Raw genomic sequence first — 72,089 nt, 5'->3', positions numbered from 1 at the left:
ACTCAACCATCCAAACACTGAAGTTTGGTGTTATTCTTTTGTCTCATAGATGGGAACCAGAAACATAAAAATTAGAAAACTAGCCTCATGCTCAGCAGAATGGCATAAATACATTTCAAAGTCAAGCTTCCTAGTAGTTGAGGACATGCTCTTTAACTGAGAATCTCAATCTGGGATGATTTTGTCCCCAAGCATGGGACATGTGGTAGTGTCTCAAGACAGTCTTGTTGTCATCAATGAGGGGAGGGTGTTAATAGTATCTAAAGGTAGAGACCAGAGATGCAACTGAATATCTTATGCTGTACAAGGCAGACCCCAACCAGAACATCCATAATGGTGTGGCTCAGAGACCCTGTTATAAACTACATTTATCCCACAATTGATCATGCACATATCAGAAAACCAGCCATCAAGGTGTGGAAGAACAGATTGGTATTCTGAAAAGGAAAAGAGAAAGTCATAAGCTAAGTTCACCTCAAGCACTTAGGCAGGAGAGAAAGGAGAGCTACCCTCCCCAGTGGAGACAGGATGAGGCTGGCCCAGGTAGAGATACTCTAAGGGGTTTCTGTCTCACTTCCCCATGGGTCTGGAGCACTGTGTGATAACTGCTGCTATCATAAGACTGACAGTAGTAGTCAGCCTCGTCCTCAGTCTCCAGCCCAGAGATGGTGAGGGAGGCAGAGTTGGAGGAGCTGTCAATGGAGCCAGAGAACCGATCAGGGACCCCAGAGGGTCTTTCGTTATCATCATAGATCACAGTGGTGGGGGCACTGCCCGGGCGCTGCTGGTACCACTGCACGTAGTAGCTCCCAATGCTGCCACTGCTGCGGGTGCAGGAGATGACGACTTTCTGTCCCACAGACCCAGACACAGAGTGGGGCTGAGTCAGCATAAAGTTGGCCCAAGAGCCTGCAAGAAGAGAGCGACATAGAGATCAGCGGGGAGAGATGAGGACTGGTTCCCAGGCAGGAGGAACAGATCATCAGCCCAGGTGACATCCAGGAGCCCTCCCTGAATTCCCTGCAGGAAGCCACCTGTGCAGTGAGCGAGGAGGGTGAGGAGTAGTGGAACCCAGGCCATGATGGAGACGCTCCAGGCTCTGCTTCCTGAGCCCCAGCCAGGACTGAGCCCACCAGCCCTTCTTATCTGTCACTCATATCCTCAGAGTGGGAGGGCTCCATGCAAATTTCTCCCTTTCTGGAGGTTGCACAACCCCCTCCTTTGACCCCAGACAAGGTTGTGACTGAAAAGTGGAAAGGTTGTACAAGGGGGGGGAGCAACACCATCTGGAGGGCACAGAAACACCAGCAGGTGGAGGGAAAACAGCAGAGGATCTGGGGAGCTCTGGTTAGTTGCTTAGACCACAGCGCCCTCTGGTGGATACGGCAGTCATGTCCACCCCGGGCAGGTGCAGGTGCTCAGTGCCCCTGACCTTCCATCCTGCACTGCTCCCAATTCCAGCCACTGTCCAGGGGGCCTCTGCTCAGCATCCTATGCTCACTGAAATATGTTCAGATAGGCCAAGGCACAGTACTCTGGTTAAGACAGTCTCTTTCACTTTGTGTTACTGGAGGTGGGGAGTATCAGCGAGAATGGGCTCTGCCTTCTGGAGAGGCCACATGGGGTGAGGTTGGGAGCCCGTCACTGAAAGGTCTAGCCCTCGGAGCACGAAGGGGGAGGAACCCTAGGATTAGGGGCCAGATTTCACCATCAGAGACACCAGGAGTTTCTTTCAGGCCTCTCACCTCTGAGCAGATCCATTGCTCGCCCTGCAGGGCTGTGACAACTACTGCTTGTGCTTCTCTAGTTAACACTGGTAGGTATCTTCTCTAATGCTTGGATTTTAGTTTCGTAGTTACTTGTTTTTGAGTCTCTGCAGAGAGTTTTTTTTTTATTTTTTGTTTATTTTATTTTTATTTATTTTTGTTTGTATTTAGTTTGATTTTATGACTTCTATTTTTTCTGAAAATTTATCCTTTTTCATTTGTTTCAAGAATACCTGAAATTGCTCATCAACAGGATTTTATGGTGACTGATTTCAATATATCTGTCATGTACTTTCAGCCCTAAATCATCTCAGTGTTAATGTCTGGATTGCCTTTTCTCATTCAAGTGGTGATTTTTCTACTTCTTGATATAACAAGTGTTTCTTTGAATTGTGTCCTATTTCAAATATTGTATTATGAGACTATCTTGAGGATTTTCAATAGATCTGAAACAGTGTCTGCTTTTGGTTTGTTGGTTTAGTTTCAACTAAAACCTTTGGAAGTGTTTAGTTTCAAGGTTTTCAATCAGTCTAATCATATTGGAAATGCATCCTCCAGCAGGCTGCTTTCTATTGGTTAAAATATTCCTGAGGCCTTACGTCTCTCTCATCCTGTCTCTTAATCTTTCTCTATAAAGTTAGTCAAGTATATTTCAGTGTTGCTGGTAACTTGGGGAAGGGGAAATGCACTTTTGATCTGAAGTGGCATCTTTCACCAAATCAGTTACTCACATGCCTAAGTGACCCCCATTATACACTTCTCTGGAAAGCTACAGGGCTGAAGGATGAGCTGCATGAATTCTCAACATCCTCACAAACCTCGTCTTCCCCAAGCCTGCATCCAGTGTTGCAGTTTCTTACCTTTACAGGTGAAATAACTTCATGTCTTCTTTGAGGGTGATTGATGCAGGCTCCTCCCTCAAGCAGTGAGACAACTGCAGAATCTGAGCCCATGACTGGGAGTGTAAAGGAAGAGGGTGTCCCACTGACTCAATCCTGTAAACTGTGTCCAGTCGGTGCAGTGCGGAGACCAGGGCTGAGGGTGCCTGTAGAGCAGCACTGCCAGGCTGGGGGACTGACTCTGTTCCTTTTAATAACTCGCAATAATCAGCAGCAGTGTCCATGGAACTGCCCACTTTGAGGAGCCACCCTGCACATTATCTGAGACTTTCTAAATCACAGAGGGTCAGAATAACTTTTGTTCTTGGGAACGTTCTGGGTGTCAATTAGAAGCCAGTGTCAAATGTAGCAATTAATAAGCTGCATATTGGAAAAGACATCAGGGCCTGGGAGCCCATCACAAGGCAGGAAGAAGCAGAGAGCAGATACCCCTGTAGATCATAAGGATGCTGCTCAACCAGGTAAGAGCTTTCCTCGGGCCGCGCTTTCTACCCCTGATGGACTGTGCTGATGCATGCTTCCTGCCCTGGGCTAGGGCATCAATGAGTCCCATCGCAGTATGTACAGTAGCTTTAGCTTTCTCTCCCGTTGTGTACCAGAGAACCAAAACTGGGAGCTCTGAGACTGCCTGATTGGAGCATATGACATACAGCTCAGAACCTCTCATACCTGCTCTCCCTCCAAAGTCCACCTCCATTAATTCCCCCACAGACTACACAAAGCTCCTGTTCTCAGCCTGAGCCTTTCCTAGTGCTCAAAGATATAATATGGATTCCAGTTACATACATGCCATAAAATGTTTACATTTATCTTCATAAATTATATTGCTATATTATTTTACAGGTCAGCTTGGACTCAAAGCAGCCTGGGCAGACCCTAGATGTCTCCCAGATGTAAACATGCCCAGATGTCAGGCTTCTGGGAGTCTCTGGATCCTAAGAGCACCGGAGGGGTGGGGGGGACTCTGTAGGAATAATTGCTTCTCTGGCTTCCAGCAGTGAAGTGCGGTGTGATGAGAGCTTGGCTAAGTTAAAAATGAAGGGACTTTAGAATGTCAGTAGAGACTTCATTAATTTCTTCTTCCTAAAGGTAAAAATTCAGGGACTGTGGCCAGATGTGAAGTGAGAGGCTTTGGGGCCCAGAGTGTATTTAAATCCTGCCACCCTCTCTCCTCTCTTCCTTCTTTCTCTTCCTCCCTCCTTCCTCCCTCCCTTCCTTCCTGTCTTCCAAAATTTATTAAAGCCCCTCCTCTTTATAAGCCATACTGCAAAGCACTAGAGGTACAAAGTGAATGAGGCAGAGTCCTATATTGATGAGGGACCTGTAGGCTATTTGGAAAACAGATGATTCCAGCCCTGAGTGATCAATAAAGTTCTGGCGGAAGAAGACAGATTTTGGGAGCCCAGAAAGGACACCTGACCCAGAGAAGGAATGGCCAGGGAGGCTTCTAACAAAAAATGATGCTTGAGTTGGCTCTTAAAGAAGGCACAGGTATTAGCTGGGTGATGGATAGGGGATAGGTTGAAGGATAGCATACCATATAGGAGTAAATATGTGCAGAGGCCCCGAGGTAGGATGAAATATGGTGTTTTGTGGAGGATGAATATTGGTCTGGGTGGAGATGGGGTTAGCCTGAGGGAGTGTTCAAGTCATTGAAGACCTTGTGGGCTAAATGAAGGAAGCTTGTACTTAGCTTCCATTAGATTGAAAATTCCATGAAAACATGGACTGTGTATTTTGTTTGTTTCACCAGTGAGACCTCATTCCATGGCATATTATCTTGCACACAACAGAACTTAACAAGTGTTGGTTGACTGACTCTATTATTTCAGAAGTCAAAGTGAGCCATTGATGGCTCTTGGGCACAGGAGCAACATGATTATGTTCGCACTCTTGAAAGATCAATCCTACTGGATGGACAAAGGGGAAACAGTGCCTTGGCAAATGTAGAGAGGAGCTGGCCAGGACTTTAGACTTGGAGACCATAGTCAAGACAATTAACGGTCCCCCACTGTTCAACTTCTTCTTCCTTTTCTACTAGAATCCCCTGAAGCTTATGAGGGCACAGGACTGCCTAGCCAGAGACTGCATTTCCCAGCTTCCCTTGCAACTAGGTGTGGCTATGTGACTAGGTTCTAGCCGGTGAAATGTGAGTAGATGTGATGGGTGTAACTTTCACACTTCCATATCAAAATGGAGCTACTTGCCCCATTTCCCTCTTTTTCAGTTTGTCTTGAATGTAATCAGGATGATGGGAAACAGTTTTATCTATGAAGATAAGGATTATTCTCTAGGGCAAAGACTGGCAAACTTTGCGTGTGAACCTATACTGGCTGGCCATCTCTTTTTAAAATAAAGTTTGGTTGCAACACAGCCACATGCATTCATTTACCTATTGTCTGTGGTTACTTTTTTGTTACAATGACAGAGTTGAGTGGTTGTGACAGAAATTTTCATGGCTAAGTCTACAATATTGACTATCTGGACCGGGTGTGGTGGCTCACTGCCATAATCCCAGCACTTTGGAAGGCTGAGGTGGATGGCTCACTTGAGTCCAGGAGTTCAAGACCAGCCTGGGCAACATAGCCAAACCTTTTCTCTACAAAATATTAGCCAGGCATGATGGCATGCACCTGGAGTTCCAGCTACTCAGGAGGCTGGGGTGGAAATATCACTTGAACCTGAGAGGTTGGGGCTGCAGTGAGCTGTGATCGCCACTGCACTCCAACCTTGTTGGCAGAGTGAGACCCTGTCTCAAAAAAAAATAACATTGGCTATCTGATACTTTACAGATAGCTTGCCAATCCCGTTGTGGGGATGGCAGAGCTACAAGGTGGGAGGAACCTGAGTCCCAGAATGGGTTCGTCTAACAGACTTTAGCAACTCATTTACATCAAGAGTGATAAATGAGGGGAAAATAAACTTCTCCGGTTTTAGATGCTGATGTTGGGTTCTCTGTTGTGGAGGTGAAGCAGGCTTATTTGTCTGGGGTGATACTTGAGGTTTGTTGTCTCACACAGAGGAAATCAAGGATGCAGACATATGAAGAGTGAGGTTAAGCGTGGAGGTTCAATAGGCGAAAGAAAGAGAAGAGCTCTCTCCTACACAGAGAGGGATCCTGAATGGGTTGCAGGTCCACAGTGACAAGCAGGCTGTTTTATAGATGAGCTTGAGGAGGTAGTGTCTGATTTATGCCCCCACCCTAATCTTTCATTATGCAGATGGATTCTCTGCTTGGCTGGTGCCATGTTGCCCATTTCTTTATTGCACACATGGTAACCAAAAAAAAAGGGACATAGAACCTCCATGTTTGGTATGCCAGGTTCCCAGGTAGCCCCTTTCTATTGGCACAGCTGCCAGCATTCACCCGTGCAAGCTTCCAACTTGTTTATCTATGTTGCAGCTTGATTTTTCAGGCTGCTCTTTGTTAGAAAAAAATTGGGGGGCTGCTTTTTGTTAGAAGGGAAGCTTTGCTGAGTACTCTTTTACCCTCATTATCTGCCTAAATAATTTCTTTCTACCTCCTGTATCGGAGGCAGCTCAGTTACATAACAGAACTCAACAAATTCTTACTGGATTAGTTCAATCAGGGCAGATGAAGCTGGGAGTGATCTGAACCAGGGCAGAGGTGATGAGGATGAGAGAAGTGAATGGAGTCCAGAGACACTGGGGAACACAGTGAGGAAATCTGGTGTTTGTCTGGAGGAAGAAGTGAGGACAGGATGAGAAATGACTCCCAGGACAGCAAGGTGACTGCAGGGGACAGAGGAGCAGGTTGGGGAAAGATGCTGAACTTGGTTTTGTGTATATGATGCTTGAGGTATCGGTGTGTCCCAATGGGACTCGGAGGCAATTGGCCCTCATGGGAGGATTTGGAGAAGGGACACACTGTGTATGAATAGGATAGAGCCCACCCCTTGGTACATTGATGCCAGCACCAGAGTTTGAGCTAGAAAAAGCTTTGTTACTCAGTCCATCTCTCCATGTTAGCACTAAAAGGACTGAGGCTTAGAAATGATAACAAGCTCTTCTAAGGTCACAAAGACGAATGTTGGCAAAACTCAGGCATCCCAACTCTTGGTCTAGTACTGACATCCCTTCTTCCCAGTCATTCATATGCCAGGTCTGTTGTGAGGCACAGGAGTACAATACAGCCAAATACACATGGCCACTCCCAAGTGAGCAATGGCATGCCAACTGTAAGAGGCACCTGATTTCAGAGATGTTGAAACATTCCAGATGTGCATCTTAGGAAAATGAGCTATGGTGATAAGAGAAGCTACCATTTCCTGAAAGTATATGCTGACAGAAGTGCTAGTACTAGCCCCACTTTGCAGATGAGAAAAAGTTAGGTTCAGAGACACTCACCTCCAGCCAAAAGTCACACAGCAAGAAAATGGCCAGCATTGCTCATTCATGAATTCACACATTCATTCAACAAACATTCATTGAGAACCTACTAAGTGACAACTGTCATTCTAGCATTTGAAATTATAGCAACAAAGAAAATTGATCAAGTTTCTGCTCCTCTGGGGTTTGGTTTCTATTAATAATAGTGGAGGAGGAAAGGTAAATGAATAAATATATAATATGTAATGTATCAAATGATTTCAAGTTCTGAAAACAAGAACAAAACAAAAAAAAACAAAAAGAAAAGAGATTGGGAAATGAAAAGGTGGTGCTATTTCACAGAGGGTGGCCAGGGAAAAGGACTCCTTAATGAAGTGAGTTTGAGCAGAGACCTGGATGAAGTGAGGAAGGGACAAGCCATGTGGACACAAGAGAAGATGCTTCCGCAATGGAAACAGCAAGTACAAAGGTCCTGAGGTGGGACTGAAACTCATGTCTACGCATTTAACACCTTTTCTCCCACTCTGCCGTATGTTCTCAATTCAACATGTACTTTTCTGAGCATGTACTATGTGGCAACATCGATCAGAGGGTGGATAAGATAATGAATTCTACCAGATCCAATTCCTGCCCTCAGAACTTTCACAAAGTGGCAGGGGAGGCACACAAACATACTGGACATGCCTTGAGGACCCCAGGCAGATACAGAATAGGTGAAATAAAACGGGAATGGGAGTTCATCTGGACAAGGAAGAACTTGCCCTGGGGATCAAATGCAGGTGGATTTTTACAGTTTTTCTTAATAGTATAAATATATCAGACAAGTGTACAACTTGATACAATTTCACAAGATGAATGCTCCCCTGCACCCCAGCATCCTCATCAAAAGAGTATGGCAGACTCCGCAGAAGTTCCGGAACACCTCTTCCTGTGACTCCCAGGTAACACCTAAGCTGACTTCTAGCACCATAGATGATTTTTTCCTGCCTTTTATGTCTGACTTGTCTTGCTTAAGACTACGGTTTGTGAAATCCATGCATGTCATGTGTAACTGTAACTCATGTTTTGCCATTACTATGCAACATCCCAATATGTTAATATACCACAATTTATTTGTCCATTCTGCTGTTGCTGGAGAATTCAGTTGTTTACTTTTGGGACCATAATGGGTGATGCTGCAATGACATTCTGCTGCATGTCTTTGGGTGAATATGAGTACATATTTCTGCTGGATATGACCTATGTGTAAGCTTCCTGGGTCATGGGCCATGCATATGCTGAGCTTTAGCAGATGCTGATAAAATGGTTCTACCAATTAGTACTCCTACCAGAAGTAAATTTGCATTTGAGCAGCATATCCTCAAGAGCATTTGGTATTTTCTGTCATTTTCATTTTACTTCATTTTCATTCTTGTGGGGGTGAGATGTTATAATATTGTAGTTTTAATTGCATTACCTTGATGACTAATGCAGTTGAAAATGTTTTCATATGTTTACTGGCCATTTGCTCATTTTATTTTGGTGCAGTGCCCATTCAAGTCTTTTACCTAATTTTTTTCCACTGGGTGCTCTACCCTTTCCCTATTGGTTACTAGGTGTTCCTTATGTGTTCTGAATATGAGTTCCTTGTTGAAGATACTATGGCAATTATCTTCTCCACTCTGTGGGTTGCTCTCTCATTCTCCTAATTGTGATGATTGATGGACAGGTATTCTCACCTTTAATACAGTCTCTTTTCTTTCTTACAGCAGAATAGAATTTTCTCAAGGATATTTAAATGCAAAAAGCAGTGTTTTCCAGTGGAGGGAGTGCTTTGCCCACAAGGAGGGAGGTGGGAGAGTTGAGGGAGACTGCAGGAGTTTTATGTGGGACAATCATGGAGGCTTTCCAAAGCCATGCTTTGGAGTTGGTCTTCCTTCCTGAAGTCCACAGAGAGCTGAAGTTTTGAGCAAGGGCTGTCAAGACCAGCACTGGGGTTGGGAATATGAATTTAACAGTGAATGCCTGATGGGGTGAAGTGGAGTCGGGGAGAGCCCAGCCTGGAAAGACTTGGTGCAGCTTCACAGAGAGGGTTTGGCATTCTTTCTCCCCACAGGGATACAAGCTGGGGATGGGGTGTGGGGACACATTCATGGGTGATGTAACTTTAAAGATACAGGGATATAGACTGGGGATGGGGTATGGGGACACATTCATGGGTGATGAATCTTTGAGGATAACGTCATGCCCTGACTCAGTCTAGAGCTGTCTTTCTGCTCTTATGTAAAAGCTCAGAGAACAAGCAGATGATTTGGAGGTTCACAGGCCACTCCTTCATCCATGTGCCCTCTGAGAGCCTTGAAGAAGATGGGGCAAGCCTGTCTGTTCTACATCCGAGAATAGCCCTCCTTCTATGAGGTGGAAGACAGGGTGGAGGCTGGAGAAGAATTGGAGGGCCCAGGCAGGAGACCTACATTATTAACTTGGTTCAACCTTCGTTTATGGCTGTGTATCCTTAGGGCAGTCTCTTTCCTTCTCTGGGCCCCAGTTTCCTTACCCACAAAAAGGGCTGTAAGACTCAAATGAATGCATGGACATAAAATGGTCTGTGGCTAATACTTTACAAATGTAAAGGATTATTGTGTCTCCTGCTTCCTCTCTCCATTCCTACCCCAGGAACCAGGCGATCAGAGATCTTTGCATTTATCCTGCTAATGATTATGCCAGCAATGGTCTAAGGGTCCAATATTGCTGGACCTAACCCAGAATCAAATGCATTCATCACCTATACTTTCTTGCTTTCTCACTAATATATTAGCAGTTCCCCCCAGTACTGAACTCCTGTCTCTGAAATCTAAGCATTTAAATCCCAGACAGGGACATGAAAATCATATATTTTCGTTTGAAATGTATTCTCATTCCTCTAAAAATATTTGAGGTGACTGACAAAATAATAAAATAACATCTCTACCATATCCTTAGGTCAGACACCATGCTGGTCATTATGGTAGGAGACACACTTGGAGCTATGCACAGAGAGGGTGTCGAAAGCAGAGGCACATGGTGGAGAAAAATGCAGGATCTCAAAGAGCCCGTGGTGGTGAATTGTATGTGTCAACCTGGCTAGGCTATGGCACCAAGTTACTCAACCCCACACATGATGCTCTGAAGGGATTTTGTAGAAGTGGTTAACATCTACCACCAGTTGACTTTAGAAAAGAAGATTGTCCTCAATAATCCAGATAGCTCCATTCAGTTAGTTAAAAGGCCTGAACAGTGGAACCGAGGTTTTGCTGAGGAAGAAGAAAATCTGCCTCAAGACTGCAGCATCAGCCCCTGCCTGAGTGCTTGCAGCCTGCTGACCTGCCCTGCAGATTTCAGATTTGCCAGCCTCACAATTCCATGAGAAGATACCTTAAAATAAGCCTCTTTTTGTATCTCTGTCTTTATTTCTATCTTTATCTCCATCTCCATCTCTATCTACATCTCTGTGTATCCTACTGGTCCTGTTTCTCTGGAGACCCCAAGTGAATACTTAAAGCCAATGTCAATGGGAGCAGTGCACGATGAGGACCAGCTCTCTGACTTTAGCGTCTTCTGTTCTTCCTCTCCCTTACTCTGCTGTAGCCATAGACAGCCTCTTTCTAGTCTTCGAGCATTCCAATCATGTTGTAGCTGCCATAACTTGGCATTTACTGTTCCCTTAACCCAGAGAGCTCTTCCCCAAAGCCTGAACATTCACTGCAGCTAGGATTCTATGTAGATACCACCTCATGAAGAGGCCTTCCCTGATGGCTCTAATCTAAAGTATCCACCACCGTCATCGTCTGTTTACTCAGATGTGTTTCGTCCCAGTGCTTATCACTGCTGGGTATTTCATATGTTTCTTTTAATTGTCTGTCTGACCCACTGGAATAGGAGCTTCTTGAGAACAGAAACATCACCTTTTCTCTCCTATGTCCTAGTCCTTAGCACAGTGCCTGGCAGAGTGGAGACTCAGTGCTCCCAAATTGTGGTGGGGTTTGAGTGCTGAGATAAGTAATTATAAGAAATTTAAACCAGCTTCACAAACTGATCTCCTGACACCCATGAACTCCTGGGGGTATGCCATGGAAGGAACTTGCAAAGAGATGCCAGCAAGACACAGCTCAGAGGTACCTGACAATTTTCCCTTATTTTTGATCCATGTTGCCTGACCTAGTTGTTCATGAAGAAGGCGTTAATGATACATCTCAAAAAAAGCAACCTTAGCCTCTCAATCACTCAGCAGTTTTTGGAAGGAAAAGCAGATATCAGCAATGGAAGCCCACAGCGGTAATACATGATATCACAACTGTCATTCTTTATAGCAGCATGGAGGATAGCGTTTGGGAAAGAGCACTTGCACTCAAAAGATAGGCCATTTAGACAGGTCTTCGCAGAGAAGAATCTCTCACCCTACCCCCGACCCCTGACCCTTCCAACCTGATCACAAGAAATGGGAAAATTACAAACAAATCAAGCAAGCAGAGAGCAGAAGTAGTGGAGATTTAAGGCTTTGCTGACAATAACAAGATGACGTTCCAGGCTATGAGGTAAATATATTCTCAGTCTGGGCAAGCGAGTGGCTCCTTGTGGGACTTGGTGGGCTCTGAGAGGACTTGCTGGCCTCCTGTAGCTCTTTATGTGATCTGTCCAGGGTGCTGAATTGGCACCACTCAGGGTTAATTAGTGTTGACAAGACATAGTCATAGGTGATGGTTATCAGACATTGGCTCCTGTGTGAGAGTGAGTTTATTGTGGATTGATAAAGCTGGAGTAGGGGTAATATCTAGAAATTACAAACATAAGCTTATAAGGGCCAGTTGATAACATCAGCGAGAGAAGGAAGTTATAAGGCAATAGGAAGTAGTGGGGATTTTGGTTAACCTGAGGATGCATGCCCCACCTAAATAACAAAGCTACCACTTGATTGCAGCTTTTTGAGGTCAAGTGGGATTGTGAGACTGGTGTCTCCAGTCTGAATTTATAGGAGGAGTTATAAACTTTTATGTGGAATCTCTTGATTTTAAATACCGGATGCTCTAGAATAATTCATCATCTTAAAATGGGGAAATTCAGGCCAGAGAGGGAAAGAGCCTTGCTCCAAGCAGCTCAGCTCATTAAGTCAGCATGTTTGCCACAGGCTGGGGACTGTAATTCCATTGCCTGACTCCCAGTTTAGTGCTGTGTCCTCTGCACTCCAGCTTGCTTTTCTCTTTAACAGGAGAAGTCTTTGCTCGCTGAACCCCGGATCCAGGAAAGACCAGTGAAGGGAAGAAATGGGCACTGGGGCAATGTCTAAGCAAACCAGGCCTAAATTTTTAGATACCTGCAATTATTTCAACACACTCTAGCTCAGCTAAAGTTTCGGGTGTATTTATTATGCACCTGTAGCTGCAGATACTTCAGTGTCATTGCAAGGAATTCTCTGAATAAATTTGTCAGCTCCCAGCCCCTCATCTCCCCTTCCTCCAGTTCAATCCCCTACCGTTTCCATCGCCTGCACTCTTGAACTGTGTCCACGGAAATATATTGTCAAGGGCAAAAGAGGAGCTCCAAAATTACCTGACTGTTCAGAGTCTTGGTTCTGAATCACTTGCTCCATGCCGTTTCTTACTCTGTAATGGACTGCCTTCTGCTTCACCCAATTTTTTTTGCTCTATTGTTCTTCCCCTTGCTGGCTTGATGCTTCCTGTAACATAAATCCAGACAGATTAACAGCAAAGGGGATGTGCTGCCCTATATGATGCTCTATGTGTCCCTAGTGTTTTCAGCTATTCGGAAGACCAGGAGCCATATCCCTAGGTTTTACCACTCCCCTATATCCCTGTCACCCATAAAATAAAGACCCAATTCTTTCAGCCCTACAACAACTCCTGTCAATGAGTCTTTCCCATCTCCATGCCATTGTTCAGGCTGTTCTGCCTAATCCTGCATTGGGTAGCATAAAACTTAATAAAAGTTTAACAGCTAATTAGAAATTCTTCTGAATTTTGATGACAAGGGGATGCAATTAGCAATTTAGAGAACTGTGGATTCCAGAAGAGGGAAGGCTGGATACGTTTGTTATTCCCCACCTCTATTTGGCTACAATCTACATGGAGAATTGAGGCTTGCTGAGTGATGTTCAGAAAGCTGGTTCTCTTCTCTGAGCCTCAGCATTGCCCATCTGTTCAAATGGGTGGGCTGGGTGGGCTCACAGCCAATGGTTCTCTGAGATAAAGCCTTATAAGCTGTCTGCTGGTCTTTCCCAAGTCTCATGGGCAGAAGGGTTTTGACAGCATTCATCAGTTAATACATCACTTGTTCATCAAAGATTATTTCTGGACATCCCACTTCCCTAGGCACTCAACTCCAAGCCCCAACTATGCTGACAAATACCTTCTTAAAGTTCCTGGTCCCAGAGGCCTTCTTCAAACGTTCAGGAATGCAGGAATGAGGATGAGGAGGGGAGTGTGTGGACATACTGGCTTGAGGCAAGCAATCACAGCCATGGGAAAAAGGGATGGGGAATGGAGTACAGGTACTCTGAGATTGCTGAGTCAGTGAGGCAGTCAGCAGCATCCTCCCTTTGAATGGGTGGCTGGCAGGATGGATGGATGGATGGATGGATGGATGGATGGATGGATGGATGGATAGATGGGTTGTTGGGTGGATGGGCAAATGTATAGATGAATAAATGGATGAATGAATGAATAGCTGAATTTATTTGGAATATCCTCCATTTTCTCCTTGACACTTTTAGATATTGTTGAAATAATACAATGTGTAAATTGGCATCTGACTTTTTTTGATATGGCTTCTCAGTTTGTCAACTAGGCTGGAGTGCAGTGACGCGATCTCAGCTCACTGAAACCTCCACCTTCCAGATTCAAGTGATTCTCCTACCTCAGCCTCCCACATAGCTGGGATTATAGGCACCCATCACCACACCCAACTAAATTTTGTATTTTTAGTAGAGATGGGGTTTCGTCATGTTGGCCAGGCTGTTCTCAAACGCCTGACCTCAAGTGATCCACCTGCCTCAGCATCCCAAAGTGCTGGGATTACAAATGTGAGTCTGACATTTTCACTATACATTTTTCTAGATGACTACAATGATACTTTTGATTGCTGTGCAGTATTCCATTGGGTGGACACTTCCTAATTCACCCAGCCAGTGTCCTACTGTTGTGGGTTTTGGGAAGATGATATTTCATTAAAGTTGAGTCCATGATCTCCAGCCCTAAGCACCAGGATTCGGAAACTGCCATAGCAGCATCTCAACAGCATGACCATGTGGATACAGACAGGTCGTATCATCTCTCTATGTCTCAGTTTCCTCATCTGTAAAACAAAGGTGATAACTTTGGAGTTTTTGTGAAGATGAAATCAATTAAAGTAAAGCGTGGTGAACAGTTCTTGGTACCTAGTGAATGTTAATTACTGTTTTCAGTTGTCACTCATACATGATTCAGGCTGTCCAGGTGGATGGAGCCGCCTGTATCCTTGATTGTTTTGTCAGAATAATCAGAATGTTGGTAGAATTCTAAACCTTAGAAGGCCCAGAGTAGAGGCTGAAACATTTCCTTTCCCTGTTGCAGTCTCACAATTTGAAGTGACCATTCTCCAAAACATGTCTGCCAACAACCTGTAGTATCATTTCTTTTTCACCTTTCTGTTCTTGCCCCCAGGTCTTTCCACCGAACACTGTGGCACGAAGACCCAGAGCTTTGGAGTCAGGGAGGCTTGGAGAATTTCAAAAAGTGGCTTCCTGTTGTTGAGCCTTAGTGTCATCTGTAAATGATGCCAACCATGCCTAGATGCTAGGGGTGCTGAGACAATGAAATGAGCAAGCATACATCTGTTTGGCTAGTGCTGGTGCCCCAACCTCCCATTCCTCAGCAGTCAATGTTCTGAGACAGGTGCTGAGTGTCTCCTCTGTTCCTGACCACACATCAGGGGTTTCCACACTCTATCCTACTGAACAGTGAAGAAAAGAAGAAAGAAAGGCAGGCAGAGAAGTGGGTAGGTTTTGATTATTGAAACACAAAGATGCAAGGCAGACCATTTTCTCTTCTTTGCAAGTTTTGACTCTGAAAGTTCCAACTCTCACTGTGAGTTTTGGAGGCCATGATGTCTCCTCTTGCAGTCCTCATTTCTTTAGCATCAATAATTGCAGGGTGGCCGGGCACGGTGACTCACGCCTGTAATCCCAGCACTTTGGGAGGCCAAGGCGGGCAGATCATGACATCAGGAGATTGAACCATCCTGACTAACACGGAGAAACCCCATCTCTGCTAAAAATACAAAAAAGTTAGTCGTGCGTGGTGGCTGGTGCCTGTAGTCCCAGCTACTCGGGAGGCTGAGGCAGGAGAATGGCATGAACCTGGGAGGCAGAGCTTGCAGTGAGCCCAGATCACACCACTGCACTCCAGCCTGGGCGACAGAGCAAGACTCTGTCTCAAAAAATATAGATATATACATACATACATACATACATACATACATACATACATACATACAAAATAATCACAGGGTGGGAGAGGAGGATTCCATGAGCTAACTTAACACACAGTCAGCGTTCAACACAAGTTAGCTGTATTTTTTCTGTACTGTAAGAAGAGAAGGTACCCAAAGAATCTGAGAGTCACAGAATCAGAGTGTTAGGGCTGGAGAGGGGCTCAGAGATTTAGCTTCTTAGTCCTGGAGCCACGCCCTTTGTCCTGAGCCATACTGCCCCCGGTTTCCATCATTGATGCTTACTGAACTCATAAATGAGGCAACTGTCACGTGTCCCTCATCTCACCTTAACTCCAAATCTTGTTCTATCACTATGAAGCCTGAAGGCCCTCCTACCAGGCCAATCACGCCAGTTCACAGTGATGTGTCTTGGAGTTTGGGGATATTTTCATTGGTGTGTATAATTCATGCTGGGTCATGATTCATGTTGGTCTTTTCTGCTACTAGGTACCCAGAGACTAGCATGATGCCTGGCCTGTGCACATATAGAGACTTCATAAATATATCTTTAATGACTTAATCAGTATTTATGTGCCTGGAGAAGGATCTGCAAGTCTAGAGAAGCCAGCTGCCAAGCCTCCTTTCCCAGCTCCTTCCCTGGAGCGTGTGATATTAACTATTATGAGCCAAGCAGATCCCACTTTATGGTGCTGGCCCAAGGGCCACCCATAAATGAGAAATGATAGGAGGCACCTGTGACTTGACCTTGGCTAATGATGGACAGACCCATATGGAGATTAGAATTCAAGGATTCACAGGCTGGAGCACCCGTCCAGAAAGCACAGGTGGAAAAAAGTGAAAAGAGATTTTTGCAGGCCTGGCCTGTGATCTTAGAGGGTGGGGCAGCTCTCAGAAAATTCAGACAATAACCTTTGCCAGGGGGCACACACAAGTGTTGAAGCCTTGCTAGAAGCCAGGCTGTTGCTGAGCACTTTATGAAGGGCCTCAAAATGACAGTAAAGGTGGGTGTTCTTTATGGGACTTAGTACATATCTCTTTTTTGAGCAAATAAATGAAGGAATCCACAGGTGCTTTGTAGGGAAGCAGAAAAGGAGAATTTCCCCAGGTGAAGGGGAGTGAGGTTCAGACTAGTGCATTCTCCCGGCTCCTGCTCAGGGCTCTGGTGATGTTTTGGTGGTGAAGAGAAGCGCTATGTCACAAGCCCCAGTCTGGGGCCAGCTCCTCTGCTCCTCTGGTTCCAGTGTCTGGTTCCACAAAGATGCAGCCTCTTCATGTCCCTCCCAAGGAAAGAGGGCTCTGTGTAGGGGAGATGCTGCTTCTCTTCCAGCTCCAGAGAGAAGAAACTTAAGCATCAAACTCTTAGGTGTCCCCACATCTGTGCTGAGCAATGTCCTGGCACAGAGAGGGACACCAGAGGCCCTTTCACTCCCTCCAGAGGAGACACCACAATTGCCAAGAGCATGAAAGACAGAAGTAGAATTCAGATAACAAGGCTCTGGGGGGTGGCAGTGGGGCCTTCAGCAGGGAAGGCATTTGACTCCATCCACAAGGTCGCAGAAGCGTGAACCTCCAATGACAGATGTGAATGGAAAATGGCAAGAGTGCAGGGAACAGTGCTTTAGAGTTTATAGGGCATTTTCAAATTCAGCATGGAAAGGAGGAAGAGATAATGTTCCTATGGGATGGAGGTACCAACCGCTACTTGGAGATCAGAAGCTGCCAGCTGAGCGCTCAGGGCTGAGCAGTATCAGCACTGAGCACTGAGACTTGAACCACAGTTTCAGACCAACTCACTGCCCTGTTTCCCCCAGCTGCTCATATGCCTTCTGAACTCTCAGTCGAGAGAGAGAGAGAGAGAGAGATGTGTGCTGTCTCTCTCTGTCTCTCTATGTGATGTGTTTTGGTAGAACATAAAATTTACCATCTTATTCATTTTTATGTGTACAGTTTAGTGACGTTAAGTACATTGTTATGCAGCCATCACCACCATCAATCTCTAGAACTCTTTTCATCTTGCAAAAGTGAAACTCTGTACCTAGGAAAAATAAAGTCCCCATTCCCTGCTCCATAACCTCCAGTCACTTGCAAACCCTTTCTACTTTTTGTTTGTGAATCTGACTACTCTAGGTACCTTACATAAGTAGATTCATACAGTATTTAACTTAATGTGACTGGCTTATTTCACTTAATATCATGTCTTCCAAGTTCAACTGCATTGTAACTGTAAGTCAGAATTTCCTTCCTTTTTATCACAGAATAATATTCCACATGTATGGGTTGGATGAAAATGTCATATTTTGCTCATCTGTTAATCTGTTGATCACAGGGGTTGTTGCATGTTTCAGTTATTGTGAATGTACTGCCATGAACATTGGAGTTTAAATATCTCTTTGAAACACTGCTTTCCATTCTTCAGGGTATATGCCCAGATGCAGAATTTCTGGGTTATATGATAATTTTATGTTTAATTTTTTGAAGAATTGCCATCCTTCTTCAATGGTGCCACAGCAGCTGCACAATTTTATATTCCCACCCACAGTGCACAGAGTTCTAATTTCTCCAACACTTATTTCCTTTCCTATTTTTTAAATAGTAGCCATCCTAATGGGTATGAGGTGGTATCTCACTGTGGTTTTTATTTGAACTTCCCTCATGTCTAGTGAATATTGAACATTTTTTCATGTGCTTGTTGGCCATTTATAAATATTCTTTCCATATGATGCTGAGAAAAGAGCCCAGCTTTTTGGGAGTCCAACAGACTCCCTGCTAGCCTAGTCATAGCTCAATCTTGAACTTCTTCATTGTGTGACTTTGCATAAGTGGCTTCACTTGTCTGGCCTCCAGTTTCCTCATTGATGAAATGAAGACAATTATGCATGCCCACGGGCACTAATATGAGGACTTGACGGAGTTTAATATCCTAGTTCCTAGCCCATATGCAACCCTTAATAAATGCTAGTACATTTCTCCCTATACTTTATCTTTTTTTGAAGTTGGGATGCTGGTGATGGAGTGGGTTTACCATATCTCTGTGAACTGGCTTCTGTGACCAGTCAGAGCCACAAACAGGCATTCAGGAAAAGAGCAATTCTGTGTATTGGATTTTTTGATCAGTGGGCTCAAGGCTTGCACTGTCTCCAGTCTGACCACTGCAGTGCTTTGTGTTTGTGCCTCACCACCCAGAATTTGGGGTTCTTTGAGGGCTGGGGTTATGCCCTGTTCATCTTTCTCTGTCACTCCTTAATGCCTAGCATTGTAGATAAAGCAAAGACTCGCTAATTGTTCAGCTAACCCATTTTTTATTCCATCTAGACATGTAGCAAGCTTCACTCCAAGCCTCTCTTGCTGTGTAGGGCTGTCTTACTGCCTTCTGGCCATGGTCATCATGAGAAACGCCAGTGGTGAAGGGACCAACATTTTTACTCTGGTTATGAAGACTTGTAGCTGAGGCCGATCTTGCTCCAGTGCCTGCCTGGGTTCTGCCCGACTCCCTGAGCAGTTCTAGCTCCCACCAGAATTGGCCTCTGCTTGTAGTCACACGGTCCCTAAAAAGATCGGTAGACCAATGGTTTTGAAACCCAGGTGTACTACTGCCTCAGCCTGCAAACTTGAACATGAGAACTCACTGAGACTGTGTCTTTCCTTGTAAAATTAGTGTGATTAAAATTCCCACTTTGCGGGGTTGCTATGAAGGTGATTATGACTCTCATGCTGACAATAATGGCATTTTCTGGAGGACTCAGTCTCCAGAAGCTCAGCATCTGTAAAATGATCTTGGTGACTCACTGTGGAACATCAAGTGCCTGGATCGTATTAGGGGCAGCCTTGGGAGAGGAGGGGTCAGCAAGCTACAGTCCATGAACCAAATCTGGCCCACTGCCTGTTTTGGTCAGTAAAGTTTTATTGGAACAGAGCCATGCCCATTTGTTAATGTATCCCCGTTTGCTAATGCAGGGCTGCTCTGGCAATACAATAGCAGGGTTGAGTAGTCTCAACAGAGACCTTGCGGCCCACAAAGCCTAAAATATTTCTGATCTGGCCCTCTGCAGCAAGAATTCGATGATCCTTGGCACAGAACAACATGAGCTCTGGCACATACAAGACCAGAGTTCAAAACTCAGCTTTTGCCCTCCTTGGATGTATGGTGTCGGCACATCATATGAGAAACCTCCGTTCCTAATTTGCCAAATTGAAGTGATACATTTACACCATAGAAAGACTGGGACAATAAGATGATGTGTTTGTGTAAAATGCTTCTCACCATGCCTGCATGCAAGAATTCAATGAACCTCTAGGCCTTAGCTGCTGTGTGTCACAATCGTTGGTATCCAGTGGGTGCTGAACATGTTCCTGCAGGAACCTTCCCTGTCATCTCTGTCTAGGCAGAGGTTGGAGCCTCCTGTCTCTGCTTCAGAGTAGGTAGATGCTGGTCCATGATGGGCACTCAGCAACAGCAATTAATGAGGCCACTCAGCCCTTTGAAGATCAGAGTAAATCCAGCAATTCAAAAGCTGCCCTTGGGCTGGGAACGGTGGCTCATGCCTATAACCCCAGCACTTCGGGAGGTTGAGGTGGGTGGATTGTTAGAGCCCAGAAGTTTAAGACCAGCCTGGGCAGCATGGTGAAATCCTGTTTCTACAAAATATGTAAAAATTAGCCCAGCTTAGCGGCGTGCAACTGTAGTACCATCTACTCAGGAGACTGAGGTGGGAGGATCACTTGCGTCCAGGAGGTAGAACTAGACCTCAGATGCTGCCGTTGTACTCCAGCCTGGGTGACAGAAAAACTATCTCAAAAAAAAAAAAAAAAAACGCTGCCCTTAACCCCTGGGGCTAGGGGGAACTTTTCTCTCCTGGTGTCCTGTACCCTGTGCTCAGCTCCCATCACACATCCTGCAAGTGATGGAAAGAAGTTAGTCAAAGGGAAAAGACAGACTGCCTCTGTGGCCCTGACATTTTCCTGCAGATTTCTGGGTTTCCACATGCTTGAAAATCTGTTATAAACAACACAGAAGAAATTTGGATTTGGAACGCATAGAATAAAAAATCGAGTCAGCACAAAGTATTGCCAAGTGTGAAGAGGAACAACCAAGGTGAGATCAACCTCTTATGACAGGCCCCGTAGGCCAGTGGCAAACACATTTCCTGGCAGAATAACGGGCTCATCTGCTGCAACCTTTAACAGGCATCAAAGAAAGATGGCTTCCACCTTTCCCTGTCGCCTGAGATGCTGAGCTCCTGCCTTTCTTTTTGCCATTTTATTAACCCCCTTTATGATGTTTTAATACAATATGTATAATCTGCATGGAGACAAATTCTTACATACTTTTCAGAATTCAGAGAGTTCTAATGGTTCTGTACGCTTTATTTATATTTTCTAAAACAGGTGTCTATAGTATAGACACTCAAACAGGTGATGTGTAAAAATATGCAACCCAACTCTCCAGTGATTTGTGGTTACTCATGGAGTGATGGCAAAGTGGAAAGTTACGAAGTTGATTTCCAAATGTTTGGAGGTGGGGAACGGAGCACCATGGCCTGCAGTAGTGGTGAGGGGGCGTCTTAGCTCTGGCGAAGGCTGGATTTGGTGGGAAATTTGCCATTAGGATGCTCATGGGTCTAGGGACTTTTGAGGAATTTGTGTAAAGCCAGTAGGAATGTTAAGGATGTTGTTTTAGATGCTACAGATGGGGAGGAGTGTGCCCAGAGAGGTCATGTCAGCTTTCTAAAGTCACATGGCAAGCCAGTGATAGACTTAGGATTAGAAGTCCTTCTGTGGCTCCACTTTGAATTGTCACAAAGCTGCTTAAATTGCCACAGGTTTCACAATGCCTTCTGTGACCACCACATGGCAGCAAGACAGTAGAAACTCCAATGCGGGCAGCCTGTTATTTGTGGGGTCTCTCTTTGACCCTCTTCTAGCATACTGTGCTAGGGCAGAGTAGAACCAGTATGTACAAAACACTGGAACTGAAATATATGTAAGTGGCACTGGGAATGCACTCACGGGGCACCAGGGACCTGGAAGCTGGCAGTGCCATCCACTTCATGACCCAGACAGGCATGACTTTACTTATGGCACCTGATCAGGGATACTGGCTTAGTGGTAGCGTGGAGGGTGAAGGGATTCAGGGCGCTCATACTGTAGCAAATCCCACCCCTTCCTGCTGGATTCCCCGACACTCTGCCCTTTAAATCTAATGTCCATTCAGCTTTTGATTTTGGAGTCAGTGATTCTGGGGAGCAAAGGGTTACATCACAGGCTCTGAGGCCAGAATGCCTGGGTTCAAATCCCAGCCTCCCTGCTTAGGAGAGCTAGCTGCTTAACTTCACTGGGGGCCTCATTTCCCCACCTATGTAAAGGGAGGATGAACCCCAGTCTGGAGAAGTTTTATGAGCTAGGAATACTCCAACGCACAGAAGGAGCTTAGCATAGTGGCATTCCCAGTCCAAATAAATGCTGGTTTTCATCACTGGTGTTATTCCACCTGTTTCTGGACCTCGGTTTTTCCATCTGTACAATAAGGGAACTTAAATAGATAATCTGAAACTACCTAAACTGTGTCTTGGATTTTAAGGCGGCTAGTCCTAAATCTGGCAGCTCCAGTATTCACTAAGGCTTGTGGGATGATATTTTCAAGAGGTCCCTTCTACTTTTTGACTATATATCAAAAGACAAAAAATCATTCATTTCCTGGGCCTGGCAAGGTTGGCTCACACCTGTAATCCCAGCACTTTGGGAGGCCAAGGCGGACGGATCACAAAGTCAGGAGATCGAGACCATCCTGGCTAACATGGTGAAACCCCATCTCTACTAACAATACAAAAAATTAGTCGGGTGTGGTGGTGGGCACCTGTTCTCTCAGCTACTCGGGAGGCTGAGGCAGAAGAATGGCGTGAACCCAGGAGGCGGAGCTTGCAGTGAGCCGAGATCACGCCACTGCACTCCAGCCTGGGGGAGAGAGCGAGACTCTGCCTCACAAAAAAAAAAAAAAAAAACCTTATTTCCTTTTATTCAGCCATTTTTACTTCTAGAAGCTTCTACCTCAGGGGATTAATTATGGGCATATGCCAAGCATTGAGTGCAAGGATTTCTGTTGCGTTGTTTAAAATAGAGAAAGTTGGAAGTGACCCAAATGAGAATAGAGAACAAGTTAAATACACTGGGAAGTAGCAGTAGATGATCTGGGGCTAATTGGGCACTTACTGTATGCCCGGCCTAGGATGAACACTTGACACTCGTACCTCACATTCAACCCTACAATAACATTGTTAAGTTGTCATTAGTTTCTCTAGATGACCACAAGCGACCCAAGCTCAGAGAAGTAAAGCCACCTTTCCAAGGCTGCAAGCTGGCAAATGGCAGAGCTTGGAGCCAACCTGAAATTCTGGCTGTAAACCTGGCCTCCCTTACCACACCACTTTCCTCAGCTTGATATCAGGAAAGTGGCCCTGAGGGGAAAAGTCTCCTTGATGACTGGCATGCACGGAGTCACCTGTGAGTTATAAGCCTTGAGACCACGAGAACACACCAGTGCTCTTAGACTGCTACAAAGCCATCATCTGTGACTTGATGTCAATTTTATCATTGTGTGTTTATGAATTTGCCCTGGACCACCTTGCTCTGATTTTTCCTGTGGGAAATACTTACCTTTTGCTTAATCCAATGCTAATGTTTAAGTTCCAAGATTCTGATGTCTCGGTATCAGGTGTATGTTTCTACTCTTTTCTTCATTCATCCATCTGAATGTCTGTGGATGCTCATCCAACCACCAACTCAGCCCTTCAACTCACCTATCCATTATCCATTCCTCAATCCATCCTTCCACACAACCACTCATCTACCCATTCACCTATTTACCTGCACATTTATCCTTCTGCCTAGTCACCCATCCACCAACCCATCCAGACACACACACACACACGCACACACACACACACACACACACCTGCCCATCCATTCATCCATCTATCCATCCAAGTTTCCGTCCATGCATCCACCCATCTATCTGAACATTCATTCTCCCATCCATTCACCCACCTACTTACCCATCCACCTATATAACCGCCCATCCACCCATTCACCAATTTACCTGCACATCCATTCATCCATTTATTCACCCATCCACCAACCCATCCATCCATCCATTCTTCCACTCATCCTCCCATCTACTGGCACAACTATTCTTTTATTTCTTCACCTATCTACTCACCCATCAATCTACACATCCACCTATCCTCACATCTGCCTATCTACCTGCACATCCATCTATTCACCCACCCACCCACCCACCCACCCATTCATCCATCCATCCATCCATCCATCCATCCATCCACCTACCTATCTATAAACCTGCATTAGTTTCCTGTTGCTACTATAAGAAATCATCATCAGCTTAATAATTTAACACAGCACAGATTTATTCTCTTACAGTTCTGGAGGTCAGGAGTTTGAAATCACTTTCATTGAACTAAAGGTATTGGCATGGCCGATTTCTTCTAGAGGCTCTGAGGAATAATTGGTTTCTTTGCTTTTTTCCAGCTTCTAGTGGCTACCTGTATTCCTTGGTTTGTGGCCATTTACTCCATCCTCAAGTCACTCCAAGCTCTAATTTCTTCATCTCATTACTTATGCCTCTCACTCTGACTCTCATACCTACATTTTATAACTGATATTGTGATGAAATCAAAGCCACCTGGAAAATGTGGGATAATCCCATCTGAAGATCCTTAACTTAATCACGTCTATTTTTTTTTTTCCTTACATAAAGTTACTTTCACAGGTTCCAGGGATTAGGACATGGACCTATCTGAGAAAGAACATTATTCAGTTTATCACATCATCTATTCACCCATCCCTTTATTTATCCATCCATCCACCCATCTATCTATCCATCCATCCTTCCATCTATCCATCCATCCATTCATCTTATTGTTCATTCTATTTGATCAATTGGCTTATTCATTTTTCACTCATTCATTTTACTTATTAAATCATCAAATATTTACTGAATACCTCCTATGTGCTAGGCACTGTGCCCATCACCAGGATTACAGAAATGAACAAGCCAGACACAACTTCTGCCTTGAAGGATCTCACAGACCAGAAGGGTTGTTGAATGAACAAGAAAATTATTGTGATTATTTACCAGTCAATAAAGATTAATGTTATACTGCTTTATTTTTTCTCTATCACATTTATCATGCTTTGGCTATTTTACTGTTTATTTTTTGTCATTCCACATGCTAGCTCCATGAAGTCAGTGACTCTGTTCTATGATTACTGAGCAGTATCTAGGTACTAGGTACCGTCTAGATACTCTTTCTGGTGTGACCACTAGAAATGTATCTGGTCAACACACAAATAATTACTATCTGAGTATATAGGGTAGATAGAATAGCTGATGTAATCTTAGCCCCACAAAGCTTATTGTGTCATGGGAAGTCAAACAATGATCATGTTACTAGAAATAGAATGTCAGTTCGGAGGAGATAAATAGTGTGCAACAGAAGCCCACAATAGAGATTTTGAGTCAGTCTGAAAGTTTCAAGAAGGCTTCAGGAAGGGGTAAGAGTTTCTCAGGTGAATGGGTTGGGCTAGGGCAGGCCCACATACAGGGAACAGCATGGATGAGAGGTTTAAGTTGCAAAAGAGCCATTAAAATAATCAGTTTCTACCAGTGTACACAACACTTTCCAGTTGGTCAAACATTTTTCTCCTCCATGGTCTCCTTTTATACTCAAAGCACTTTTATGTGGCTAGCAACTGTTTTTCTCCACCACATGTCTGGATGAAGAAACTGAGGCCCCAGAAAAAAAAAAAAAAAAGTCCAATGGCAGAATGAAGCCTCATGCGTTTCTGCAGGGCTGGCTGGCCACATGGCCCTGCCACTTAGCATGGTGGTCATTTGGCTGGGACTCTATGTAACCCATAAAGCATGGTGACTGTACTTCTCGTATTGGCTGAGATAAGTATTAAATGCTTTGTATATTGGTGAGTGAGCTCTGCTTACAGGTGAGGCAGTGGCAATGTGAAGGCAGGCTCTGGGGCCAAGCAGATGGGGCTCATATCCCAGTTCTACCAGCTCTTCTCTTTCTCCTTGGGTACAATCATCTAGAAAGTGGAATAAAGACCCAGCACCCATTAGCAAGTCCTCAGTAAATATAGGATTTCCTCCAACAAATATTGGTAGCACTACTGTGTGCAGTCCCTATACTATGACCGGGGAATGCAGTGATAATGAAGACAGAATATTATTATTGTTTATACACTGGTAGGCTCTCTAGAACACCTCTCTCCCTGATGTTTGTTAAGGCAGATGTCTCCATGTCCTTTCCAAGAAGGCATCTACAACTGTTGCATAACTTTGAGCAAATTGTTCGACCACCCTATGCTTTGATTTTCCCATACCTTCACGGGGTCTCCAAGTCAGACACTCAAGATTGCCTAATTCTCAGTGATGCCGTGATGGCATGGGACCTTGTGACTGATGCGGCCATCAATGCCCAGAACCCTAGAAGAGGAGTAAGACCACTTCTGATTACAAAACAGAACTGGGGGCTTCCTGCAGAAGTCTTTAAATCTTGCAGAGGCTGATACTCCTTACCCCAAAAACAGCTGACAAGAAGAGATGTATTGGTGACTGTCTTCAAGAGAGACAGTAAGACTAGTTCGTAGGCAAGGTGCCCAGACATCTAAAGGCACATTTCCAAGACTACACTTCCTGTTGCAGCTCTGGGTGATCTGAGGCCATCTCTGTCTACAAGAGAGCCTTTTATCTGTCCTGCTTTTAGGGCCCCCCGGCACTGGGAGGTGAGCCACCAGAGACCTACCTGTCTTGCATCCAAGCTGGTGCTGGAGTTGTGTGTATGCTGTAAATCACTTACTCTTGAGGCATCAGGATGTTATCTCGCAGCAAGAAGTTTCTTATGGAAATTCCAAGAGCTGAAAAAAAGGATAAAGCCCAACATTCTCTTAGAAACCCACGAGTATAAAAAGAGGGCTTTCAAATGAGTTATTCCTCCTCCTTGGAATATCTAATGAATCTATCAGCAGGTCACATCAGTTCTATCTCCAGATTCATCTCTGGGTATCTCCAGGGTCTGAGTCCAGTTCACTATCTGTGGTGCTCCACAGATAGTGCTCCACTCAAGCCCAGGCCACTATCATCTCACTTTTGGGAGCCAGCGAGTCTCCCACCTGGTTTCTGTGCTTATTCATCTCTTGCCTCCTGCCCCTGCATTCTCTCCACCGGCACAGCAGAACACTCTTCTTCAAAAAGAAAATATGTAACTAGGATCCTGTCTTCCCCCTGTTGAAATGCTTCTGTGGCTTCTCATGGATGGAGTTTCAACTCCTGCGACTGACTCAAAGACCAGTTCTCATCAATGAACTCCTAACATCATTCTGTTTCCCCTTCCCCTTGCTTCCTGTGCCCCAGTACCTGAGTATTCTTTTATTTCCTTGAATATATCAAGACTGTTCCTACCCCAGGACCTCCCCAAATGCTGTTCATTCTGGGAGGGGTTGCCCTCCACTCCTAAACTTCGGCTATCACTCAACTTTCAAGTCCCAGCTTCACAATCACTCCCCTTCAAGTATATTTCATATAGCAGCAACTAGTTCATTAATCTTTTACAGCATTTATAACTATTTGCAGCTACTTTGTGTTTACTTTTTTATCTTCTGTCTTCCCTACTAGACTACACACTCTGTGATGGTAGGGAGGGACCACTCTGGTCTGACCACTGCTATCCTCCCCAACTCCAGTCTTCAAGCTTTGATTTTTCATCATTAGCATAATAACAATGATGCCCTAATCATTTGCATCATTATGAAGGGGGCTAATTTTTCCCAGGGTCTCAGTGAAATTGTGGATGTGGAAATGTTTTCACAGACTGTGATGATGCATGGGATGAGGGAGGGGTAAATGGATTTTCTAAGAGGATGGTGATCCTGTCACTTCTATTTGCTGTGGCAGCTCTGAAATTGAGAAAATGACTTCAGTATAGCAGGAAAGGAAAAGAGTCCAGCCTTTGGAATTGGAATGACTTAGATTGAATCTGTTTTCTGCTTTCTTCCCACTTACGTGCCCCCAAGCAAGGGGCTTCGTGTCACTGAGCCTTGGTTTTCTACTGTGACAAATGGGATAGAGGTGCCTACCTCCCAGGATATTGGGAGGGTTAGTGGATGGAGCTTTATAATGTGCCACAGAACAATCTCAGTAAACATGAGTGTCAGTGACCTTGTGTTGATCCTCAGGATGACCCAATATTTGATTCCACGAGCACAGTCCTTACATCTGTAAGAACCTGAAGATCTCTCCCAACCCTAATGTGCATGGAAATCATACTAATAAACTGACTGTAAAGGACTCGAAGTCCAACCTAGAAGTCTCACGAAGGGGTGAAACGCAGGATGCTTTCTCAAAGTGGATGAGAAATTCAGATGTTAACTATGCTTCTCTTAAATCTTTCCCATCTCAAAGCTGTCCCCTCCCAGTGGTAGAATCAGCAGTGTGCTGTGTGCTGCCACATGAGAAGCCCATGATGGAAGGTAGTTGGGTCGGTGGTTAAGCATGGCTGCTCCGCAGCTTCAGAGCTGTGTGACTACAGAAAGTTGAATTATGGCCCCCATAAAATATATAACTGCCTGGAATCAGCATGTGACTATTGGGAATAGAATCTTTGTAGATATAATTAAGGTAAGAATCTCTGGGTGAGAAGGAACTTAAATAAAACAAAGGTAAGTTTCAAGCTTTAAGACCAGAAGGGTCAATTTACATGTTTATTAAAAAAAAAAACTGTCTATGGGACTATTAGGTTGGTTTCAGGACCACCATATCATGAAGTCACCAACACTGAAGCCACTGCTCAGGGTGCAGGTGGGTTGGGCTGATGCTCCCAGGGATGCAGGTGTGTTGGGCTGATGCTCCCAGGGATGCAGGTGGGTTGGGCTGATGCTCCCAGGGATGCAGGTGGGTTGGGCTGATGCTCCCAGGGATGCAGGTGGGTTGGGTTGATATTCCCAGGGATACAGGTGGGTCGGGCTGATGTTCCCAGGGATGCAGAGTCAATGGAGGTTGGGAGAAGGAATTTGCAAACATGTGTGCTGAACAGAGACCAGAGTTATGCTGCTTAGGAGTATGAGCTGAAGGACGAAGACACAGGGTCAGGAGCTGACTTTGAACACCAGAAGCCTGTCCCTACCTGTGCAGTGAGGAAGGAGCATGAGGAAAGTGGGAATCCAGGCCATGGTGGACACAGTTCTTCTGAAAATCAAGTGCTGGACTGGGCTGCTCAAGCCTTTTATATCTTCTCCACTTGCCTGGTGGGGAGGGGCTGTTCATGTAAATTTATTTGATACACTGATGATCTCTGCCCCACCCTCAGCATCAGTTGAGATCTGACCTTGTTTTTTTAGATGGAGGGTCTGAGGTGTGAGACTCAGTGCTTGTTCCACAGGAGAGACCAGGAAAGCAGCAGCTTCTGGGCCCTTCCACAGACCTTTGAGGAGGAGATTCTACCTAGCCCGGGGAGGACACAGCTGCTAAGTTGGTTTCAGTGAGTGCAGGCTCCACTTCCCAGCCCTGAGTTTAGCGGGTGACAGACCTGTGGAGATCCTAGGAAAGACCCCCAGATGCCCCTGATGCTCACTGGCCATACTTCAGTCTCTCAGTGGAAATTGTGTGCATGGAGTCACCTGAGATCCAGGTCACTGTCAGTCCACAGTATCCATGGGCCACTCCCTTGCTCTGTCCCAAGGTCACTGATATTAATAAACAGCCTTCCACTGAGGACTTCTGAATTTCTAGGAAAAGGTCATGCAGGAAATATGATGACCATCTAATGTGAGGAGGCTGCAGTGGAATGAGAATGCAGAGGGCTCTGGGATCAAAGGCCTGAGCTGGTCCTTCCACAGAGGGCAGAGGAGGAGGCAACTGTGACCTGGATATGAGTGGGAAGTGGGGTCTGAGAATGAGCAACGAACATTCCTGAAGGATTTGCAGGGTTCTCAGATGGTGGAATAGAGTATGCATATAATCACACCTCAAATGGTTTGGTATTGGGGATGCTGAAATGTCTCATATTTCTGGGGCTCCATCTTGGATGCTTTTGCTGTCAGGCCATGCCATGCTTCCATGTTGCTACCTCTCCTACTACACAGGATGTTTCCCCTGGCACCCCAACACCAGGGATGGGAGGGTCAGCACAGCCTGGGCCCTGAGAGATGAGTGTGGTGTCTCCTTTGCATGGTGCAAAGGGACATGTTTCAGTCCATTCCAGAAATATTAGAAAAGACCAAGGCAAGGCATCAGTGTGCCAGGCATGAGGGATGCAGAGGTGAAAACCTAGAAGACCACTGTAGTGAAGTGGGGACAGAGAGAACAGGAGCGAGGGAGATGCCCCAGGGCTGACACCAGGCTTTGTCACCTGAGATACAAATTTACTTATTCATATCACCTCAGTCCCCTGGACATCATGAAGTGAAATTTTACCAAAATCTTTGTGGTAGGACTTTATGGCATCCCAGGCTCTCTCCTCCTTCCATCATCCTTTGCTGCCTCAGTTTGAAGAAGATCTTCAACTCCACCTTCACTGAAGAGCCCTAAAGGGTTGTATTGTCCTCTCTGCATGGACATTCTTCACTGAAGGCTGACACTTGATTCTCACCTCCTGAAGTAGATCAAAATGAGCTCCTCTTCTCAAGTGCAATATGGGAAGTTCACTTCCAAGATTAACGAATTATAATATATTACATACATTTTTCATTCCATTTCTACTGGGTGACCCTCTTATTAAAATAGCATCTATTTTGTTTAATGTGCAGAAACGGCCATGGGTGCTCCTTACTGTTAAAAGGAATTTGGAATTGCAGTGTCCATAGTCTTCACTTCTGTTCAAGACTAAGGAGAAAACAACAAAGAAAAGAAAAATTGCATCCCACATTTGGAGGAATTCAATTTTGAAATATCAAGGGGAAGAGGCTCGTATTCTTTGATTAACATATAGTCAAAAATCTAGCCAAGGCAGCATGAAGAGGTATAAGACATCAATAACAAACCAGCCCCTACTTCCATGTTTCTATTCGTGTACCTTGGTCTGGTTTTTATTAGTTAATACTAAATCACTCTGCAAGGCAGCAGCTTAAAACTAACATGTAGAATTGAATAGTTTTGTGGGTCAGGGAATTGGAAGGAGCTTAGCAGGTGTTCTGGCTCAGGTCTGCCCATGATGTTGCCATCAAGATTTTGGCCAGGGCTACAGTCATAGGAAGGTTTGGCTGCACTGGATGATCAACTTCCAAGCTGGCTGCACCACAAGGCTGATGGCAGGAGGCCTTGACACATGAAGGTCAGTTATTGACACATGAACCTTCTCTCAAAGCTTCTTTAATATTCTCACAATGTGGCAACTGCCTTCCTCCAGATCACATGAGCTTAGAGAGCGCCAGATGAAAATCTCAAAGTCTTTTATGTTCTAGCATGGAAGTCACACTTAGCCATTTCTTCAATATCCTATTAGCTGCAAAAATAATCCCTATGTTTCCTGTGACTGATGGTACTGAATGGACATGTCCTGGCTTTGGGAAAGACATCCAGGCAGGGGTTTGCAGAGATAATCTTCAGTATGGGTGACCCATAGGCGATAAGCAAGATATGAGCCAGCTGGTGGGGAGGCATCACTGTCTTGCAGCCTGGGCTCCACAGTGGATAAGTGAAGGGGTCAAGAGGTGACACTCTGTGGAAAGTGCAGAGGGACATGGAATTACACACACAGTAGCATAGTGATTTAGCTGTCAGCCTCATCTGCTAGAAAATATAGGCCTGGGTGAGCACCATGCATCCCACAGCTTTTGGCTAAAATATCACATCTGATGCATTATGTGACATTCACATGTGGGAAGGGCAGTTGTTTTCATTGTAAGAAGAGAGTGAAGTGAGGCTCTCAGAGGTTAGGGGTCATCCTACAAATCAGTGAGTTAATGAAGGTTCATTCTGGCCTTTTTCAGCATGTATGCTTTGGGTGGGGAAGAAGCACCTGCTTGCTCTCTGAAGATGTCTATGTGAGAAGCAGACACCTGCCTACAGAGGACAAGACTCCCTGACTGCTGCACTTCTCATGTGGGAGGCTGGGACCTCAGCCCAGCTAAGCAAGGAGGAAGACAGAAGGAAGTGAAGTCCCAAGGAACATGCTTGTTAGGGAACAAGCATGAAATCGTGAGCATGGTCATAGCTTACACTGATAAATTCCCAAATTATCAAGTTCTGCTTCTTTTTTTGCTTAAGAGTTCTTCCCTCACTTTGTCTCTTTGCTTGCACATTTTGGTATAAGCAGCAAGAAGAAACCAAGCTGTGATATCTAGGGTGGTAATCATTATCCAGATGTGTCTGCTTGTATTTTAATTAACTAAATAAAATGAAACATTCTCTCTCATCACACCAACCACATTTCTATTGGCCAATAAGTCTATGTTTACATTACAGAGAGAACAGTCCCATCCTCTCAGAACAGTCTCAGGGGCAGCAGCTCCAACCTGGCACAAGATCTGTTTATTGAACCCACCTAACATCAAGCCTGTTTATTACCATTGAATTTCCAGGTTGATGAGATTGGTGATGACAGTCTTAATGACACAGAGGATACGGCAAGTGAGAAGTTGAAAGTGGGTCCTCTCTCTGAATTGAAATGTTTCAAATTTGCACAATGACATTTTGAAGGCCTCTGACTCCATAGAGCCTACATAAGTCTGAGAAACCAGCAGAAAGAGCAGGTGCTGTTGTGTGAGCTGACATAGACTCAACTGCGTTAGGGAGGATGGGTGAGCTCCTTTGTGTAACAACTTTCTTGCTGATGTTTGTGTCTCTAGAGCTTGCATTGGCAACAGGAGATAGGATTCCAGCAGTGATGATGAAGATATTCCAGGTAGATCACAACACAGATATAGAACCCAATGGAAGAGGGTCCCCAGGTCTAGCCTAGTCATGCTTGCTGCTTTGGAAACTTAAAGCATGAATAAGCATGAATTCCACTGTGATGCTAAACCAACTGACCAAGGGTGATGGAGAGCAGAAAACCAGGGTATGTGGATGAAAGCTGAAATAAGATTGTGTGGGGTTTCATGCTGGTCTAATTTCTGGTGGTTATCGTCCTTAGAGGTTTGGTCGCTGAAGAATGGAAACTACAGGAAAAACACTGGCACATATCTCTGATACCTAATGTGGCACTGGGCTAAGACCTGAAGACTCCCCACAGGAGAGATCAGGAGGTCCAAGGGACACAGCAGTGCAAAGAAGACGAGGGGAAGATTTGAGGGATGTTACAGTGAGGATCTGTAGAGGCAATGTTTATTTTATGTGTAATCTGATTCAGAAGGAGAAAAAAAATGTGTTTCTCTCCAGGGTGAGTATTGATAGCTCAGCTACGGATCTATCACTAGGGCCAAAAAGTTCACACTTTATGGAATGAGACGCTGAAAGTGATTTGTGGATGGACACGGTTGTGCTAGGCGGAATTTCCAGTTGCAGAAAACTGAATAAACTCTTGCTATATTACTCCAGAGCCTATGTGGTTGTGCATTCGGCCTCTATTACCTCCTCTGTCTGTGCCTTCCTGAGACGCCTGAGCATGTCTCGTGTCGCAGGCATCACCAGTTTCTCTTTCTTCTCTTCATGGACATACATTGCTGAGAGAAGTTACCTCTACAGGATCTCCAAAGCAGCTTCTCAATAAATAGAGTTTCAGAGACAAGCTTTGAAGCACTGTGAGGAACTAAAGCTGCTCCCACAGCCATAAGCTACAGCTCTGTAATAATCAGATTCACTTTCTTCCTGAAGCCCGGAGATGAGCAGAAAGTCTGCATTAGCTGAGGCATCTTTGAATCCAGAGAAGCAGCTGGGAACTGTAAAACCCTGGCCTTTGAGTCTGAGTAGTAGCTCAGTAGTAGTTCCTGATCTCTTGGTAGCTTCTGAGCTACTACTCCCCAGTTTCTGCTGGTGCCGTGAGCACTTCCTGGCTTCTGCTGGTGCCAGAATATCCAGTAGCAACCAACACTAAAAGTTACTGCTCAGGGTGCTGGTGAGTCTAGTAGATGTTCCCAGGGATGCAGAGAGGGAGGGCGGCTAAGTCAGCATAGGCTGGGAGAGGGACGCTGCAAACATAGACACACATGGGTGATGGGGCAGAATCAAGAGTAATGGTTCTCAGGGATCTTCACCAGAAGAGCCAGAATCAGGCTGGGGGCTGCCCCGACCTCTGGGGCATATCCCTACCTATGCAATGAGAGAGGGGCACAAAAAAGAGAAAAGTCCAGGCTGTGGTAGACACAGTCCCTGACCCCCACAGTGGGGCTGAGCTGCCCCAGGCCTCCTTTTCTTCCCCACCCTCTGTAGAAGAAGGGCTGATCACTCAAATGTGTTTCCATCCATTGACTGCCCAGCCCCTCCCTGACCCCTGGGGTTGGAACCAGGTCATCATTTCTGTTCACATGTCCATAGTCTGATTCCCTGATACTGTGATTATAATACCCTGTGCATGTTTACTTTATGGCTTCTCTATCCTAGAAAGAATTTCAGTTTGTGAGAGGTGCAAACATATATATAAATAACAACTTAAGGTGTTAAGTCATTCAGAGGGGATGATTGCTGTCTAAGATGCCTATGTGAGAAGTGCAAATATCTCATGTCTTCTTTGAACATGACTTAGAATACGCATATGCTTTTAGTATTCTACCTCCCATATATTAAATCTGGATTCCAGCTACTCTTCTATAAATTGATTTGTATTTTGATCTCCTGTTAGCTAATATAATTGCTTTTCTCATGGATAAAATGAAGAAAGAACAATGAATCCTAAGGTTTGCAGCTGCAGAGCTCACAGCATCCCATGGTGTGTAAGAATAAAGAAAAGATTGGCATGCACAGTCTGTGATAATCATGTATTCCCTTTCCTCAACCTCTTAAGCCAGCAGAGAAAGCCTCTTCTGCGGGCACTGAGCTGGCAAATTCTTCATTCTTTGTTCCTGAGAACCATGGCTCTTTGTGGGATTTGGGGTTGAAGGGTTGAAGATTAGAATTTCATTGAGCTAATGGAGGATTCTGAGCTCTGTGTTTAATTAGCATTTTGCTGATGAGTAACTTACTAACCCTTAGTTCATTTAAACATCGGCTGATATTCATAAATCTCAGCCATACTCTGCAGTGCATTTGCTCACGGAAGCTGCCTTCTGTGCCCGGCAACTTGCTCCACCATCCACCTGCTCCCTGTGGTTTCTTTTCTTAGTATTGGGAGGCCCATTACATCCTTCTCCACTGTCTCCACATGAACTCATTGGATCCAATCCATCCTACTGGTCACTTTCCCAATGGCTCAAGTCTGTAGACTTCTTCTGTTCCCTAGATGCTAAGTTCAACGTTTATTTTGTGTTTTTTTTTTTTTTTTTTTTTTTTTTTTGAGACGGAGTCTCGCTCTGCCGCCCAGGCTGGAGTGCAGTGGCCGGATCTCAGCTCACTGCAAGCTCTGCCTCCCGGGTTTACACACCCCATTCTCCTGCCTCAGCCTCCCGAGCAGCTGGGACTGCAGGCGCCTGCTACCTCGCCCGGCTAGCTTTTTTTGTATTTTTTTTAGTAGAGAGGGGTTTCACGGTGTTAGCCAGGATGGTCTCAATCTCCTGACCTCGTGATCCGCCCGTCTCGGCCTCCCAAAGTGCTGGGATTGCAGGCTTGAGCCACCGCGCCCGGCCCCAACGTTCTTATTTAACGTCTCCTCTTGAATCAATTCAGAACCCAATCTCAACATGTCTCGAGGCAGTAGAAATAATGCTCTCTGTCTCAGATCTGCTTTCTACTTACTGGGAATTCTGTTTAGATGAATCCACATTTTCATTCCAGAAACATGCCATTACTTTGGGTTTGTTTGCTTTTTGTTGTTGTTTGTTGTTGTTGTTGTTGTTGTTTGTGCATATGTGTGTGTGTGCCAGGCTTAATTCTGGGATTTGTAGATACAGTGGCAACAAACAGGAGGAAAAAAAAAATCCTAATCCTTAGTTCCAGTGGAAGAAAACCTGTAAATTACAGCCCCCCTCCATGTGGCCATTTTGTGGTCAGCAGAAGCAAAAAGGGCCATATGCAGAGTCACAGAGACCTTGCTCTGTGCAGCTGCCTCCTCTCTGGCATCTTGCTCTGAGAACCTCAGCCATTACTGTCCTCTTACTTCTCATCCTTATGTTGTCAGCTAAGTAAGAAGCCCATTATCAGTTTGGGCAGGGAAAATATCTGATTCTCTACAGTTCAACAGCCCTATACGCTTTCTGTTCTTTCTTTCCTTTCTTCCTTACCTTTTTCTTTCTTCCTTCCTTCTTCTTCCTTTCCTCCCTTTCTTCCTTTCTTCCCTTCCTTGCTTTCTTTCTCCATCCCTCCCTCCTTTCTTCTCTTCCTTCCTTCCTCCCTTCCTTCCTCTTTCTTTTTAACTGCTCACTCTCAATCTCTTGTAATGGCATTTTCCAAATTTATTTCTGACAGTATTCTCAGCTTAAAGTTGCAAAATACTAAACTCATGAGAGCTTCCTACTTAAACAACAACGACAACAAATCTATTTTGTTTGCACTTGCTTAACTTAAAAAATGTTAAAGAATACTGTTCCACATGAGCAATTTTGTCAATCTTTATCATGGTACAGTTTGTAAAAACAAAAATAAATTATGAAAGAAATTATAGATTCACCAATATGAGTATTTGTTATATCTGATGTTTAAAACTGCAATGAGTATGTTCTAAATATTTAACACATTTATTCACATGTGGCCTCTTATGTTTCAAATGTCAAATGAAATATAAATATTTTCTTATTTCTAATCCATGCCAAAAAAAAAAAAATAGTAAAGCTTTGTTCTGAGCCACAAAGTACTTCCTGGAAAGAAAAATGTGTCCACTGCTGGGCTCATCTGTGTGTGAATGCATGCATGTGCTTCACTCCTCTGACATCACATAATCAAGTTCTTCCTGTTGGTCAAAGTTCATTGCCTGGAAATACTAATTTAATGTAAATGATTCTGTCCTATAGTCTTTGATGATGGAGCTGGACCTGTTGCCATGTATCAACTCATGACTGGAAACAGAAATTCACACACTTTTGGTAGTTGTTAGGTTTCATTCTTCCATGATGCTGTAGGTCCTATATATATGGGTTCTGATCAGTGTCAGCTAGGGTTCAGTTCTGTACCTTTTTCCCAGTCTGATTTTATTTATATACTACCTAAAGGAAAGTGGTACTCTTTGTTTACATTATGATACTTTCTAAATAAACACAAAGAAAATGTCTGGTCTTTCCTTCAACGTTACAGCAAAACAGATACAAATTATAGTTCGTATTTACAAAAAAGCCGTAAGTGCAGTTACAGATTATAAAAGTATCATTTAATCAGTCTAGTATGAAATTGTTTTCCCAGTACATGACTGTGAAAAATATATTTTAAAAATATTCTAAACTTCAATCTGAGCCTTCCTTTCTACAAGAGAAAATCATAACTTCCATTCATAAATGGCACACTCATCCCACTAAAGCCACTCTTACAGGTGGGGCACCCTTCCCCATTTTCTTTCCTTTGTTGGTTCTAACCCATCATGTGGTATGCTCTATAGTAAAAAGGCAAAGCACTGCTTTCCTGAAATAGATATTAGAGTCGTCAGTCCTGAAGTCAATGTGCTGGTCAGAAAGCCATTCCAATCAAGAAGAGATGCAGTACTGCTTTCACATGTTACACAGTTACAACGAGGCCTGTCACAAATGCCTTCCACTCCTTAAAGCCTCACCTCAAAGTTTAATCAGTCTACTTTGGGTACTAGTAAAGAACACAGCAAATGGAGGACTGAGAAGTGGTAATGATACGGTTTATTTTGACTGAAATAAGTATATTTTTACAACAGAATTCCAGCACAAATGCATAACAGCAATGACTGAGACAGAGGCATCCCCACGGAGCCCCGGCTATGGCCTGGACTGTAGATCCGGTATAAAATTTGCCTTTCTGGAAAAGAAATCTGTGATTAGAGGCATTATCCCTACTTCCTCCATTTCCGTTATCTGTAAAATCTACCTTTGATAGACAGTACTAAACCAGCTGATACTTTACCCAAGAAAACATTTAACTCCATTGAGATTATTTTCCCTATTTAGTCGCTAATACCCCCAAATAGCTTGATCTACAGCTAAAACTAATTTTGGTGGATTTGGGGGGGACCCTTTAAGGTTACGTTTCTGTAGTTACCAGAAATTATACTACAGACAACCAAACTCAGCTTACTACAGACTAGTAACTACTAATGTCACTTACCAAGTGAGCAAATTATTGCAACGTCCATTAAAATCTTGGGCAGTAAGGCACCAGCATGGATGGTTTCAAAGTCTTATCACCCACCTCCACTGTGCTTCTGTATGTTTTTTAAGGCAGATATGACCAAGGAATCCAAGGCAGAATGTGTAGTCTGCAGCACCTGGTTTCAAGTTAGCAACATCCACAAACTCTTACAACCACATTTCTGTATTTTTTCAAGGTGATTTTGGAGTTGTCACTGAAGTAAAGAACCAAGATGCCATTTAGTTTAGTTGGCACACAGCATGGCTTTGGGACATACTCAAGATGTATAAGGTGAACGAAGGTCTGAATGATCACGTGGTTGATTGGATTCACATGTCCATTGATTGGGAAGAATTCTACATCACAGTAATTAGCAGCATAGCCCTTGGCTGCAATGAACCAGTACTGCCATCCAGGTCTTGGAAGCTCACATATAGCTTATGCTTCCTGCAGGCTGTTTTTAATTCACTGCTGATGTAATCTGATGTACTGGAGACTGGAGCCCCATCCTGGTACTGGGTAAAGTGATTACAACTCTGCTGTCAATGCCGGCCAGAGGCTGACATGGTGATGCACACATGAACCTTACTGACTTTGAAGAAAGCCACCATGAAGGGCTGCAAGGCCTGAGTGCTGTTTCTGCCCACCAGGTCTGCAGCTAGAGGGTGGATGTGGATGGACTCCAACCTCTACTACTATGCTCAGCTGAAGCCCCATGTTATGCTGTGGGGTTACAACCCACAGACTACTAGTGGCTGTGATGTCAAGTTCCAGCCAGCCTCCTTATGAGGCCTACACTGTGCGGGTGTCCAACAAAAACAGGTCAGAGTTTAATTCTGGAGGCTGGAAGGTCCAAAATCAAGGCACAAGCAGATGTTTTGGTGTTTGGTGAGGACCTGCTTACTGGTTCATAGACTGCCATCTTCTCACTGCGAGCTCAAATGGTGGAAGGACTGAAACTTACTATGTGTATATGGGAACACTTGATTGGTGTCACACGGGTCTTTCAGGTTGTGCAGACTTTTTTCATTGTCATTTTCTTCTATACTTGGAACAGACTATCAATTTATCTATCTTTAGTCAGTGATCCTTTCTTCCATACCTCTTTATTAGTATTCTCTATTGTTATTATTATTATTATCATTATTAGAGACAGACTTTTGCACTCCAGGGTGGAGTGCATTGACATGAATCTTCACTCCTGCAACTTCTGCCTCCCAGGCTCAAGAGATTCTCCCATAACAGCCTCCTGAGTAGCTGGTACTACTGGCATGCACCACCATGCCCAGCTACTTTTTTTTGTATTTCCTGTAGAGACAGGGTTTAGCCATGTTACCCAGGCTAGCCTCAAACTCCTGGGCTCAAGAGATCTGCCTGCCTTGACCTCCCAAAGTTCTGTGATTGCAGGTGTGAGGCACTGCACCCCACCAATATTCTCTCTGTCATGAGGCATTCTTCCTCTACTTTCCTTAACAATTGTGAACATGGTTGTATTTATTTCTTTGACCATATTTACAACAGCTAATTTGAAGTTTTTAGGTAGTAACCACCAAGTGCATCTCTGGACATCATTTTGTCAACTTATTTTTAATGTTTTTGTTTGTTTTTGTTACCTTTTATTTTGCTTTCCTTTTATCCCTGTGTATGGACAGTACTTTGCTATGTCCCTGCCTCATAATTTCACTTTGCCAAATGGAGCTTTTCAGTCATACGATGTAACAATTCTGGAAATCAGATTCTTTCCTTAAAATATTTGTCATAATTACTTCTGGCTTTGTTGTAGTTATTATTGTTGATGATGATTGTTTCACAGTACTGGAATAATTCTCTAAGTCTGCATTCTTTGCTTGTGCAGCCACCGCAGTCTCTACTCAATTATATTAGTCATTAGCTTATTATTGAACAGACATGTTCTTAAATGCCTTGAACAACACATTCCTCAGCATTTGCCAAAGGCTCTGTGCAGGGGCTGGGTCATGACTGCAAAAGCCCACCAGTTTACAACTCTACTTTGGCCTTCCTTGCACAAAACATCCATTTCAGCTGATGTGGAAAATTTAGGACCTGCCCAATTTTTACCTGGCCATGCACATAACTCAGCATGCGAGTGATCTTCTGTCGTTCCAGGAATATGGCAGAGCTCATCAAAATCTTCTATAGATTCTGACACCCAGTTTTTTTCTTTCAAGGTTTTTGGTCAGCCTTTTACTGACCCTATCTTGTATCACTGACTCAGGACCTTGCAATGTTAACAGATCCCACTGATGGTTTTGATAAATATATTGAGGATGCTGTTTAAACCAAGCAAGCTCCGAGACAATTCACGCTTAGAAAAGTACAGAGCATGAAGTTTTTCTATGAGCTCTGGAAAGCTCAAATAATGGCAGTTACACAGGAATGGGGCTTCTGAGAGAACTCCAAATCTGGTATTTGGCTGCTTCAGTGAATGCTGTTTTTCTGGTCTCCCTAGTCCAGTGGATTTGAGGCTGTTGATTTTTAAGACTACTATGGATCTTGGGAGAGAGCAACAGAAATGAGCAATAAAATTACCACAAAGCTTCAGATTCTTACAGAGATTCTACATTATTTTAATTGATTGATTGGTTGGTTGATTCAGACAAGGTATTGCTTTGTGACCCAGGCTGAAGTACAGTGGCACAATCACAGCCCACTGCAGCCTCCACCTCCCAGACTTAAGTGATCCTCCACCTTCAGCCTCCCCAGTAGCTGCAACTACACCTACACAGCACCACATACGGCTACTTTAAAAAAATGTTTTGTAGAGAAGAGGCCTCACTCTGCTGTCCAGGCTGGTCACAAAATCCCAGGAGTGATAAAGCAATTGCTCTGCCTCAGCCTCCCAGTGTGTTGGGATTACAGGCATGAGCCACCATGTCTGGCTATTATTATTTTTTATGATTCCCAGAATTTTGCAAGCTTTTGGTAATGTACAGAATTCTGAAAAGTAGATTTATAGCATTTTTACCTCTGTTCTCTCCTTGCTTGTATGGTGAGTCAGGTTTTCGGATGGCCTCACTCCACCATTGCAGAAGTTTTTCTGAAGCTATTTTTTTTTTTTTTTTTTGAGAAAAATGTTAAAAGATAAAATTCTAACATTTATGATCAGGGCTGTCAGGATGACATTAGTGATTATTTATATCCTTCTTCTCTGTTAGATTATTGCAAATCAGTTGTCGTCTTCAATGTGGTGGAGACAATTTCTCCTCATTTTCTCCTAATCCCAAAACCCAGGCACTGAACACCTGAGAAAACATTTATAAACCACCAAAAATTTTAAATCTTTTTGTTTCACTATTTATAAATTTTCATTATTTCCATTGCTGTGTATCTACAGTGTGATTTCTAGCATGTTGTTAGAATTCAAAATTTTCTAAAGAAGTTATATCCTATGGGTGATTGTTAAAATGAACCTTGATGTGGCGGAGGGAGGGAGGGGTGTGCCATGCAGCAGAGTTACAGTGTTTAAATCCACAGGGAAAAAAAAAATGTCCTTCAAGTTCCCATGTAGTGACAATGTATCGACATGCAGGGGGTGACAGGATCTGTCTCAATATTGGCCACATTAGTACAGATCTGTGTACTCCTTAGGAGCTTGGCCTAGCAAACTTGTTCCTAAGGAACCAAAAGCAAAAATCTATTATCTATCTATCTATCTATCTATCTATCTATCTATCTATCTGCCTATCTTTCTTGCGTAGTCAGGAAACCAGACACTGTTTCTCAGGGCAACATGGCAGCCTTCATAGTGGAGCAGAGAAAACAGTTTTTGTCCTGCTTCCTCTTTCACTGGGGTCACTGTGCCTTACCCATATGGCACACCAATGCTATGGTCTGCACCACAGATGAAATCAGCTTCATCCTCAAACTGAATTTTGGAGATGGTGAGCTAGCAGTCAGCCCCACAGCTGGATCCTGAGAAGTAACTGGGGATCCCATTCCCCTTTAGGTGGCTTCCATCAATGTTAACATACATCAAGTACCAAGGGACCTTCCCTGGCTGCTGCTGATGCCACTCAATAATGTAGGCGCTGTCTTTGCTGCTCAGAGTGCTGGTAAGCTTGACGGAGGCTCCCCAAGGGAGGCAGATGCAGAGGGTGACTGAGTCAGCAGAGGCTGAGAGAGGGACCGTGAAAACACAGATGCCCATTATGGCCTGAAGTAAGGATAAGAGGAAAGGACATTCCTGGTATGAGTTTGTGAGGTAGTGCAGGATCAGGGTGCTGAGGGTCATCCTGACCTGTGCAGTGGAGGAGAAGGGTGAGGAGGAGGAGGAGTGGGGTCCAGGCCATGGTGCAAACACCCCAGAGCTCTGCTGAGGCTGACATGATGCAGGTCCCTGTTATCCACCCAGTAGTCCCCAGAGGACAGAGAGCATCCCTTCATGCAAACTTGTCTCTTCTGCCCAACCATACCCCTCCCTGGGGCTGTGTGCAGCAGCAATGATCATGTCATTTCTGGGAGGGGTGGGCCTAACAGGCCTGGCCTGAGGCTCCCCAGGGGCCCACAGAGGATCCAGCTACTTGGCCCAGTGAGCCCTGAGCACAGACCACAGCCAGGGTTCTGGTTTCCCAGCTGACAGCCCTAGAGAGTGCTCAGCAGCAGGACCACAGCAGCCCCTGCTGCTCAAGCCCAGGTCCATACTGTCTCTGATCAGATGTCCGGGTCCTGACAGAGGCTCCTGTCCCCACCAGGGCCTTGAACACTGCTCACTCCCTGCCCAAGGGCAGGGCAAGGTCCCTCCTCATGGCAGCCTCCTACCTCACCTCAGCCTTCAGTTTTCTGTCTGTGTGACTCCTCTGTGGGAACTGGACATGTAGTTCCCCCCATCTTTTATGGAGTCCTCAGGGGAAGACTGTCTCTGTATAAACTGTGTGCATGAAATAAAATGTGTGAGCTGAGAAAACAGACACTTCAGCCATGAACTCCCTTCTCAGGCAGCTTACAAAGCCGGATTCTTTCTCCCTGCTTGATTCCTCAGATCCGCACAAAGGAGACCGAGTGCTCAGTGTTGAACAGGATAATTTATTTGGATTGGCTGGTTCACTGCATCCTCTGGTAGCTGAGGAGAAACCCAGGGAGTAGCAGAAGGTGCTAGTGGGTTGAGAAAGAGAAGCAGTGGACTCGGGGCATCTCTGAAGGCAAGGTGAGGGGCCACAATTTAGAAGAGGCTGAAGGATAAGCTGGTGGGGGGTTGGACAGGAGCCAGAGGGCAGGGCAGGTAAGGGGAAGGCTTGGTGTCTCTTTGCTTTCATTTGTTTCTTGAAGAAAGAGGAGCCTCCGTCTTCTCAGCTGTCCTCTCTGGTTGTCTGCCGGCCTCGACTGGAAGTCTTTTTTCATGAAAATTCTGTAGTTCTCTCCATGAAAAATGTTTCTTTTCTTCCCGTCTACAAATGGCTTTCCTTCTTATTTTCCACCATTCTTATTAATTTTCTGATATAGAAACAATGTGGATTTGCAGGGAAAGGGATCTTCTTTAGAAGTGCAGAATCTAAGTCCCTATCCTAAACGCCTGAGCCCACATTTCCCAGGAGCCCAGATGATCTGCGTGCACATTCAGTTTGAGCAGCTCTGGTCTGACCCAGGCAGGAAGGCAGTGGAGAGTCTGGCGGTGGGTTGTTTCTGATGTCTCAATCTCTTCTGCTTTCTGCCGACATGTCTCACTCCCTGTGTCCCATGTTGTGCCTGATGTGCCAGGCCTGCTGCTCTTGAGGCTTCCCATGGACCACGGCAGCGTCCCCCCCGAGCTTACTCATCCACAGACATGACCAGGAGTGCGTGAGGAGCAAAGTGATCCTCTCACTTCACATATTAAAACTAGTGAACAAGGAAAATGATATAATAGCTACGATTTTGCATTACTACTTATAACTTTAATAATATTGACCATTGATAACATAGTTATATATCTTTAATATAGGTGCATATCTCATGTTAATCTTAAATGATAATCAGTCATAAAGGTTAGAAAGTTAAGCACAAATATAATGGAGATAGATCCAAAGGCTGTAGGCCTCACAGAAATGAGAGGTATTCAGTGATATCTTCAACAAAGGCCCATGGAAGCAAAAACAAGTCAGATGTGTGGAATTAAACAGAGAAAAGTGAGCATGTGCTGGTTGTGAGAACCACCTCATTCTTGGCGAGGTTTTTCTTCTGTATCTATGAAGACAGACCTCATGTTAGTTCAAGGTTTCAGAGCTCAAGGAATGACAAGCAAACCTGGGCCAGGAGGAGGGGACATCTATGGGGTCAATCAGAGGGCACCTGGGTCTCTGGGCCACACAGCCTGGATTTTTTCTTCTCGTCATCCCTACTTTACACTCACCATGTGTGAGCAGCTTTTTCTCTTTCTAGAAACAAACTGCTTGTTTGAGCTGGGAGACCAGTAAGAAAAGGAGTTATTTTCTTTAGTAGAACAAGTGACAAAACAAAATTCAACCTGAGCTGGTGTTGGTCACTGGAAGGGGCAGGACAGGGATATGTAAGAAAAGAGGGATGGGAACAGATTTTCATTTCGCTTCCCCATGGAGCAGGAGCTGTTGGCGACAAGGAGGTCATAGCCACCTGTGTGATGGGATCATCAGCCTGTATCTCTCATTGGAGTCCAAAGGTGGTTAATGAAGTGTCGTGGCCTCACCCCTTTCCCAATCCTCACCTACCCCCTGTGCTTACTCTCCCCTTCCTGATTTCACAACTGAAGGTGCAGGTACCCCCAAGTGAACCAGGCCAGCTCTGTACCTGGGATTCCTCCCAGGATCATGTCTTCTGTAGGGGACCTGTCCACCTGCTGCGATGGTCTAGGAAATTTTGACCAAGAAGAAAACTCCAAAAGACTGTCATCTTATCTTTTTAAAAGAAAAAGTTGGCTCCTCAGGCTCTGGTTTTATTACATGTGGTTCAGCAGAGAAAGAGTCAATGTCATCATGTTTTGTTATTGTTTTGTTGTTAGTTTACTTAAGGTCTCAGAAACATTGAATGGGACATTGAGAGAACCATTGTGCATCAGTAGCTACTTCCAAAATACAGTTTGTGTGTGTGAAAATTATTTGACAGTTGGGAAAAAAGCCATAGTTCCATTCTTAGCAGGCTGAACTTCATCTCACTTTCTCATCTGCCTGTGTGATCTGTCTGCCTCGGACTCCCAAAGTGCTGGGATTACAGGTATGAGCCACTGTGCCCAGCCCACGCATACTTATTTCTAACTGAAGTACTTACTTGTGGGTAACTTTGTTAGAAGAACTCTGTTTTTGAGGTAAATAGCATAGACTCAGATGTCAGAGCCCAACTGGGACTGCTGGGAACGGTATCTCACAAGATGCAAGACGTCCAGTTAAACTAGAATTAAAGATAAATAACTTTGCATAGGACATAATTATACTAAAACTAAAAATCTACTAAATGGTTGTTTACATGAATTAAAATTTAACTGATAACCAGTATTTATAGTTCCTCAACTGGAGCACCCTATCTCCAGCCCACAGGCAATCCCTGTCCATTCAGGGTCTATTTTTGGTAAATGGTAATAGAGCTGTTGTTTCTCATGCCTCAAGCTATAATGAATCTGTTCAATTTGCACCGCAAACTAATCTTTTTTTTCACTATTTTGTGCATTAAATATTAATAATAATATACTGAAGGGACAGATATTTAAGTCATCTCATGCCTTACCACTGTGGCTCAGGAATCTTTGGCTTCCCCTGCAGCATAAGCCCTCTCACTCGGAGTCACCGGTGCTGCATGGGACATGGCCCAAGTGTGCTGTGCCAGGGCACTGACCACAGCCTCAGGATCCTCCTGCTGGTGACCTGTGAGTGATGCGTATGCAAGGAACTTTGTCATCCCTCAGCCCGGACCTGTTGAGAAAAACAGACAGCTTTTTGTTTCCTCCCCATCTTCCACCATTTCAGAAACCCATAGGGTTGATTGGGGGGTTCCCACTGACTTCCAGGAACAATGCAAGCTCCTCTCTCACCCAGTTTGGGTGGCCATCTGTCTGCCACAGTGACCCGACTTCCATGACCCTGTGGTATCTGCAGCCCTCTGGGAATGGCAGGGAATAGATGCAGAGCCAGTGAGGAGCCAAGGGGTCAGCACAGGAACCTTCCCTGGAGGTGCTGCATCTGGTGAAGTCCCTGTAGGAGCTCAAACAGGGTGGCACTGGGGAAGGGTGACTGTTAATGAAGCCAAAGAGAAATTTAAAAAGACACCAGAAGAAAAAGTCTTGGTTAGAGAGAGTTCACGTTCAGATGATCTACTAACTGTATCTGTTAAAATATCAGCTGGACCAACTAATCTGCAAGTTGAATACCAAGATGGGCAATTTGGATTGGACTCGATCATGTATCAAGTCCAAGCTTCATCAGTTTGATTGTGTGGCACATCTGATGACTTTGTTCAGGTGTGCGAGGATAAGCAGAAGGGCCCCAAAGCCTTTAGATCAACATCAACACTGCTCTCTTTCATCTGCTCACTGATCTACACATCAGCAACACCCCTGCAAACAATTGTCTAGACTCACCATTGACGAATGCACTGCTGTCATCTGGAGACTGCCTCTACCACCAGTACTAACAGTTTACATGGAAAAAGAAAAGCTCCAAGTATAAGGGTCCTTCTTTTTCTAAACATGCCTCATGTGGAGCACCTCTGAGTGCAGCTATTTAAGGAGATCCAGAACTTCAGTGACTGCTCTGGATAACTATGCAGAATGCTTTCTAAGAACAGCTGAAGTCAATCTAATTTAAATGAATCAAGAGGTAGCCAGGTATTTAAAGTTTCTCCGAAGACTTTTAGCTGAGTGAAGCTTTCTTCCCTAAGGCTCAACAAGACCAGTTGATCCCTTTAAATTAAAAAAATAAAAGGTCTCAGCAAGGCACGGTGGCTCAAGCCTGTAATCCCAGCACTTTGGGAGGCCGAGACGGGCGGATCACGAGGTCAGGAGATCGAGACCATCCTGGCTAACACGGTGAAACTCCATCTCTACTAAAAAAAAAAAAAAAAAAAAAAAAAAGGCCGGGCGCGGTGGCTCAAGCCTGTAATCCCAGCACTTTGGGAGGCCGAGACGGGCGGATTACGAGGTCAGGAGATCGAGATCATCCTGGCTAACACGGTGAAACCCCGTCTCTACTAAAAAAAAAATACAAAAAACTAGCTGGGCGCGGTGGCGGGCGCCTGTAGTCCCAGCTACTCGGGAGGCTGAGGCAGGAGAATGGCGTAAACCCGGGAGGCGGAGCTTGCAGTGAGCTGAGATCTGGCCACTGCACCCCAGCCTGGGCGAGAGCGAGACTCCGTCTCAAAAAAAAAAAAAAAAAAACTAGCCGGGCGAGGTGGCGGGTGCCTATAGTCTCAGCTACTCGGGAGGCTGAGGCAGGAGAATGGCGTAAACCCGGGAGGCGGAGCTTGCAGTGAGCTGAGATCCGGCCACTGCACTCCAGCCTAGGCGACAGAGCGAGACTCCATCTCAAAAGATAAAATAAAATAAAAGGTCTCAAGTAAGGACTGTAGGGGCATTTTATCAGAATGCCTTGCCTTCCTGAGGTTCCTCTCCATTAGGTCCAAAGTCCAGGCTCTTGTAGTAGAGACAGAGCTCCTCATAGAAGCTCTTTGTTGTTGGAAGCTCATAGTTGTTGAAAAACTGAGAAGCAAGATGAGTGAATGTATACAAACTCAGAAATGGTTAGAATGACTGGTATAGTAACTTCCTTGAGTTGCCATAAAAATAACCCTACTCATGTGGTTTAAAATGAAAGACATTTATTGTTTCAGTTCTGGAGGCTAGAAGTCCAAATCAACAGGGTGGATGTTCCCTCTGACACCTGCAGAGAAATCCTTCCTTGAGTCTTCCTGGCAGCTCTTCCTCTTTGCTGATAATCTTTAGTGTTCCTTATATTGTAGCTGAATGACTTTACTCCATGCCTCTATATTAACATAAGGTTCTCCCTGTGCCTCTCTGTCTTCTCATGGCTGACTTCTCAGAAGGACCCATGGACACCGGATAAAGAGTCCGCCCTACTCCAGAATGACCTCATCTTAACTGTTTTATCTCCAATGATCTGATTTTCAAATGATTTTATGTACTTGAATAATGGGGTGTGGGGCTTTAACATATATTCTTTAGGGTCCAATATAACACATAAAATATAAAAAAAGAGTATACAAAAAAACTATAATTTTAGTATGTTTTAAATTGTGCAATATGCCTTAATTATAACCTAATAAAAAACTTCATCAATATGCAAAAGGAGATTTCTTCCTTTTGTTCTTAGCTGACAAAGTACATCATCGAAGATTATTCCTCCTGAAAAAAAAATGTTTAAATTTATTCCTTGGATATGAGGTAGGCAATAGTACTCCTTTTGGATTAAAAATATTAGGAATCTGCTTTTCTGGACCAATTCCTCCTAACTTATTGATGGATTTCATCAACTTTTGGACACAGACAGGAATAAATATTGATGTTAGACCCTTCCATTTACCTTTCTCTTTAAGGACAGGCAACATTTAGACTGCCTTGAGAGCGCAGGTTTCTGGTCATGTGATCCTGATGTCATGTGATTATTGGGGGAACCAGCCCCCAATATTTTAATATAGGTTCTTTCTATTTTCCGTGTCGGCCAGCTGAGAAATAGAGTACAAAGAGAGGAATTTTACAGCTGGGCCTCCGGGAATGACATCACGTATCAGTATGACTGTGATGCCCACGTGAGCCACAAAACCAGCAGGTTTTTATTAAGGACTTCAAAAGGGGTGAGGGTGTACAAACAGGGAGTAGGTCATAAAGATCACATGCTTCTGAGGCCAATAAAGATCACAAGGCAAAGGGCAAAATCAAAAAACTCCTGATAAAGATCTACTGTGCACGTATTGTTTTGATAAACATCTTAAACAGAAAACAGGATTTGAGAGCAGAGAACCAGTCTGACCTCAAATTTACCAGGGAGCGGTTTTTTCCCCACCCTAATAAGCCTGAGGGTACTGCAGGAGACCAGGACATGTTTCAGTCCTTATCTCAACTGCATAAGACAGACACTCCCAGAGCAGCCATTTATAGACTTCCCCCCAGGAATGCATTTCTTTCCCAGGGTCTTAATTATTAATATTCCTTGCTAGGAAAAGAATGCAGTGGTATCTTCCCTGCTTGCATGTCCATTTATAGGCCCTCCACAAGAAGAAAAATATGGCTCTATTCTGCCCAACCCCGCAGGCAGTCAGACCTTAGGATTGTCTTCTCTTGTTCCCTAAAATCGCTGTTATTCTGTTCTTTTTCAAGGTGCACTGATTTCATATTGTTCAAACACACATTTTACAATCAATTTGTACAATAGTGGTCCTGGGCGATGTACATTCTCAGCTTACGAAGATAACAGGATTAAGAGATTAAAGACGGGCATAAGAAATTATAAAAGTATTAATTTGGAGAACTCATAAATGTCCATATTAAAATGAAATCTCCACAATTTATGTTCAGAGATTGAACTAAAGACAGGCGTAAGAAATTATAAAACTATTATTTGGGAACTGATATATGTCCATATTAAAATGAAATCTTCACAATTTATGTTCCTTTGCCACGGCTCTAGACGGTCCCTCTGTTTGGGGTCCCTGACTTCCCGCAACACGTGATCATTTTGACCCAGGCTGTCAAAGGCAGGGTTATGTCTTGGCTCCCATCTGGATATCTCGCTGCAGTAACCACCACTGTGGTGTAGCTTGAGTAGTACTCAGTCTAGCCTATGGGTTGGGTTCCCCAGAGGCTCAGGGCAGCTTTGTTCACAGGAAGGTCTGAGAATCAGGTAGTCATTCAGGACTGTTTGTTGCTTGAGTCATAAATCAATGTCTTAAAAAGTTGTCCAGACTTCGGTTGCATCCAGTATGGATAGAAACTGTTGGTGACCACTCCGGTGATGGAGTCACAGGTGAGAGTGACTGTCCCTCCTCAGCAAAGAGTCAGTGAGGGCTCCTGAGTCACCACACCCTGAGAAGTAGATGCTGAAACCGAGACAGACACATGCCAGGAAGGGGGAAGAACAGAGGGCTCTCTCCAGGGGCTGGTCTTTCAAATCTCCTTGAACCTGGGCAAAGACTGAGCAGGATGGGGAAGTGGAGGAGAGGCTTCCAGGGCATGATGTAAACTTTCCAAAAATCTGCAGAGCTCTAAGATGCTGCTGGACCCTGAATGGGTTCTTTTATCTCCTCTGTAGCTCCCTGAAGGGCATATATTTGGGTCACACATTATACAGTAATAAGCCCTTTACCAAAACCATCACCACCACCATCTGCTTCTGTTGTCTTCAGCTGAGAGAGCAGCTCTACTGTCAGGGAGGCTGGGCTGCTGTGAGCTCTAACTTCACTACTTGGGAGGAAGCACCTGCTGTCACCCCTAACTCAGGCCAGTGAGCATGGGCCCCAGGACTCATTAAATGAAATGAGTGGGAATTTATTTCAGGCTTTGCTCACCTCTGGGAAGACTCAGTGTCCCCTGGGAACATCTTCAAGAGAATATAAATGGGAAAACGATAAAAAAAAAATAATAAAGGTAGTTCTTTCAATAAATAAATGCTATTTTATTCTTTATATTTACCACTTCAATGTTTCCCAAGCAAAACCAGAGTCATTGATTTTCATGTGTTTACCTGTTTATTTCTACTGTATTCCTACGTTGTGTGGAACACCTCACCCAGTGACTGAATCTGAATCTCAAATGTAACCAGTTATTGAGTCCTACCTGAACTTTTTAAAATTTTTTCATTTATTCTTAAGTTCTTTAATTTCCAGTTGATTTGATTTTATAACTTCTCTTTTCTGAGATTTTCTTCTTTTCCATTTGTTTCAAGAGTACTTTTAGTTATTCATCAAAAAGATTTTACAGTTGTTGCTTTAAAAATCCATATGTTAGCATCTGAGTTACTTCAGTGTCCATGCATGTCGTTGTCTTCTTTAATCTGGGTTCTGAATGTCCTAATTCTTGATGTGACAATGATTTCATGAACTGAATGCTAGACATTTAAATACTGTATCTTGAGCCTTTGGGCACCACTAATCTCCCTTTTATCAGGTGATCTTCCTGTTGAGTTGTTGTTGAAGGATGCAGTTTTGTAGGTTCAGCTTCCCACTGCCAAAGCAAAGGCAGAGCCCTGGCTCTCAGTACCCCAGTGCTGCTGACACTTTCATGGGGAAAAGAGGACTCACTGACACCGAGGGGGGGAGGACAGGTGTGCCAATGACACTGACTCCTATCCCCAACCAGTATTCTTATTGCCAGGTGGGAGACAAAGCTCTGGTCCTCCTTGGCCCCCATAACCACCAGAGTCTGGGTTCAGGGAAGAAATACCGAGGGCTGGTGTGCTCTGCCTTGTACCATTTCATTCAACTCATTGCTAGGGATGGGGTTTGAAATTCAGCTCCTGACTGGGCCCTGCCAAAATCAGGCATAGGTGGATAGAAGGATAAACCAGCTCAAACTACCCCTGCCATGTTCGACCTGGTTGAGGATATTGGGGTGAAAGCTCAGCTGCTCACTGAGCCCTACTGACACTACCTCAGATGGGCCATCAGAGCATGGCCCGCTTCTGCTGGACAGGGTGTTGTTGACTAGGAGGGTTTCTGAGTCACCACAGCCTGGAGACTGCTGGTACCAAAACACATGCACACTCCCAGCATCGGTGCTGCTCCCAGTGCAGGTGCCATGGTCATCTGCCCCACAGACCTGGACACTGCAGTTGGCTGAGTTAGCACAGAGCAGGCCCAAGAGACCCTGAATGTCAAGACAGACAGAGTAAGAGAGGCAGGTTAGTGGACAGAACACACGCAACAACCCTGATCCCTTCATCCCCAGCCCTGATGCCTGGCTGCAGCCAGCTGCGTAATGGATGAGAAAAGGAGAGGAGCCCAGGCCATGGTGGAGAACCCCCACTCTGTGTCCTGAGAGATCTCTGGCAGGCCTGGACTCTTCAAGTCCCTCCTACCCCTCCAGCAGTTCAGGATGAAGGGGGTTAGGAGGGACTTGCAAAGCAGCCTCCTCTCCTGGGCTGTCCAAACCCCACCATGGGTTCTGACTCTGACCTCTGCCTGGAAAGCTAACCCTGAGAGGGTATGGACCTGGGTGTGGCTATTCTGTGGCTACACAGGGACCTGTGAGGACACAGCAACCAGTCCCAGTGAGCAGGGAACAGAGGGCTCCAGCCCAGGACCGGGGGTGGCTCCCAGCAGGGATCCATAGCACAGCTCTCAAGGCCCTAGTAGGCCACAGCGTCCCCTGCTGCCCACAGCTCAGACACACCCATGTATCCTGTCTCTTCCTCTGTCCACTTTGTCCTCCCCAAAAGAATGACGCTGGGCGGTGTCCATGCCAGGCCACACCTGGTCTCAGGTCTCCACACAGCCCCCACCCCTGGACTCACCTGCCCAGCTCACTGTATGGTTTACAGGACTCTCCTAAGAGCTCTGCCTCTCTGAAAAGCATTCCCTGGGCACAATGAAGCATGAAGCCCAGCAGGGACAGGGCATCACCTCCCTCCAGGGCACCAGGAACTGCTCCCTCTTCCTTCCCCCTGGCTGATCAGAGCCTGTGCCCAGACTGCCAGGACCTACACTTGCGTTCAACTTCTCCCTCTGCGCCCCCCTCTTCCTTTCTGCCCCTCACTTACGTAGATGACAGAAAGTGAACGAGATTAATTAGTGAATAAGTAAATAAATATTTCCCAACCCAGGCACAAATTCTATGTCAATATAAACACCAAGTGCAATTTTGTGAGGAAAGAGGGAAGCCCTGGGTAGGCTCCTGATTCCTAATTCTCCCTCCTGTCTTGGGCGTTGAGAGGCTATTAGCACCTTTTAAGGGGTGGAGTCAGCACCCTGTAAGCCTGCCTTGGGCACATGGGAAAAAATGCTACTACAGTTTCAGAGAAAGCCCTTACAGAGGTTGGAGACAATGACTTGGATAAAGACCATGGTTGCAGAGCAGGGCCCTTGAAGCAGCCCTGTGTTCTCCCCAGGCCTGAACCCCAGTGAGGAAAGCAATGGGAGGAGGGTGAAGGGAGGAGCCCAGGCTGTGGGAAGCCCGTGAGCTCGGCTCCCTGTGTCCTCTAGTGGAGCCAAAATGCGCACATCTCCTCAGTTACCCGCCACACCCAGGACAGAGGCGGGCTCTTCTTGCAAATCTGTTCTCCACTCAGCCATGCAAGCCCCACTCTGGGCACAGAGTGTGAACCTGCTCCTGGAGTTGAAAACAAATTATAGGGAAGGGAGTGACCTGGACACCCAGAGGTTCTGGGAGGGACAGTAGCTGGGACACTGAGGACTGGACACATAACATGGGCCTTGGTTGTCATGATCTTCCCTAGGGACCCTCAGAAAAAAGGCCCAAGACCTGGTTCCTCTGTGGTTTCAGGGTCCAGCTCCTGCCTCACTGTCTGTCACTGCTCTAGGACTGAAGCTTTCTCCTCAAAACATTCACAAAGGACACTGTTTTCTTCATGCTGCACCCTCTTTATCACATCTGGCCCCCCACCTGTCATCTGATTCCCCCACAGACCATTCTCCTGCTCACTTCAATTTGCTTTTCTGCATCTTCCTCAGGTCTCAGCCTTCCTGGGGATGTCTCTGCCAGAGGCCCACATTGCAGACAGCTCACCACTTGACAGCTGTGCCTTTGTTGCCCAAAGCTGAACACCTCCCTTCCAGCCCTAGGCCAAGCCAGGGCCAGGCCTTTCAAAAGGATAAACCTACATTTCCTCAAGTATCAGATCTCCACTGTCACAATCAGATCCTGGGGAGCAGACAACAAGATGGAAGATATTATCAGCAAAGACTATGGGGAGTAGTTTCTGTAATCCCCCCTAAAACAATCTCCCTGTTGGACAAGTACTATCTTCTCCCTAGTCAGCTCTAGCAATGAGTGGAAAGATTAGTAAACCAAATGAGGCAGGAGAGCCCAGGGTCCAGGAACCCATCATGATGCAGGAAGCAGCAGGGATCAGAGAGCAGATGCCCTCGCAGCTCTTGGGAGATGCTGCTTAACCAGGTGAAAGCTTTCTGTGGGCTGTGCTCTTTATCCGTCTAGTCCCCAAAGAACTAAGATGCGTTCTAGCAACATTCCAGCTAAATAAGCAAAGAAGGGAAATAATGAAGGCTCAAGGTTCGTAGGATTAAAGTAGAACAGGTGAACAGTGATGGTGCCCAGAGACCCCTCCTTACTGGGAGATTGACCCTGCACCTTGGGATCCAGGAACTCCTTGGGGACATCTTCTGAAGATTTAGAGGGAGTGGCTTCCCTAATAATGATGCACCAAGTTGAAAGCATCAAACTTGCTGGAATCACAAGTGACAGCAGAATCCACAACCTGAGGAGGTGCTGGTCATATGCAGGGACAGGGCAGTGATGGATTTGATGGAAGAAATGGAAGACAGATGTTTATGTCACTTCCCCATGGAATAGGAGCTCATAGCATCAGGTTGCATTCAGCTCTGACTGGTAGTCATCCTGACCCTCAGGCTGCAGAGTTGGTCAAGGAAAGTCAAGTCAAAAAAGGAGAATCAGGCTGGGATTCCTGAAGATCCATCACTGCAGTCCTCAGTCACAAATTCAGGATTTCTCCAGAGCCACTGGTGCCAGTTTCCATGGTAACAATGTTTCTGCTGACCCCTGTGCAGGAGAAGGTGACTTTGGGATCTGGACACATCAAGAGCTTCACACAAGCAGTTTCACTTGCACAGTTGAGGAGTTTCTTCTCCCTGATCTGTAGACCCCACTTCACAGAACAGATTACTGAAAATCTCCAATGCAGTAAGAAGGGAGAGGACACAAGTCAGTGTCTGTGAGCTCAGGAAAATCCACCCATGGCTGTCCTCATGTTTCTGAGTGGGATGAGCAGAAGGGAAGCCACATTCACAAGACCGATTTCCCCAAACCTCTCAGGAGCTCATTCAACATTTCCCTAGCAATGCTGGAGCCTCCATGGCACCCTCTCACAGCCCACAAGATTTCTGGCCTCAGTTTCATAGCCAACCCCTTTCTATCCTGACATTTTAACTTTAAATAAAGAAATTCTGCAAGTGAATCAGGCCAGCTCTGTGTTTGGAATTACTCCCAAGCCTGTGTCCTCTGGGGCATTACACACCTGAGTGCCTAGTCCCAGGACACAGGTAGCATCAGGCAGCCCTGACTACAGACACCTGGGGTTGGAAAGGAGGTCTCCTCATTGACCCCTTGAAAAACAGAGCCCATGCTATAGGGGACTGTCCACTTGCTGGCTTGCAGTTTGGGCTCTGAGCAAGAATTGCTCAAGGGAAGGTTCGTTTTTTTTTTTCTTTCAAAAGAAAAGGCAAGCTTCACAGGCTTTATTTAGTATCAGCACATATGGATAAGCAGGCAACACCTCACTGTCATCAGAAGGCTTGTTTTTGTTTATGTTTTAACTTCTGAGGCTTCAGAAACATTGAATGGGAAATTGAGAGTAAAATTATTCTAAACCAGAGGATGCGTCCAAGTAGACTTTGTACATATGGAAAATGTTTTAAAATTGAACAATAGCCTGAACACATTGAGGTTTTTGCCCCACTTCCTCATGTGCCTGTGTCACTGTGTGAATGCCAGTATCCCAGGTGTGACAGTAATAATCAGCCTCATCCTCAGACTGGAGGTTGGAGATGGTGAGGTAGCGCTCAGCCCCAGAGCTGGAGCCTGAGAAGCGATCAGAATTCCGCTCCCCTTGTTGTAGCTTCCACTACTTTGAAGATTCATCAAATACTGAGGGGCCTTCCCTGGCTACTGCTGCTGATGCCATGCGATGGTGTAGCTACTGTGCCCACTGCTCGGAGTGCAGGTGAGCTTGACTGAGGATCCCAGGGAAGCACTGGCAGAGAATGATTGAGTCAGCACAAGCTGGGAGAGAGACCCTGAAAACAGACACATCCATTATGGCCTGAAGGAAGGACAAGAGGGAACAACATTTCTGGTATGACTCTGGGAGGTGGTGGCAATGAGCTGAGGGATGAGGATGCTGAGGGTCCTCCTGACCTGTGTAGTGAAGAAGGAGAATGAGGAGGAGGAAGGGTGTGGTCCAGGCCACGGTGCTGACACCCCAGAGCTCTTCTGGGGCAGCCACACTGCAGGTCTCTCTTATCCACCCCCTAGCCTCAAGAGAGAGGGAGGGGCCCTTCATGCAAATGTGCTCCTCTTCCCCTGCTTAACCTAACCCTCCCTGGGCCTATGTGTAGCCCCTGCAGCTGGGTGACATTTCTAGGAGTGAGCCTGGGCTGAGCCTAGTCTGAGACTCCCCAGGGACCCAGAGAAAATCCAGCGGCTGGCCCCAGAGAGCCTTGAGGCAAAACCAAGTTCATCAATTTTATTTCCCAGCTGAACGCCCCACAGAGCCCTCACCAGCAGCCCCATTGTGCTCTCTGCTGCCCAGGCCCAGGCCCATCGTGGCTGCAACCAGATGCCAGAGGATGAGACCCCGCCTCAGGGCAGCCTCATACCTCATCTCAGCCTTTAATTTTCTATTTGGGCTTACTCTGTGAAAACAGGACACACAATTCTTCCCATTTTATAAGGAATCCCCAGGGGAACGTTGTCTCATACACAAACCGTGCATGAAATGAAGTACATTTGCAGAGAACAGGGACAGTTCAGTCATACACCCACTTCCCCATGAACTCATGAAACCATGTTTCTGTCTCCCTACTTGATTCTTCAGATCACACATAGGGACCAGGATGAGCACTTGGGAGGATCCTTTAACCTGACTGAGTGCTTCATTGGCTGCTCTGGTAACCGAGGAGAGAAACGAGGTAGGAGGAGAAGCTACTCAAGGGGATGGAAAAGAGAAGCAGTGGCCTGGGGCATCTTTTGTAGTAAGGAATTAGAGAGATTCAAGAAAGAAGAGGGAATGTGAGTGTCAGCTATCAAGAATCCTAAGAAATGAAAAAACGCCCATGGCTGTTCTGGGAAGATTCTGGTGATTGTCTAAGGAGGTCAGAGAGAGGATGGAAATGGAATGAAAGGGAGAGAAACAGAAGAACTGAGAAGGGAAGTTGAGAGTTCAAAAGGGGAAAGGGGAGAGCCATGAGGAGAGTCCGCACTTGGGAAGAGACTGGAGGAGAAGCCAGTGTGAAGACTGGGCAGGAGCCAGCAGGGATGTTGGGTCAAGAGGAGATTTGAGGTGTGTTTGCTTTCATTTCTATTTCTTAAAAAAAAAAAAAAAAATAGAACCTCTCCCAACTTCCCATCTGCCCTCTGTGATCAGCTCCCTGCCTGGAATTGGGGATTTCTCTTTGATCAGAATCCTTTAGCTCCCTCTCAGAGAAATTTCTATTTAGTTTCTGATAGCGGCTTCCCTTCTTATTTCCCACCATTCTTATGAATATGGTAATATTAAAATGTGGATTTTTGGAAGAAGGGACCTTTTAGAAATGCAGAATCTCTGGCCACAGTCCAGACCCACTGATCAGAATCCACATTATCCAGGATCCCACATGAGCCACGTGTACATTCAAGTCTGAGGAGCTCCAGGCCGACCCAGGGAGGAAGGTGCTGGTGGGTTTGGTGACAGGTGGCTCCTCACGCCCCGGTGTGTTCTGCTTCCTGCCCACCTGTCCAGCAAACTCACATTGTCGTACATAATGCTCCAGGCATGCTGCTTTTGTGACTTCCCAAAGAACACACAGGTGTGTCCCCCTGCGCTCTCACATCCACAGAGATGACCAGGAGTGTTTTGTTAGTAACAAGGTGATCTTCCCACCTTCACATCTTGATACTAGTGAACAGGTGGAATTATCTAAGAGCTACAATTTTGCACTAGATGACACGTTAATAGTATTATTCAGTTCTCATATATTTATGAATGTTTAAAACAAGGATTTCTTATATCAAGCTTAAATTACAAGCACATTTATAAGGTTAGAAATATGAGCACAGATGTAATCATATTCATGGAAAAACTGATTGCTCAGATGAAAGAAGTACAATCAATCTCAGAAGTATTGTGTAATTGATTGGTGTGTCAGTTTCCTAGAACAGCTGTCACAATGTATTAAACACAAGTTTGGTTAAGATAACACCAATGTATTGTCTCACAGTTCTGGAGGCTAGCCTCCCAAAATTCATAGAACGGGTAATGTTTCCTTATACACCTGAAGGGAGATCCTTCCTTACCTCTTCCTGGCTGCTGGTGGCTTGCCAGCAATCTTTAGTGTTCCTTGTCTTGCAGCTGTGTAAATTCAATCTCTGCCTTCGTCTTCACATGGCATTCTTTGTGTCTTCCAATCTCCTCACTACCATCATCTTATAAGGACACCGGGCACATTGGATCAGGAGGCCACCTGACCCTAGGATGCCTTCATCCTAAAATTTATGTAAGCAGTAACACTGTTTTAAAAATAAGGTCACATTTAGAAGTACTGGAGGTTAGACCTTCAATATATTTTCCTAAGTGGATACTTTCTAACATAAGAGAAGAGAGTCCCTCAACACTTTTATATTTAATACTTAAAAACCTATGAAATACACAGTATTAACACAGAACATGAAATAAACTTCATTAACATAGTTTCATCTCTTAGCTTTTAATAGGCAAAACAACAACAAAATCTTTGGAGATCCTTCTTTCTGGATGAAATGTGTTTGACCTTAGTCTTTAGACTTGATCCCACTATTACTGTTCTTTTTTGGAATATAAAAATAACTAAATTCTTCTTTTTGGGAACCCGCATCTCCCAAATCATTCACAAATATTTTCCACTTTAAAATTCAAACATACAAAAGAATCAATTTACACCCCTCCACCCACCTTTCTATGGATAGTTAAAAATTTAAGTGTCCCTGGGAGCTCAGGTTTCTGGCCATGTGATCCTGATATCCCATGTTCATGTTTGTACCCAGAATCAGCCAAAAGCTTGTTCACATCTCATTTCCCCATCTGGGTCTCTCACTGTGCTAAGGACCATGGTGTAGCCTGCAGTATACTCAGCCTCATCCTCAGGCTGGGCCCCGGAGGGGTCAGGTGAGCTTTTCCCCCAGGAGGGAGCCTGAGATTTAAATGGGAATCCAGGGGTGTTATCTGTGTTACACATCAGTGTCCTGAGGGCTTGGCCAGATTTCTGCAGGATCCAGTGTGGATAGTGACCTTTGGTTATAGCTGTGGTGCTGAAGCCACATAAGAGAATGACTGTCTCTCTTTGGGACACAGTCAGTGAGGGCTCCTGAGTCACCAGAGCCTGAGAACTGAACCAAGAAACAAAAACAGATACATGTTATGTGTGAAGAGTCATGGCAGACAGATTCCTCCAAAGTCTTCTCTGAAATCTCCATGAATCTGGGCAAAGAGTGAAGAGGGAGAGAGGGAGGAGAATAAACATCCAAGCTATGATGTGGACTTTCCAAAGATCCCCAGAACCCCCAGCTACTCCTGGTCCCTGGGACTGTTCCTGTAACTCCTCATCAGCTCCCTGGGTAAAGGTGTGTGTTTGGGTGGGGCATTATGCAAACATGGGTCCTCTAACAAAACCAGCAGCCCCTTAAGCTCTGAGTGCTCAGCCAGGGAACAGCTGCTCTGTCAGGGAGGATGGGCTGCTGGGAGCTCTGAGTTTGCCCTTTAGGAGAAAGCACCTGCTCTAACCCCCAATTCGGGCCAGTGAGTATAGGCCCAGGAGCCATAAATGAGAGCCCAGGGAGTTCATTTCCTGACTTGCTCACCTCTGAAAAGATCCACAGCTCCCCCTGCTGGGCTTAGATGACTATTGTTTGTACTTTCTTCCCCACTTACAGTACCTAATTCCTCTAAGGTCTGAACTTTAATTTCACTGTTACCTGTTCCAGAGTCCCTCCAGACTATTGTTTTTAATTTATCGCATTTTTCTGTCTTCTAATTTGGTTTGTTTTTATGACTTAGTTTTCTTTTTGGGATTTGCTCCTTTTCCACTTGTTTCAACAATGTCCCCTGGGACACAAGTTTACCTATGTAACCATACCTGCACATGCACCCCTGAACCTAAAATAAAGCTTCAAAAAATAATGTCTCAAATTGCTCGCTGAAGGGACTGTATAATTGCTGCTTAAATAATCTGAGTTACATAACGTCAGCACCTAAATTATTTCAGTATTGGTGTCTGTCAATTGTCCTTTCTCTTTGTGTTCCCCTGGTTCTTCATATGGAAAGTTAATTTTTTACTGTATCCTAGATATTGTGGATATTATAAGACTTTCTAGAGGTTTGTCAAGAGATATGAAATAGTGCTTGTTTTTGTTTTATTGGTTTTCTCTATTTTACTTTGTCATTAATAGGAGAAATGACACACATTCCCCTTTGTATGCATTTACTTTCAGATTTTCCAATCAATCAAATCATATTGGAAATGAATTACCCTATAGTCTGCTTTGCATCTGCTGAAATGTTCCTGAGGCCTCTTATGTATCTCATCCTCTTAGTCTTTTTCTTTGACGTTCACCAAATATGCCAGTGTTGCTTATAACTTGAGGAAGGAGAAATTCACCTTTGATCTGAAGTGACTGCCATGGTTGATAGAAAAAGTGCTTGTGATGATCCCATTGGGGGCCTGAAAAATAAATGATCCGAGTCGATAGTGGTTGAAAACCAGACTCCAAAAACAAGAAATTTGCTTCAGAAGCATAGGACTGAAGCTTGGTCCATGAGTTTGAGTATAGTTTCCCACTTGTATTTTTGAATTTGTGCCTGTGGTGACATTTCAGATCACCACACTGAGCATGTAATACTGGAAATCATTCTTGGTCTAGCCCTCATTATAACCAGACTGGCTTTTTCTTCATGCAGTGAACCAGGGGTTTGTGCAGGGATCCCAGAACCTGACTGCTTGTGTCCACCATTGCCCTGGGGACACTGACAGATGTTCTGTTGGGTCCAGCTGTCATGAGATGACCTGATGACAGCCCCAATTTCGGAGCCATAGGTGAATGTGACTGTCCCTCCAGGAGTTTTGGACAGTGAATGCTCCTGTGTCACCACAACCTGGGAAGTGACTCCTGAACCCAGAGAAAGAAAAGAGATATATAGACAGCTAGTAGTTTCTAAGTAAATGTGTTTTTTTATTATTAAAAAAAATCACTGAGCCAATAAAAAAACATAAATATCTACCCTCCTCAATTTGTGAGTTAAAAAAAAATATGATTTCAATGTTATTTATTTCTTTGTACTATAGTTACCATCCAAATTCTCGGCCAGGAACACAGGAGTCAGCCTAGAAACATCCATATCCTTCATGCACAAAGTCCAAGTCCTCTCCATGCCGAATGTATTTGATAACATAAAGACATCACAAAGCTACTTTCTGCTCTTCATTCCCACTCTAACTAACCTAGACCCACCCACCACCATCTCCCCAGGATGGTACATGAAATATTTCCATTTCATTCTCATTGCAGCTGGAGAGTCACTGACCAAAGGCCCATGTCAGCTTGTCCCTGCCACCTCACAGTCCTTCAGTGACTCTGTGTGCCTTTCTCAGGGGCTCATCGTGCTGATCTGCCTCAACCTACCTCTCAAGCTCACAGTCTTCCTTCAAGGAGCTCCTCCTGGCCCCTTTCCTGATCCAATGACCTTAGGCTCAGGCTACAGTCACTTCTCTCATTGACTGTAATGACCAGTGTCTCCTTCTATGGACTCACCTCTGATGAGATGTTCCGAGCCTCCCCCTCCACCTACCTCACTCCGGCTCATTCTGAAAGTCTCACAGGAGACTCCATTCCTGTGGATTAGGCCTCTTTGGCCAAGTCCCCACTCACCCTCACTCCCACACCCACAGGGACCTTCCCCGACACAGGTCTCCTGGTCTTTATCTCTTCCCTCTCAGCTCCTGTTCAGTGACTGATGACAGCATGCAAAGACAGAGCCAAAGAGACACAGTAGTTAGATCTTTGTTTCACGTTTTCCATTAGGAAAACATTCTGTCAGATTAAAATTTACTCATACAACATCTGGGGCCTCTAAGGCTGTTCTCAGCTTGGACACTCCGAAACCCTCCTTCTCCGAACAGCCCACAGCACCCCCTGCTGGGTCCACAGCCACAATCCCTCCAGGGCCTATGACCCACCTGAGCAACGTGGGTACCAGATTCATGGTTATGCTGAGCACCTTGGATTAACCTGGTTAGGGACCCTGAAATATTGGGCCACACAGAGGTAGAAGACACTCTTCTGTCTTCTCCAGGAGGGACTTTATAGGTGCTTTGGGATTACTTGGGTCTGAAGCAGGTTCTTAAAGTGATAGGAAAGATTTCACAATAAAGAGAAGTTACTTCAACAGAATAGCTCACTTGACGCACTGGGAAGAGAATTAAGGCTTGAGACAGGTGGTAGTACCTAAACCTAAATGTGCACCCAAACAACTGGCTCTTTAGAAGTTGATAATGTCCCATGAAATAGACACAGGAGTCCAAGTGGCAAGAGGACATTCCCCACTACAGTCCACCTAGACCTTCATCCATATCTTCTCACACACCTCAGAATTCCCAACGTGGTTCACTTTTGGGGTCACTTTTCCTGAAGGCTGCGCCCCTTACACATATATCTAGGCCTGAGTGGTGGCCAGTGAGAGGCTATTTTTGAGGGCGAAGCTTCGATTTGTGGTCTAGACTTCACGTACTTGCTGCCCTCACCCCTCACAGCCTGCTCCAGCCTCCAGGCCTTTGCACCTGCTGTTCCCTCTGCCTGGGATGCCCTCACCGCCCCCACCCCAGCTCGGCTCACTCCACCACTTCTTCACATAGGTTTTATTTCCATTTCTTTGTTTTCAAGTGGAAATTCACAAAATTTATTATACTTATTATCTGTCTATATTTTCCCTGTATAAGTGTCTATTTCTTTCATTTGGTTTAGATTGTTGTGGTGGTGGTTGGTGCCAATTTGCAAATGTTTCCAATAGGCTAGACGATGCCTTTTCACAGGATAACTGTAACTTCCTGGTCTGTTGCCTCTCTGATAAACATTCCACTAAATTTCTTTCTTTAGTGTTAATTAATATGTATTAGTCTAACACTTTTGTGTAATTTTTTTTTGAGACGGAGTCTCGCTCTGTCACCCAGGTTGGAATGCAATGGCATAATCTCGTCTCACTGCAACCTCTGCCTCACAGGTTCAAGTGATTCTCCTGCCTCGGTCTCCGGAGTAGCTAGGACTACAGTCATCCGCGACCGCGCCCAGCTAATTTTTTGTGTTTTTAGTAGAGATGGGGTTTCACCGTGTTAGCCAGGATGGTCTCAATCTCCTGACCACGTGATCTGCCTGCCTCAGCCTCCCAAAATTTTTAAAGGTTATTTAAACATAAACTCCCACTTTTGGTTTAAAAACTATCACATATACACTTTCAGGATCTAATACTTTTTTCCTTAGGTTTGTAAAATTATACTTTGTTTTCATAGCAGTTTCATGTGTAAAGAAAAAATTGAGCATTAAGTATAGAGTTCACATACGTTTCCTTCTGTCCTATCCTTCCAGAGCCCCGTTTTTAACACCTTGCATCTGTGTTGTACACTGGATAAAATTGTATAATTCAGTATTGATAGATGAATGCTGATACTTTCTCAGTAACCATGGCTCCTCATTTATATCAGGGCTCACTCTCTGTGCTGCACAGTCCTATGGGTTCTGCCTCCTGCTTAATGTCATGGCGACACCATCAAAATCACACACTGAACAGATTCACTGCCCTAAAAATGTGCTTTGATCCAGCCAGCCATTCCTCCTTCTCCACTCTTGAACTCTTGATCTTTTTTCCTGTATCTCTAGTTTCACCTTTTCTGTAGTGTTACACTGTTGGAATAGTAAGAGTATGTGGCATTTTCACATTGACTTTTTCATTCAGCAATATGTATTCAGGTTGCCTCCATTTATTTATGTGCCCCACTAGCTGATTTTTGTTTGCCTGGTTTTTTTGAGACAAGAGATTCACTCTTGTTGCCCAGGCTGGAGTGCAGTGGCATGATCTTGGCTCACTGCAACCTCTGCCTCCGGGGTTCAAGCAATTCCCCTGCCCCAGCCTCCTGAGTAGTTGGGATTATAGGCACCTGCCATCACGACTGGCTAATTTTTATATTTTTAGTAACGACAGGGTTTCACCACGTTGGCCAGGCTGGTCTTGAACCCCTGACCTCTGGTGATCCACCCGCCTCAGCCTCCTAAAGTGCTGGCATTACAGGCATGAGTTACCATGCCCGGCCTACCTGATCTATTTTTAATCACTAAATAATCATTGTGTAAGTACAGCAGTTTATTTGTTCATCCATTGAACAGCATTTTGACTGCTTCCAGGCTTTAGAAATTATGAATAAAGCTGCTATAAGCATTTATATGCAGGTTTGTGTGAATGTACATTTCCAACTCATTGGGCTAAATAATGGGACTGCTGAGTGGTAATGCAAAAGTGTGCTTAGCTGTGTAAGATCTGCCGGTCTGTCTTCCAGAGTGGCTGACAACATTTTACATCCTCACCAGTCATGAATGAGAGTTACTCTATGGATGGTTTATCGCTTGTTTGTTGAGACACAGTAACTCTGTCACCCAGGCTGAAGTGCGGTGGCACCACCTCAGCTCACTGCGACCTCCGCCTCCTGGGTTCAAGTGATTCTCCTGCCTGAGCCTCCTGAGTAGCTGGGACTACAGATGCAAACCACAACACCTGGCTAATTTTTGTATTTTTAGTAAAGATGGGGTTTTGCCACATTGGCCGGGCTGGTCGTGAACTCCTGGTTCAAGCAATCCACCCACCTCAGCTTCTCAAAGATTCTATGGCTAGTTTAGCACTATTAGTAGTATAGTTCATGTGTTCACTAGAATTTCTTTACTTGGGCAAGTTAAAACTCAGATATCCTATACAATTTTGATGAAATTATTAAGGATAGAGATAGCGACTTACCTGATTTCCCACCATTTCTCCTGCCCATCATGTCTGTGTAATTTTCTCTGACCTGGACAGCGGCTTTCTCATGTGCAAATGTATTCAGTCAATTCCCAAGGTGCGCCAGGAACTGCAGAAGTTTTCACATTAACCTAAATCGCCTTATATTCGTTGCCCAATTCCATAATTTTTCTATCATTACCTTTCTGATGTTCTACAAGAGACGATAAAGTAATTATAATTTACTAATTATACTTTGTAATAATTGAACTTTATTACAATTATAAGAGAAATTGGTCTACCATCCGCAGTTGAAAATGTCAGACTTCATTTTGAAGATCTGTTTCAGTTCAAGAGTGAAAATCTGGTCCACTTTTCTGATCATTTGTCTCCGGAACGAGAGAGAGAGAATCCAGAGGACTATCTCATACCTCCCCATAGTCTCAGGCTGAGGAACAAAGTCAGAACCTTCTTGTATTTAAAATCACCCATGTGACAACTCCACCTGCATTTCCCAGTCCATAGTTAACGGCTGAGTTAGGGGGAAGTTTTTCCCTTCTTACAAAAAGATTGACACAACAACAGGCAAGTGTCATTAAATGGGGACAGCTTGGTGGGGGGGGGTGATCAGTTTGACTTTAGTCTCCAGAGAAGTCCCGTCTATGACCTCATCTAGGCCTAGTGCGCGCACAAAGATCCCCTGACAGGACGCTGCATTAATAACAGGCTTCCAATCAAGAGCCAGGCTGCTAGAACCACGAGTACAGTGTCCTGCAAGGGACTCAAAAGAATGTCGAAACTACTGAGGAGGATCAAGTAAATGACATCATCTCTCTAACCAAAGTTCCCCAGCACATCTGCGGGTCCAGGACTTCTCTGAGAGGCAACATAACCCCATCACCTCATGGTCAGTAGTAATCCCAACCTAACAGGCTGTGTCCAAAAAAAGGGAGTGCCTCCCCTCCCCAGCTCAGTTGGTCCATGCTTCCAAATATCCATATTCAGAAATGAAAATTGTCCTCAATGGGCTCCATCTGCAAATGCAAACAGCACATTGTCCTGTGGTGTTGGTACCAATCGGGCTTTACTGGGACATTTCCAAGAATAGCAAGGCTCATGGCTCTTCTGCCTCTCATAAACCTCATAAAGAGAAGAGATGGGCTGGGCCAGGGCAGCTGAGTAGTTTGGGGTTTGTACTCCAGGAGAAAAACCCCTCAGATTCTCTTTTAATAAATGAAGTGGATGAGAAATCATGCAAGGAGGGAGGTTATATGGAGGAAGAATCTGCAGCTGCTCAGGGGAGATGCAGGACAAGATGGGAATCAATGTTCACGGCACCTGGGGAACTCGGGGAAAGCTGAGGTCATGGGAAGAGGAGCACGTGCAGTCACGACAAGCCCAAGTCAGTTAACTTTGAGAGGGGCTTTGGAGTCACCCACAGATTATGCCTTTTGACGCTCACAATTATTTGAAGCCAGTACAAAGACTCCATTCTGTCCTGGGTATGGAAAAGAGGGAAAATGAAGGAGCTTTTGATGAGCCCATCCAAATAGCTTTAGTCAGACGCTTATGCAGAGAAGGCAGAGAAGGGGAGGCCAGGCCAGGGTGTCCAGAGAGTCACTTCCTGGAAGCTCAGAGTGAGGACACAGCTCCCCTACAGATCCACGATCCTCCATTGAAACATTTGTGGGATGGATCTTCTTCATATGAGAATGTCCCTCATTCCCGAGAGTCCCTAGACTCACTGAAGTCTCAGCGTGAGCAGCAGATGACCTCGGGATGCAGGAGTGGGACGTGTATTACAGAACCTGACTCTGAAGGGGAGCACGGGATGCACGAGTGGGACGTCTGTCACAGAACCTGACTCTGAGGGGTAGGACGCCCGAGTCTGGCTGTCCTGTGCACACAGGGAGGTCACAGACACAGTCACATCTCACTATGGAGAAGACCCTGTTTGCCCAAAATCCCTGGAGCCACACAGATTTGCTTCCTCTGGGCCTCAAGAGGGTAGAACAATTCCCAGGAAGTTGAAATGAGCAGTTGTAGGGAAAGTGACCTCAGTCTGGGAAGTGCTCAGTGGAGCCGGGCCTGCGGTTTGCTGGACCCAGCCATGAACAGAAGCTCTCAGATCACACGTCTCGTGAGTCAGGCCTAGGCCCAAGGCTGGGCATGGGAGGAGTCACCACCTCCTTTCTCCTCCATCATCTCCCTGGAGGGATGCTGAATCCTGAGGGCTGATTGATGACACTGTAAACATAATTGGGGAAAGAGTGTTAGCGAAGAATCAAATTAACATTCTAGCTAAGAAAAAGGAAAAAGATGTTTACATTTACAGATCCTAGGAAAGTAGGCTTAACTGAAGAAGTGAAAGCAGAAGTCACCCTGAGCTAGACTTGGTCCCGGGCAGGGCAGTGATGACTGTATCCGGCATGGAGAACGCAGTGGTGGTTTCACTCTCACTTCCGCCTAGATCTGGAGCACTGTGTGTTACTGTTGCCATGACATTTCACAAGATCAGCCTCATCCTCTGCCTTGAGCCCAGAAACGTGTAGAATCCCTGCATTGTCTCAGGCATCTGTGTGTGCACAGAAATGACTTGGGACCCCAGCTCCCTGGTCCTTACTTGATTTTTAGTAGTAGTACGAGAGAAACTGGGGAGGGCTCCCTGGCTTCTGCTGGTACCAAGACATGTGATAGGCACGAACGATGAAGCCACTGCTCAGAGTGTAGGCCAGTCTGCCCGATGATCCCAGAGATGCGGAGAGGGAGTGGCTGAGTCAGCACAGGCTGTGAGAAGAAACCCTCAAACACAGACACACACGGATAAGGAAGCAGGAGAAAATTCCAAGCTTAGAGGAGAGCCATACCAAGAGTGATTGATTCAGGCTAAGAAGCTGTCCCTGCACATGTGAGCCCTGTCCCTACCTGAGAAATGAGAGAGAAGCAGGAGGAAACAAGAAACCCAGGCTATGGTGGACACTGCCCTCCAGAGGTCCAGAGCTGGAGCAGGCCTCTCTCATTCCCTCCACTGGCCTCATAGAGGAGGGGTTATGGATACAGGCCTCTTATCCCCTCCGCAGGCCTCATACATGAGGGGTTATGATGCCAATGTGTCCCCCTCATTGCCCATCTCCTCCTTTAATGCATTTATTTATTAAATAAATAATAAATGGTGGCTGGTGGAGAGGGGACTCTGGCAGGCAGGACCTGGGAGGCGGCAGGTACTGGGACCACACCAAAAGAAGACACAGCTGCTGAGTCTGCCTCAGTGAGTGCAGGCTCCATTGCCCAGCCCTGGGGAATTGAGGGTGGAGGCTGGCACAGCTGTGGGTTCACCCTGTGCAGTCTTGTGAGGTAGACCCACAGTGCCCCCTGCTGCTCACTGGCCAGACTGGAGTCTCTTGGTGGAAATCAGGTGAGTAGAGTCTCCTGAAAGCCTGTTCACTGTCAGTCCACAGCATCCATGGCCACATCCCTGCTGTCCCAAGGAAATTGATATTAATAGCCATTTCAACCAAAGGCTATCCAAAATACTACTTGAAAGAGACATCTGAAAAATGATGAACATCAAATGTGAGGAGACTGTAGAGGTGGGAACGCAGACGGCCCTGGGAGCAAAGGCCTGGGAAGCTCCTTCCACAGGGACCAGGGGAAGAGGTGACTGTGACCTGGGTCTGAGTGCAGAGTGGGGTTCTGCTCATCAACAGGTAATCACACAATATTCTAACAAATTGTTTGGGATTCATGGGAAATTAGCACAGTGGGCAATGCACTGAGTAACGCTATGTTAAAGGGACAGAGAACCTTACAGGGTGACCACTGCAGGGATCTGATGGTGGTGTGGGCGCTGGGCAGTAAGAGGAGTTAGAGAAAGATTCTCTTTCATGGGAAAAAGATTAAAATATACTAGTACACATCTACGCCCATATCACCCTGAACACACCTGAACTTGTCTGAAACATACTTGGGCAACTCTGGTGAAATATGAGTTACAATCAAACTCTTTCATGTGTAAACCTGGTTAAGTTTGGATACATGTATACACCCTTAAAACAATGACTTCAACACAGATTACGAACATCTCTTTCACGTCCCAGTTTCTTTGTGATAAAATTATAGTAGAATCACAAAATCAAACTTAGGACTACCACAAGGACAAGTTAGTGGTTAGGGCATTTTACAGCATAGCTCATGCTGTTTCTCTGATATTAGCTTTTGAAATGGCCCACAAGATGCCAGAAGAACCTCTATATAGAAGGATAATGAAATCTGTGGTATAAACCATCACTTTTAAGTCTAAGCTGCCTAAGAGAGCAGGACAGGCTCTGTCCAACTTGCTGATGATTTGGTGGAAACCACTTCACAGTGAAGGCCACCCAAGGTGCGGTGTCCCTCATGGTCCTGGGGACCTGAAGCATCATGCACAGGTGGCTATCACTGTTGATCAGTGGGTGATGCTCAGCCATGACCTGAGAGCAGGACAGGTAGTAAAATCAAGCTGCCACATCTGTGTTGACAGGAGACTTTCATCTTCTACCACACACACCCAACAAAGCAGCTTAAATCATCACATACCGGACCAAGGGCCTGCAAAGGAGACACAAAGAAATCCGAAGTTTTTAGATTTCCCTGTACCCACAGGAAAGATTGCAGCATGACCTCAGGGCCACCAGGGGCCTTCCTATGATTTTTTGAGGCAACGGCTTGTGCAGAGGAAAAAAGACCAGGACAAAAGGAATTTGGTTCAAAGTGGGGACATTCTGGCCCCGCTACACACACATTCTTATTCCGTAGCAGATACAGCCACGGCTGGGTCCCAGCTGCTCTCATATTAATGCTGAAACTTCCAGGGAGTGAGACCTGCACATACCTTCCCTAAGGCAATGCCACCCCTTTCTTGAAACCCCAGCCATGCCTGAGCTCCAACTCAAGACAGAAGCAGCTGGAGGGAGGCCATTTAAGTCCATGTGAGTGGCAGAAACAACCAGGAGGGGGCCGGTGAGCACTAGAGCAAACCCAGAGTCCACAGCGCTCTCTGCAGGATGTCTGGACACCCATCAGCAGGAGCTTTTTCTCAGCGACCCTCTTCACTCTGGGACCCTCCCACCCCCATCTTTCTTCATCCTGCAAGTTCCCAGGGATTGCAGGCAGTTGAGGTTCCTTAGAGTCCCTGGGAAAGGAATCTTGTCTAGAAGAAAACAGAAGAGACTACCCACCCCACCAGCAGACCTGGGGCACTTTGGCAGTTCTTGATGAAGGGAGGTCCAGCCGCTGCGTCAGGAGGAAGGAGGAATCCCATAGTTAGGAGGAATCATTAACAGATACGATGGTCAAAGGGGAACAGCAATATTTCACCTTCATGTATGACCTGAATTACAGGTGTCTTCTATTTTACCATGTTGAGGAGAAATCATATATTTCTGCTACTTAGAAGATTTTTTATCATGAATGTTGAATTTTGTCAAATGCTTTTTTGTATTGATTAATGCAATCACATGGTTGTTCTGCTTTAGCCTGAAATGCAGTGGATTGCACTGATTGATGTCTACACTGAGCCATCTTTGCATCCCTGCAATAAACTGTTGGATCATGGTGTGCACTTCCTGTTGTCTACGATTGAAGCCCATTTGGTAATTTTTTCTTAGTAACATTTGTGTTTCTTAGTGACCCTTGGTTTTTCTACTAGGAGGCTGTTGGCACCAGGAGTACACTGATCTGTGAAAAACTGTTTTGTTAACCATATTCAGTGTTTGAATCACAAACTAAGAATGCTTATTTCTTTTTTCTTCATTTCTTTTTCAATATTCTGTACTTTTCAATATATGAGTCTTTCATTTCTCTCAGATTTATTTTAATATATTTATGTTATTACTAATATTGTTTTTGTTTAATGATGTTTTGACAGTTCATTGCTAGTACATAAAATACAATTAATTTCTGCAGGTTGGTGTATTACCTACCCCATACTGAAGCACTTACATCAGAAGCATCTCTGAGTCACTCCTGGACTCTGATGGGGGCACGGCTAGAATAAACCTCTTTTTGTCTCTTTCAGTGTCCCCATTAAGAACATTTTTAGATCTCTAATCAAACAATTTTTGTTTCTGAAAATATGATGGTAAACATACACTAGCAATCTAAAAGTCAAAAGTAAAATAAAAAGTTGTACCGTTTTGAGATCTACTGGCTTGAAAAAAATTAGATCCGTTGGTTGAAAATGTAACAACAAAAGTTAAACCCTGACCTAGGCTTCATCAAAGCCACCAGCAGGGTGAATGCACCAGACTAGGCAAGTGGGGAGGTGCTTTTTGCTCACTTCTCTATGGATCTGGAGCACTGTGTAAGCATTAATGCTGTCATGCAGTATCTTACAATGATGATCAGCCTCGTCTTCAGGCTGCAGTCCAGAGATGTGCAGAATCCCCGAGTTAGTTGAGGCATCTTTGGATCCAGAAAAGCGGCCGGGGACCCCATAGCCCTGGTGCTTAACTGAGTCTGAGTAGTAGCTCAGGAGATACTGGAAATGATTCCCTGGCTTCTGCTGGTACCAAGATATACTTTTTGCATTGACGCTGATGTCACTACTCACAGTGCAGGTGAGTCCGGCTGATGCTCCCGGGGATGCAGAGAGGGAGGGTGACTGAGTCAGCACAAGACTGGGAGACAGAACCTGCAAACACAGACACACTTTGGTGATGGAACACTTAAGAGTTAAACTCCTTGGGGTTCAAAGTCAGAAGGACTGAGACAGGCTGGGAGCTGCCCTAGGTCCCGGAAAACTGGCTCACCTGTGCAGTGGGAGAGAAGCACAAGGAGAAGAGATGTCCGGGCCATGGTGGACACAGTTGACATGCCAGTCTCAGCTCTGTCACCTGAGGCTGCTTTTATCTTCTTCACTGGCCTGACAGAGGAGGGGCTGTTACCACACATTTGTTTGTCTTCCTGGTGACCTCGGCCCCACCCCGAGAAGCAACTGCAGTCTGAGCTTGCTTCTCGGTACAGAAAGGACTAACGTGTAAGACTCAGAGTTGGACCCATGGGAAGGACCAGGGAGGAAGCAGCTGCTGGGACCTTCCACAGTTCTGTGGGCAGAAGACGCTGCCCTGGGGAGTCTGGTGGGTAGCACAGCTGTGGGTTCCCTCTGTGCAGACCCTGAGACAGACCCACAGTACCCCCTGCTGCTCACTGGTTAGATTGCAGTCTCTCAGTGGGAATCGTGAGTGGAGTCACCTGAGAGCCTGGTCCCCGTCGGTCCACAGCGTCCATGGGTCACACACTCACTCGGTCCTGAGTTACTGATATTAATAAAGAGCTTTTCTATAAGGACTTCTGAGTCACTAGAAGAAGGGCATGTAAGGAATACGAGGACCAT

At 45.2% G+C, this 72,089-nt stretch overlaps 1 long non-coding RNA gene, 1 pseudogene and 1 gene segment (V, D, J or C); all 3 read right to left on the bottom strand.

The window, feature by feature from the left end:
- Positions 1-415: 415 nt before the first annotated feature.
- Positions 416-1,166, bottom strand: LOC104676889. The segment is given in 2 exon segments: positions 416-909; positions 1,035-1,166. Coding segments are annotated over 2 exon segments (450 nt in total).
- A 36,813-nt stretch (positions 1,167-37,979) lies between these two features.
- Positions 37,980-42,084, bottom strand: LOC104676921 (annotated as a pseudogene).
- A 708-nt stretch (positions 42,085-42,792) lies between these two features.
- On the bottom strand, positions 42,793-71,559 carry LOC104676922. Of its 3 annotated transcripts, XR_004052854.1 has the most exons (11): positions 71,506-71,559; positions 71,307-71,387; positions 65,020-66,964; positions 64,736-64,931; positions 60,213-60,404; positions 58,006-58,194; positions 48,329-48,470; positions 45,826-46,024; positions 45,522-45,706; positions 45,069-45,188; positions 42,793-43,667 (listed from the first exon to the last, which is right to left on the bottom strand). It is a non-coding gene; the product is annotated as an uncharacterized LOC104676922 (long non-coding RNA). The 3 variants fall into 3 exon arrangements; XR_004052855.1 differs by lacking the exons at positions 45,826-46,024; positions 48,329-48,470 and having other exon boundaries at positions 42,795-43,667; XR_004052856.1 differs by lacking the exons at positions 42,793-43,667; positions 45,069-45,188; positions 45,522-45,706; positions 45,826-46,024; positions 48,329-48,470 and adding an exon at positions 55,150-55,748.
- Positions 71,560-72,089: the final 530 nt, after the last annotated feature.

The sequence above is a fragment of the Rhinopithecus roxellana genome, chromosome 13 (assembly GCF_007565055.1).
Source record: "Rhinopithecus roxellana isolate Shanxi Qingling chromosome 13, ASM756505v1, whole genome shotgun sequence".
NCBI lineage: Eukaryota > Metazoa > Chordata > Mammalia > Primates > Cercopithecidae > Rhinopithecus > Rhinopithecus roxellana.
The sequence above is the reverse complement of the archived record's forward strand: the minus strand, read 5'-3'. Positions and strand labels throughout refer to the sequence as shown.